Below are 72,089 nucleotides of genomic sequence, written 5' to 3'. Positions count from 1 at the left end.
ACATTTTACCAACTACTTAGATTACAATTCAGTGGTTCAGAAGACCTATGTAATATCACCATAGGTTTCTATATCCACAGTGGTTTTATATTTTTCTCAAATAGAATTTATTTATAGTGATGTAAACGCCACAAGTTAGGCAGTTTGACTTGGATAGTAAACTGAATTGATTTGCTTTGGAATTTGTTTGTTTTTTGTTTTGTTTTGTTTTTTAAGCGTAAGTAGCTAACCAAACTTTTCAGATCTCAAAACATTTGGATTCAATTTGGTGTAGGTTATAGTAAATGGTTCATATATCAGAACTGATTTGCATATATCCATTTGGCAAATTCATTATCATCGGTGAGCCCTCAATTTGAGGATAATCTCTAACACGGATTTACATACAGGTCCTGAGATGACTCAGGAGTCCAATCCTGGAACCACAGATCCATCCTCAGTGTGTACAGACATTTCCTGGCGGGTCAGCTATCTACTGGGAGAAAGTTTTCTTTCTTCCTTCCTTCCTTCTCTCTCTCTTTTTACCTTCGAAGGCAAGGCACTTCTCCTCAAAGTGCCTAATGGAAGATGTGGCCCATTGAAGTTGGTTGGTGCCTTGCACCTCCCAGCTTGTGATGTCCACATCAGTTTTCTTGAGACACGCTTTCAGTGTGTCTTTGTAGCATTTCCTCTGAGTTTTTGGATTCTAATATCTAAATTGTATTGTTAAATCTATTCACCTAAATTTGGGTTAATGATGATTATGTACTTTATGTATCATATGACTTTTAAAAACAACCTCTGTATTTGTGGATAACCTAAGTACTATACCCGGATGTACAGACACTCTTTTCTCAACCTCTGAATTATATAATTTTTTAACATTAGCTTTAATAATTTTTTTAAATCTTTCCTCTGCATCTTTACCGCTATGTCATCAGTATATATCAGCTTCTCACCTTTTCTCACTAGATGGGAGAGCTCTGAGTTATTACAGAAAATTCTTTCCAAGGTGTCTGGCTGATGGGTCTTGCCCACATGCTCAGGGTCTAACTGATCACCATATTTGGAGTTGGGAAGGAATTTTCACCCTGGACAAATTGGCAGAGACCCTGGGGAGGGAGGGTTGCCTTCCTCTGCTACATGGGGCATGGGTCACTTGCAGGTTTAAACTAGTCTACATGATGAATACTCTGTAAGTTGAAGTCCTTAAATCATGATATGAGGATTTCAGTAATCCATCCAGAGGTTAGAGGTCTATTGCAGGAGTAAATCCTGGACTGTGTACGAGATCAGACTATATGATCATAATGCTCCATTCTGGCCTTAAAGTCCATGAGTCTTTTCCCACTGAGATCTTTCTGTTGACTTAGAACACCAATACGGAGACTTAGGGCTGAGCCCTTGTGTAGTCTGACTTTCACTTAAAAGGGTTTTGTAATTCCAAAACATGTTTGGATCACTGTTTCAGGTGTTCTATATATGGCATTCCCCATAGTTATTAAAACCTCAGACATTTCATATTTCTATAGCACTGGTGTGAGCATCCTTCTGTCCACTTTATAGTATGCCTTTTCTAGGTCTATGCAAGCCCCAAAGGTATTTTGTTGGTACTCAGCTGCTTCGTTGGTACTCAGCTAATTCTCTATCCATTGCCAAACTAGAAACATGGCATGTCCTTTCTTAAAGCTGAACTGTTCTTGTCTGAAGAGAGGTTCTGCCATTTTCCTACTCCTAGTATCCAGGATATGTTCCAGTATCTTGAGCCCATGCAACAATAGCTTTATCCCTCAATAGTTTCCACATTCATGGATGCTTTTCTTCTTATGTATTGTGACCAGGATAAACTTTTGCCATGCTTTGGGAATTCTTCTGTCTCATTATATGGCTTTATCCACTTGGCTCATCCATTTTATGCCTCTCTTGCCCAAGTTTTTCACCAGGTCGGCTGTCACTTCATCAGGTCCCACTGCCTTACTATTGTGTATTTCCTAGACTGCATTTCTCACCTTCTCTTCAGGCACCATTTTAGGATCTCATGTTGACAACTGCTCCCTGAAAGGATTTGCCTCATTTAAAAGACTCTCAAAGTAAAGTTTTCACCTCTCCACTTGTTCAGGTGTTACTAGCAGTCTTCCCTGATCATCATTTACAAATGAGGTTAATACCATCCTTCTTTTCTTTGCATCTCATTTTTGCAAGACTATAATCTTTCTGCCAGTCAGCAGTAGGTTGTTTACAAGCTTGGCATACAAATCATTTTGGGCACTCTCTTTGGCCTTCTTCACTGCACAAATGGCAACTCACTTTGATCCATTGCATTCATTTTCACTTACAGTTGCTTGTTTTGAAGTGCTACTTTCACTTTGTCGGTCTGCAATCACTTTTTTTCTTTCCTTTGGTTTTCTCCATCTGTATTGTCCACAAACCTCTTCCACTGCTGCAGTGCGCATTCTTTTGAGATGGTTCTACTCCTCTTCAGCTGATGTCTCCTTACCTTCCTGTACTTTAGTCTTGTTTCTTTTGAGCCTTGTTCTCTCTTTGTCCAATACTCTACTGTAACCTTTGCCACAAACGGTTTGTATTGCAGCACTATTGTCTTGCTAGTATCAGTTTGCAGGCCATAACTCAACTCCACTGAGATTTCCTCACCATTTCAACCTGCCTTTGTTTCCACCACCAATGTACATAACCAAATGACTCACTCTCTTTTGGAACCATTTATTGGCTATCATCCATTGGCTGGCAATACACATGCCTCGTAGTGCTTTAACATCCTCATTCATAGTACCACTCACACACTGTACCTTCCTGAACACATTTCATACCTTTTTTTATGGATGCATTTAGATTGCACAGCACCAAGATCAGAGTTTTCCTTCTCCTCAGTAGGCTGTACTTCTGGGCTAAAGGGCCCAACCTGAGCTACCTGGAAATTTAAAGACACCAGATATCCACCTTTCACACCACGACTTTTAGCAGAAACACCCGCATCACATGAAGGGAAGCGATGGGAAGTTTGGCTGTCAGAGGTTATCAGAGATGCTGGCCTTTTATAAGCATTTTATAGGTTTTGGGAGCTCATCACCATGCCCACCCTGGTCATAACAGCCCTTTCCTCATATTGTTGATTAGCCTTTATTCCATAAGAGTGGGATTTTCAAAAGGGCTCACTATCGATACTATGAAAGACCTATTAATGTCACTTGAGCAGAGATAGATCACTGCTGAGCACTTTTGAAAATTCCATCCTAAATGCCTAAGTCATTTTGCAAATGAGACTTTGGATCTTTTGAAAAGATTATCCTATGCCTTATAGGCAGATACTTTCATCTTCAGCTTTGGACTGTAGCTAAAGAAATAAATATGGCCCTAGACCCTGCAGCACGTACCTGAGTAGTCCCACTGAAGTCTTAAATTTTAAAATGTATCAGTTAACTATGCTGAAACACAGAGTGAGCATTGTTTTTAGAACAGAATAGTAATTATACTCAGCATGCAACTGTAGCGCCTTTCATCCAAACATTTTATGGATGCTACTGACATATGTTAAAAATTCTCAACAAGCTTGAAATACTTCTTAACCACTATAATACTAGGCATTCACAGTTGTTCAGTTCCCCCATTTTTTAAAAAGATATGGTCAGAATTAGAAACATTTTAAAAAATCTTTATTCACCTCACTAATAACATATAACTTTAGATCAGTGGTTCCCAAACTTGTTTGCCGCTTGTGCAGGGAAAGCTCTGGTGGGCCGGGCTGGGTTGTTTACCTGCAGCGTCCACAGGTTCGGCTGATCGCGGCTCCCAGCGGCCGCGGTTTGCTGTGCCAGGCCAATGGGAGCTGCTGGAAGTGGCGCGGGCCGAAGGACATTTGAACTTGAACCAAGGTTGTCCCCTACAACCATTTCTTCTATGACGTCCTTACTACTAACCAAAACCAAAACTAAAATGGCATCCCCTCTTGTCGGTTCAGCAACTACTTGATGAAGGAATCCATCAGCTATATCGCATCTAGGAAAATCTGAGTCCTATTATTATTACTAGCACTTGTCCTCCAGTCTATATCTGGGAAGTTAAAGTCTCCCATGATCACGCAGTTTCCATTAGTATTTACTTCATTAAAAGCATTAAAGAGGGCTCTATCCATAGCCAAAATAGATCCCGGCGGTCTATAGCACACCCCAAGCACTATCACAGGGGAGGCTGTAGTAGTTTTCTTCCCCAATGTGATATTTGCTCAGACGGACTCTGTCTTATCCATTCCATCACTTCTTATTTCTTTACATTTCTATCTCATCATTGATATACAATGCTACTCCACCACCTTTACCTTTATTTCTGTCTTTCCTAAGCAACACATACCCTTCAATACCTGTAGTCCACTCATGACTACTATTCCACCATGTTTCTGTTATCCCTATAATATCTGGTTTCACTTCCTGCACCAGTAGCTCTAGTTCCTCCATTTTGTTACCTAGGCTCCTCGCATTGGTGTACAAACATCTTAATTTTTGCTGTTTGGCCTCGCTCACATTCTTTACCTGATTAGACACGGACATTCTACAGCCAGTATGATCTATTAGACTGGTATCCACACTGCCCTTCCTCCTTATGTCCATTCTCCTACCTACGGCTGTATCCTTTCTTACTTTGTTTTCTTCCCTCTCAATGCTAAAATCCGGCGTGGAGATTACCTGGACATCTCCCAACCATCTCCCCCAAATTTCGAGTTTAAAGCTCTCTTAATCAGTTGTGCCAGCCTCCATCCTAGAAGTCTATTTCCTTCCCTACTCAGATGAAGTCCATCCCGAGAGAACTGTCCTCTGTCCATGAATGCCTCCCAGTGGCCATACATCCCAAAGCCCTCCTTATAGCACCACTGCCTAAGCCATCTGTTGATAGTCATAATCTTGTCACACCTTTGTGGCCCTTCTATAGGAACAGGCAGAATCCCACTGAAGATCACCTGAGCCTCAATTTCCTTAAGCGTATTCCTCAGCCTGGCATAGTCTCCCTTGGTACGTGCCAGTGAGAATCTACTGGTATCATTTGCTCCCACATGAAGGATGATCAGTGGATTCTTTCCCACTCCCTTTAGGATCCTCTTCAACCTCAGGTCCACATCCCGTATCTTAGCACCTGGAAGACAGTACACCCTTCTATTCTCTGGATCAGCTCTGGTTACAGGCCTGTCCATTCTTCTCAGTAAGGAGTCCCCAATCGCGTAGACCTGCCCTTTCCTGGTGATGGTGCGATTCTCCGGTCTATCCCCTGTTCCCTCTGGCTGAAAGTTCTTTCCATTCCTATTTGCCCTTGTAATCCTCTTCAACCCATCCTGTATCCTCCAGGGGCTCAGGATGAGGCTTTCTTCCGGCAGCTTGCAGAAACTACTAGATCGCATGCCCTGGTTCTCATGGGTGACTTTAATTTTCCTGATATCTGCTGGGAGAGCAATACAGTGGTGCATAGACAATCCAGGAAGCTTTTGGAAAGCGTAGGGGACAATTTCCTGGTGCAAGTGCTAGAGGAGCCAACTAGGGTGGGAGCTTTTCTTGACCTGCTGCTCACAAACCGGGAAGAATTAGTGGGGGAAGCAAAAGTGGATGGGAATCTGGGAGGCAGTGACCATGAGTTGGTTGAGTTCAGGATCCTGACACAGGGAAAAAAGGTAAGCAGCAGGATACGGACCCTGGACTTCAGAAAAGCAGACTTCGACTCCCTCAGGGAACAGATGGGTAGGATCCCCTGGGGGACTAACATGAAGGGGAAAGGAGTCCAGGAGAGCTGGATGTATTTCAAGGAATCCCTCTTGAGGTTACAGGGACAAACCATCCCGATGTGTTGAAAGAATAGTAAATATGGCAGGCGACCAGCTTGGCTTAATGGTGAAATCCTAGCGGATCTTAAACATAAAAAAGAAGCTTACAAGAAGTGGAAGTTTGGACATATGACCAGGGAAGAGTATAAAAATATTGCTCGGGCATGTAGGAATGAAATCAGGAGGGCCAAATCGCACCTGGAGCTGCAGCTAGCGAGAGATGTCAAGAGTAACAAGAAGGGTTTCTTCAGGTATGTTGGCAACAAGAAGAAAGCCAAGGAAAGTGTGGGCCCCTTAATGAATGAGGGAGGCAACCTAGTGACAGAGGATGTGGAAAAAGCTAATGTACTCAATGCTTTTTTTGCCTCTGTCTTCACGAACAAGGTCAGCTCCCAGACTGCTGCGCTGGGCATCACAACATGGGGAATAGATGGCCAGCCCTCTGTGGAGAAAGAGGTGGTTAGGGACTATTTAGAAAAGCTGGAGGTGCACAAGTCCATGGGGCCGGACGAGTTGCATCCGAGAGTGCTAAAGGAATTGGCGGCTGTGATTGCAGAGCCATTGGCCATTATCTTTGAAAACTCGTAGCGAACAGGGGAAGTCCCAGATGACTGGAAAAAGGCTAATGTAGTGCCAATCTTTAAAAAAGGGAAGAAGGAGGATCCTGGGAACTACAGACCAGTCAGCTTCACCTCAGTCCCCGGAAAAATCATGGAGCAGGTCCTCAAAGAATCAATGCTGAAGCACTTACATGAGAGGAAAGTGATCAGAAACAGTCAGCATGGATTCATCAAGGGAAGGTCATGCCTGACTAATCTAATCGCCTTCTATGTTGAGATTACTGGTTCTGTGGATGAAGGGAAAGCAGTGGATGTATTGTTTCTTGACTTTAGCAAAGCTTTTGACATGGTCTCCCACAGTATTCTTGTCAGCAAGTTAAAGAAGTATGGGCTGGATGAATGCACTATAAGGTGGGTAGAAAGTTGGCTAGATTGTTGGGCTCAACGGGTAGTGATCAATGGCTCCATGTCTAGTTGGCAGCCGGTGTCAAGTGGAGTGCCCCAGGGGCCAGTTTTGTTCAATATCTTCATACGTGATCTGGAGGATGGCGTGGATTGCACTCTCAGCAAATTTGCGGATGATACTAAACTGGGAGGAGTGGTAGATACGCTGGAGGGAAGGGATAGGATACAGAGGGACCTAGACAAATTGGAGGATTGGACCAAAAGAAATCTGATGAGGTTCAATGAGGATAAGTGCAGGGTCCTGCACTTAGGACGGAAGAACCCAGTGCACAGCTACAGACTAGGGACCGAATGGCTAGGCAGCTGTTCTGCGGAAAAGGACCTAGGGGTGACAGTGGACGAGAAGCTGGATATGAGTCAGCAGTGTGCCCTTGTTGCCAAGAAGGCCAATGGCATTTTGGGATGTATAAGTAGGGGCATAGCGAGCATATCGAGGGACGTGATCGTCCCCCTCTATTCGACATTGGTGATGCCTCATCTGGAGTACTGTGTCCAGTTTTGGGCCCCACACTACATGAAGGATGTGGATAAATTGGAGAGAGTCCAGCGAAGGGCAACAAAAATTATTAGGGGTCTGGAACACATGAGTTATGAGGAGAGGCTGAGGGAACTGGGATTGTTTAGTCTGCAGAAGAGAAGAATGAGGGGGGATTTGATAGCTCCTTTCAACTACCTGAGAGGTGGTTCCAGAGAGGATGGTTCTAGACTATTCTCAGTGGTAGAAGAGGACAGGACAAGGAGTAATGGTCTCAAGTTGCAGTGGGGGAGGTTTAGATTGGATATTAGGAAAAACTTTTTCACTAGGATGGTGGTGAAACACTGGAATGCGTTACCTAGGGAGGTGGTAGAATCTCCTTCCTTAGAAGTTTTTAAGGTCAGGCTTGACAAAGCCCTGGCTGGGATGATTTAATTGGGGATTGGTCCTGCTTTGAGCGGGGGGTTGGACTAGATGACCTCCTGAGGTCCCTTCCAACCCTGATATTCTCTGATTCTATGATTCATATTAGGTGTAGTCTCCATTGACTCTTCCCCTTTTCCTATAGAACTAGCCGCTCTTCTCTTCTTCCTTGCCCTTCCATCTTCAGTGACCACCGGCTGAGCCCCTTCTTCATTTTCCAACTCTGCAAGCCTGTTCTTGATCTCTATTTCTGCTTCACTAGCCCGTATTTTCCTCTGCCTGGTTCTCTTAGTCACATGCTTCCACTGTCCATTTTCTTCACCCAGCAGTCTCCCCTCAGAACTCTTCAGTCCTGCTTCCATCTGCAAGTCTGAGCTTTTCTTTTTAGCCTCCTCCTGTCTTTGCTCCATAATCCACTTGAACCCCCTTCTAAACTCAACCAGACTTTCCACCTGCATCTCCAATCCTCGGATCTTGTCTTCCATCAGCTTTATCAGGTGGCACTTCATGCAGACGGAACTCTTTCCAGGTACCCCCTCCAGGATCACATAGTCTTCCCACCTACATCCTGTTAATCTAGGAAACACAAACCACTCCAAAACACCAGCACCCGCAGCAAAAACAAACCCCAAACAAGCACGGCAAGACAAACTCCCCTTTCAAACTCCCACCCAAACTCCCCTGTTTACAGCTCTGTTTGCTGGCTCCTGTGCCACTGCAGCTGTCTGTCTCGCTGCCTGACTGGCTGGCTGCCTTTATAGGACCCCTACTCCACCTAACAGACTCATGGGGGCAGCTCGGGGTTTCTGCCCTGTGGTGGGGTGGTGGGGCTCGGAGATTCTGCACAGCGGGGAGGGGGTCTTGGGGTTTCAACCCATGGGAGGTACCTGCCGGTGCTCGGGGCTACAGCCCCACTCTTGCTGAAGCCCCAAGCACTGGCAGGTGCCTCCCACACAGCTGAAGCCCCGAGCCCCACTACCCGGACACAGGGCAGAAGACCTGAGCCCTAGCAGGTGTGCCCGGCTCTGGAACTTCTGAAGATGAGGCTCAGAGGGTCAGTAAATTTGGCAATCCCTAGCCTATTTCATGAAAGATGTATATGCATGAGATTATCTCAGGCAGATGTTTGAAAACTTTAAGGTTTTTAGGGCAGAGCTCACATCTTCATCTGTACTGTGAGAGGCCTAGGATTTCAGAGAGCAGGCTCTATGAAATAGTAATCTGAAAGGGCTGATGATACAAAATTCTGGAATCCCTATGCTTTTCCTCCCTTAGCTTTCAGAAGGAAAACCAAACTGATCTGAACATGCACTGATTACCAAAATCTAAACAAAAAATCATTCCAGTTTTGTATACAGTCTTCAGAAGTGGATGATTCTTTCAATGTTAGATATGTAACAAATAAGGCAACCTGTGAGCCCTACATGCTAAAGTTAAATCAATATAATGCCTGGTAGAACAGCTGAAATCATATCTTCTGAGACTATGTAATTATCTATTCCAGCTTTAACCAGCCTTTTAATGTTGCCATATCTTACTGAAATTGGTTTTCAGATACGATGATGAAGATGACTATATAAATACCTAGATATATCTATGAAAATTTCAGAGGTCTAACTGAAATCTCAATTGATAAAGTTCCTTCTTATGTCAGTGGCCAGCACAGTCAGATCCCCATATTGCTAAGAGAACGGAACAATCTCCAGTTAAGTAGTAGTACATATTTCTGAATTAACTTAAGAACTCAGCTGATGCTAGCCAAGGAGTTGACTAATTTGTGCTAAGATCATTCCATGACAATATGGAACATCTTATATTAGTATTAACTAGATTCTACTGGGCTGGCATGGCTTCATGGTACATTATCTTCATGAGGCATATGCAATGAAAGGATTTTCTGAAGAATGCTGCACCACTGATTAATATAAAAAATCAAGGAGCTGGTTCTGCTCTCATTTAAACTGGTGCAACATCATGGAAACCAACGATTTACATGGCTACAACTAAGAACAAAATTAGATCTATGGTCTTTTTAGAACGAGCTAATAAAAATATCCAAAATATTTATTTGTAGCAGAATATACACAGGTTTTCCTAGAAGAAATCAGAAGCCAGGTTTTACAACACAAACATTTTGTTCATCCCAGATTACTTAGGAGAATACTTCCGACCAGGGTCAAGAGTCAGCTTTGTAAAAGGAAATGTTCCAGTTGGCTTATTGTGAACAAACCTAGAACCGCTCATTCTCAAGGTAACCCACAAGTTTTATAAAGTAATAGGGCTCTATTCAACCCAATGCATATGCTAAGCCATGCCTCAGAAATGTGAATGAACAACAGAAAAGAGATAGAACATGAGTATTAGATCACCATGTATATGGCAACATTAGAAATGTAGGATAGCTACATGGATCACTCCTAGACAATGCAGGCTTACTCTCTACAGTATTATACAAATTCTAATGCTTCATTCAGTCTAATTTTTAGGACTGTCAAGCGTTTACAAAAATGAATCATGATTAAAAAAATGATTGTGATTAACCACACTGTTAAACAATAATAGAATACCATTTATTTAAATATTTTGGGTGTTTTTTACATTTTCAAATATACTGATTTCAATTATAACACAGAATACAAAGTGTTCAGCGCTCACTTTATTTTTTTTATTACAAATATTTGCATTGTAAAAAATAAAATAAATAGTATTTTTCAATTCACCTGATGTAAGTACTGTAGCACAATCTCTTTATCATGAAAGTTGAATTTACAAATTTAGAATATGTACAAAAATAACTGCATTCCAAAATAAAACGATGTAAAACTTTAGAGCCTACAAGTCCACTCAGTCCTACTTCTTGTTCAGCCAATCGCTCAGACAACCAAGTTTGGTTACAATTTGCAGGAGATAATGCTGCCCTCTTTTTGTTTACAAAGTCACCTGAAAGTGAGAACAGGCATTCGCATGGCAGTGTTGTAGCCAGAATTGTGATATATTTACGTACCAGATGCGCTAAAGATTCATATGTCCCTTCATGCTTCAACCACTATTCCAGAGGACATGCATCCATGCTGAAGAAGGGTTCTGCTTGATAACTATCCAAAGCAGAGCAGACACATGTTCATTTTCATCACCTGAGTCAGATGCCACCAGCAGAAGGTTGATTTTATTTTTTGGTGGTTCGGATTCTGTAGTTTCCGCTTCGGAGTGTTGCTCTTTTAAGACTTCTGAAAGAATGCTCCACACCTCATCCCACTCAGATTTTGGATGGCACTTCAGATTCTTAAACCTTGGGTCGAGTGCTGTAGCTAATTTTAGAAATCTCACATTGGTACCTTCTTTGCGTTTTGTTAAATCTGCTGTGAAAGTGTTCTTAAAACGAACATTTGCTGGGTCATCATCTGAGACTGCTATAACATGAAATATATGGTGGAATATGGGTAAAAGAGAACAGGAGACATACAATTCTCCCCCAAAGAGTTCAGTCACAAATTTAATTTATGCATTATTTTTTAATGAGCATCATCAGCATGGAAGCATGTCCTCTGAAATGGTGGCCAAAGCATGAAGGGGCACCGTAGCCACTGGGAGCTGTGCGCAGCCATGCAAATGTAAACAAACTGTCTGGCGGCCCACCAGCAGATTACCTTGATGGGCCGCGTGCGGCCTATGGGCTGCAGGTTACCCACCACTGCTCTAAAGATTTACATATTTTTTGAGTGCAGTTATGCAACAAACAAAAACTACATTTGTAAGTTACACTTTCATGATAAAGAGATGGCACTACAGTATTTGTATGAGGTGAATTGAAAAATATTTCTTTTATCATTTTTACAGTGCAACTATATGTAAACAAAAATAATAATATAAAGTGAGCATTGTACATTTTGTATTCTGTGTTGAAATAGAAATCAATATATTTGAAAATGTAGAAAAACATCCAAGATATTTAATAAATGTCAATTGGTATTCTATTGTTTAACAGTGTGATTAATCACAATTAATTTTTTTGAGTTAATCACAGAAGTCAACTGCGATTAATTGACAGCCCTACTAATTTTATTCTAAAAGTCTAAAGTGAGTGGGATTCCACCACTTCTTTTGCGAGATTATGTTTTAGAGTACTACACCTCAGTGTCAAAAAATGTTTCCTCGGATTCACTCTGAATTTTCCCTTTTCTAACTGTATCCTATTACTTGTAGTTAAACCTCCACACATCATACTAATCTCCTTTAAAATCTTTCTTTTATTTGCAGATTTATCATGCCCTCCGCTGGGTCATTGCTTAATTCATATTTATAAGTGGAGCTCATAGCAATCCCAATAGTTAAGATTGCCTAATATTTTAATGAGAGCAGGGACATTGCCTCTCATGTGCTCTCCTTGCTTGCACCCTCTCCTTCCTCCCCTGTTGGTGCCAAGGGAAAGAGGAACCAGCTTGTCTGAAACCCAGAAGAGTGGGAAACAAACAAGCTGCCAGGGGAGAGGAAGCAAATGGGGTGGAGACAGACTGTGGAGCATGATAGGGGTAACAAAGTGATAGAGACAGGCTGCAGGGGTTCATGTTAGGATTCTTAGAACCATAGAGGGCAGGCAGGGTGGACCAGGAAAGAAAGGTCTGTAACCACTAGAGAGAACATTCCTCTCCAGAATCTACATAAGAACACAAGAACGGCCATACTGGGTCAAACCAAAAGTCCATCTAGCCCAGTATCCTGTCTTCCAATAGTGGTCAATGCCTGGTGCCCCAGAGGGAATGAAAAGAAAAGGTAATCATCAAATGATCCATTTTCTGTTGCTCATTCCCAGCTTCTGGCAAACAGAGGCTAGGGACACCATCCCTGCCCATCCTGGCTAATAGCCATTGATGGACCTATCCTCCACGAATTTATCTAGTTCTTTTTTTTAACCCAGTTATAGGCTTGGCCTTCACAACATCCTCTGGCAAAGAGTTCCATAAGTTGGCTGTGTGTTGTATGAAGAAATACTTCCTTTTATTTGTTTTAAACCTGCTGCCTATTCATTTAATTTGGTGGCCCCTAGTTCTTGTGTTATGAGAAGGAGTAAAAAAAAACACTTCTTTATTTACTTTCTCCACACTAGCCATGGGGAACAGAACCCATGATTTCTGAGTCTCAACATTCCCTTGCTGTCTAGCATATAGCTATGAAACCTACAGGGAAAATATGTACCTCATCAGACTCTAATATAGAGGATAACTGCCTAATACTGCTATCACTTGTTCCATTAGCTCAGGTGGTAGAGGTATGTTCTGTGCACCAAAGGTATCAACCCTGCAGATAAACCATGTGGGGAGGAAATATGGTTCCACATGATGGAATTTCTGGTTTTCAGGACTTTTTTTTTTTAATAACACAAAATATACATTAGAAATATTATGTTAAAAGACAGTCAAGGTTGCAAAATCAAGGACAAAAAAGTAAGGAAATACCAGAACTAAATTTTCCTGTGCATCTTTAATTTGCCTCCTTTGTTCACATGCATCATGAGACAATTTTTAATTACATGATCACATACAATTTTTCCTAACTCTGTTTCATTCAGTGCACAGAATTGGCCTATTCTGGGGATAAATCAGGGTTGTGTAGAGAATAAGGCTGTTGCCAGAGTTGGAAGATGTGTACTGAATGGGGCAGAGGAGAGCAGGAAAAGAAAAGATAGTTGATTACTGCCCTGGATAAATGGATTCTATCCCTGCCTCTCCCAGAGAGTTCCTGTGTGATGCTAAGTAAGTAACTTAAACCAAACTTTTCACAGGTCACTGTGCACACCTGGGGCCAGATTTGCATAAGTGCTGAGCACTGACATCTACAAGTGAAGTTGAGTTGTGTGTTGAACATATTAAGTGCTATAAAAATGCTATGTACTCTGAAAAATCATACCCTAGGCATTTCAAGTTATGCACCCAAAATTAGTGAGCACTTTTGACAATGTTCACATTAATCACTCTGTGTCTCAGTTCCACATTTGTAAGATGGGAAGGACAATGTCACCCTACCTCACAGGGGTGTTGTGAAGATAAGTTCATTAATGTTTATAAAGTGCTCACATGATGAAGATGAGCACCACAGAAAAGTCTATGAAGAAATGAGCAATTCTGTATTCAGTGAACGGTTTAATAGGGTGCAGAAAGTGAGTCATAGGGCCCTACATTGAATGATGAAGATAAAATTAAATGCTGAATAGCTACCAATTTAGTGTGTATTGTCTATCCTTTGCACTGACTGAGGCAGGGTTTCTGTGGAAAAATGTCACATGATCATGTAACTAAAGACTGTATAATAATGTATACACACAAGAGAGGGGGGATTAAGTTTCCAAATACAGCCTTGATATTTTGATTTTTTATAACTTTGGAATATTTTACTTTGCAACCTTTATATTCTTTACATGTCATTTCTCTCTGTGTAATTATTACACAAATAGCTCTTCTAATTTTTTTCTCATAAATCAATCCCTCCACTCTCTGATAGTTTTTGTTGCTCTCCTCCGAACTGTCTCCAAATTTGTCAATATATTTCTGGTAGGATGCTGCTCAGAAATTAATAAAACAGTCCAAGTGCAGTACTTTTATGAAAGGTCCTGTTTTCTCCCTGATTCATGGGAAGATGCTTTTGTAGAAGCACTGCATATGGATATAATAAGTACACATCACATTACAACCTGTTGTCTAATTTACTGTCACACTTTCAACTGGATTTCTCCCTACTTTTTGGACAGTTTTTCCCCAGCAGTATTATCTTACATTTATTTGCTAAGCTAAATCACATTTGTTACTTTCTGCCCATGTTTCTAACCCCTGAAATAGAGTCAGCATGTGAATTTCTTCATACAGATGTGGTTTTACAGTGTAATAAACATGTTATCAGCTACAGCATCTTAAAAGTCTGCAACAAACTACATTAGTAAAGTAATGACTTCATTCAGATTGGCTCATTAGCAAAAGCCATCAGTTTGAAACATGCACAGTAGGCTTAGGATGTCTGTCTTATTTCAGCCCAAACAAAATCCTACTGAGTGAAATGAACACAAAGCACAGCTTCAGGTTCTCACTTGCTTAAGAAAAAATAGTAATGAGTTCAGTAGATCTGCTGAGTTCCCAACTCTTTGCAGGAAAATACACTGCTACCTGCTGATTGCAGGGAGGGCAGATACAATAGTCCTGAAATATGCCTACATATGTTTTTCTTTCACTCGGAAGAAGAAGAAAAAGTCAGTTGCCATTTATTTAGCAGCATAGCATACAAAAGAACCAGTTTAGCTAATTATAAGAAGCCCATCTCACAGAATTTTGTGCAGTAACTAACATGCTTTTTCTTCATGTATATATGAGATTTTTTAGAAAAATGCAATCTTGGACCCACATCTTGCAAACACTGACTACATGCTTAATTTTAAGCATGTGAGTAATTTCACTGAAGTCAATGGGAGTACTCACATGTTTGAAGTTAATCATAAACAAAAGTGTCTGCATGATCTAGGTCTTATATAATTATACAGAATACCTGCCCTGCACTCAAAGCAAATACTGCAATTTACTTTTGGGGCTCTGACAACATCAGAAACCATGAAAACACAGTGTGATAGGATCCCTGGGGTACAATCTGGAATTGGGGTACCATTGTGCCCCCTTAAAGCTCCAGCCTGGGCCGACTCTCACAACGCTTTGCTAGTGACAAGCAGCAAACCCTTCTAGGCGCTGTTATCACTCAGCACAACAGCAAGTGGAGCCAAACATTTAGCTAGATTGCATGAGTGCTCCCAGAGCCCCTCAGAAATCACACAGAGAAAGGCACCAGCCAATTCCCCCCAGCTCTCCAGTCTTACAACCCAGAAATGTACCAACCCAGAAGCCTGACCAGCATAAGTTTATTACCCGGTCCACTCCTCCTTCAATCTGGAGAGGTCATGCACCAGACTTTGTAACCTGAGCTGAGGCTTCCTGAGCACTTCAAGCAAAATACACAATTTTAGGCAAAGCACAAAACAGATTTATTAACTACAGAAAGAAAAAAATTAAGTGACTATTAGTGGTAAGCATAAAAGGTCAGAGATAGTTACCAAAGAAAATAAAGTATAAGTGCACAATCTACATCTTAAACCTTATTCAACTAGGCAGTGTTTAGATCAAGCATTTTTTGCACTCCACAGGATGTCACAGTTCATAATGCACAGGTTTCCCTCTTAAAGCAGGACCAATCTCCTCAGATGAAGCCTTCAGGCTTGTCTACACTACCTGCCGGATCCACAGGCAGCAATTGATCCAGTAAGGGTCAATTTATCGCATCTAGTATAGACGCGTGATAAATCGACTGCTGAGCGCTCTCCTGTCAACTCCGATACTCCACCAGAATGACGAGCATAAGCAGAGTCAACAGGAGAGCATCAGCTGTCGACTTACCACAGTGAAGACACCACGGTAAGTAAATCTAAGTACGTCGACTTCAGCTAAACTATTCACATAGCTGAAGCTACATATCTTAGATCAACCCCATGCGGTGTGATAGACAAGCCCTTCGTCTTCTCAGCATGCTTGTTGCTTCCTGTGTTGGTGGAGGAAGAGAAAGACAAAGGCAAGATGCCACTATCTCTTATTTGTATATCTTCAGCCCATGTGTCTAGAGGACACTTGCTCAGACATGTCCTGCTGGGCTTTGCTAAGTCACCAGGTTGTGCAATCCCCATTGTATGGTGCTTGGACAGCTGTCATTGAATTGTAAATTCCTTGATTACAACTCCCCTGCCGATTAATTTGAAAACCCACAGGGGTGGGGGTCCTTTGTATGTCCCTAGCAAACTTACAGCATATTTCAGCAAATTTTGTACAGCAAAATCTCATAATTTCATACACACTAATGATATATGTATTTGGACAGACCAACAACTTTCAGCAGATCATGACCTTTCATATATCTTACATGGCATGCTTTGTATGACATATTACAAGCATATATGAATGATGAACATGGAGGTTACAAGGTGCCATTTTGAGGTATAGTGTGTCACACACAACTTATGAAGTTTACAAATGTCAAAAGAGAGTTGAAAGCAAACGTCACCCTGCATTCACTATGTTTATGAAGCCTACATATATTCCATTAGTGAAAAGAGTCAATATAATATTTTTTGTATATTTATTTCAATGTCCATCCTTTTTGGTGTACATCTTTCTCATGTCACAATGAGAGTGAGGAGTTATTACATTTGGTAGAAGCAATGAAACCAGTGAGCATCATTACTTTCACGGATATCAGATGAAAAATAATATTGTCTTTGTCATAAATATAAAGGGAAGGGTAACCACCTTTCTGTATACAGAACTATAAAATCCCTCCTGGCCAGAGGCAAAACCCTGTCACCTGAAAAGGGTTAAGAAGCTAAGCTAGCCGCACTGGCACCTGACCAAAATGACCAATGAGGAGACAAGTTACTTTCAAAGCTGGAGGTGGGGGGAAAAAAGGGTCTGTCTGTCTGTGTGATGCTTTTGCAGGGACCAGGCCAGGAATGCTCTTCAGAACTTCTGTTAAATTAGTAAGTAATCTAGCTAGAAATGCGTTAGATTTCCTTTTGTTAAATGGCTGGTAAAATAGGTTGTGCTGAATGGAATGTATATTCCTGTTTTTGTGTCTTTTTGTAACTTAAGGTTTTGCCTAGAGGGATTCTCCATATTTTGAATCTGATTACCCTGTAAGATATTTACCATCCTGATTTTACAGAGGTGATTCTTTTACTTTTTCTTTAATTAAAATTCTTCTTTTAAGATCCTGATTGCTTTTTTCCCTTGTTCTTAAGATCCAAGGGTTTGGGTCTGTGTTCACCTATGCAAATTGGTGAGGATTTTTTTTATCAAGCCTTCGCCAGGAAAGGGGGTGTAGGGCTTGGGGGAATATTTTGTGGGGAAGACGTCTCCAAGTGGGCTCTTTCCCTGTTCTTTGTTTAACACGCTTGGTGGTGGCAGCATAGGGTTCAAGGACAAGGCAAAGTTTGTACCTTGAGGAAGTTTTTAACCTAAGCTGGTAAGAATAAGCTTAGGGGGTCTTTTATGCAGGTCCCCACATCTGTACCCTAGAGTTCAGAGTGGGGAAGGAACCTTGACAGTCTTGCACTGGAGGTATCAGAGAAATTAAAAATATGTATGTGACTAAATGACAGTGTTAATGCCACCAGCAACCACTGCAGGTCAAGGTACAAAACCTACTTCCTTTTAAACCCCTTGTTTTCATCTGCTCATAATTTTTGGAGGCATCTGCATTTTGAGTGAAATGTAACAAACCTCAGCTCTGAACCAAACTTTTTTTAAAAAAGTTGTAAATCAGATTATTTTGTCTGTTTTAGAAGGTAAAAAGGCCATACAGGTTTCTCATTTCGAGAATAACTGTGACAACATCCAATTCCGCCCCCCTTACCCCCTCCACACTATTGCAGGAGTGTCTACAAATTGAAGTTTGAAATTTCAAATTTTGTATATCAGTAGCTCTCATTGGGAAGTGTGTGCGTGAGAAGAGTTTATCAAATAAAATTAGGAATATTTGTAAAGCACAGAAACCAAATAGCTCTGGAGCAAGCAGCTAACAAAATCAGCTGGTGGAACTAAAAGAACATTTTAGCTCCAGAAGCTGAAGAACAATGCATTTCCTCCCCTTCTCATTTCTGGGAATGTTGTTCTAGAAAGAAAGAAAGAAAATGCAAAACAGTTGCTGAAGCAATGTTAAGCTTACAGAGTTCAGGCCTGACTTTCCACTTCACTTTGTATAGTCGTGTATGTCTGTTCAAAATGGGTTTAAAATGTTACCAAATCAGATTGTTGACATTTTGCAACCATTTTGCTAAGTGTAAATGACTGTCCAAGATGCAAGGCAGGGGAGAATCAGCCCCTTAAAGTAGCAAACAAACAAATAATCAGGAAATGCAAGAGTTAAGAAGTCAACTCCATTGAAGAGTGTGTGAGGACAAGATTTGGTCAAGGTTCTATAGAAAAATGTGTAATAGATGTGCTGCTCAATGTGGACTTTCTGCTGGCAGAGGCCTGCATCTTCAGTACAACTAACAAGACCCAGGAAATGATTCTGGCCCTTAATTTTTAATTCCCAATTGAAGTGTGTTGTTCTTTCCTTCCAATCAGTCATTTAAATTTGAGTATTTTTCATTCAACCTTCAGGCAATAATGTGCCTTTGCACATCAGCAAACAATCTCAGAAAAAAAAAAAGGTACAGGTTTTACGTGACAGTGGGGTGCAGACTATATGGTACAACAGTTACAGTGGTTTGCCAGAACTGTAAGTGAAGCCATATATTATTATTCCCAAGCAATACTGGGGACTGCAATCCTATGTGACCTATGGCTATTGGTGAAATTATCTATTTTCTTTTAATAAAAAGAAATCAATTGTACCAATTATGCCTATTCTCTATTATTCACCCGACATGAATTGAACTGATGACATTTACAAGCTGTTTACTTAATCAAAGATGTGACATTTTATATCAGTATATTTATCACTGAATATAGCTAACAGCCTGTAAAAAGTATTGGCTGGCATTATTGCCCTGTACCATCTTTGTCATGTTGTAACAGGGTTACTTCCCTTGTAAAACACAAAGCAGTTAATTTACAGATCTTTATCTCTGAAGGACGTGTCTCATTTTTTTATATACTTAGAGGGCAGGTTGAAAAGATAGTGCTGTAGACTTGGGCAGTTAAACCGTAGTATACTAAAAAAGAAAACTTATTTTCCACAAGGGAAATTTGTTTCTTTACAAGATGGCATTTATTTAGAATAATCCCTTTTCTAATTGATGCATTAGGAAACATCTTTGTAACATGGCAATGTTCTACCCATCAGAAGACAAAAACTTTTATTTTATTAAATGTATTGAATTTTATTTTATAAAGTATTAGGATTAGTCTGGGTATAAGAGTCCTCAAGAAAAGATTCGGTTTTTTAATCAGGGTGTGGGAGAGGTAGAGGAGCAGGGTCTAACAGGATACATTTCTACCTCTCAGTTACTGGACTACAAGCTAAACACCACTCAAGGCTATTTCCTATCCTAAGTGAAATGAACAGGTGGTTTATTTTCCTGTGGACAGGTGTACAAATCACATCAATTGTGTTTTTTTCCCCATAAGGATGTGAAAGTAGCAGCTTTGGTGGTAGTATGTCATCCAGAGAGTTGACATCATGTAGACAATTGACATTCTATTATCATGTGTGATGGAACATGGCACAGGGAGGACCTTAGAGACAAGAGTGTAAATGTGATGTAATAAAGTCAATGTACTAAGCATGGCAATTGTTAGAGAGCTTATTCCTTCACTCTCCCACTTCCCTGGTCCTTCTCACATGAACAGAGAGCAACAATACCCGAAGTCCGAAGGTGCAAACAATTCGATGTTTATTGGGGTGAACTTCCAGCAAGCTTAAATACAAGTTCCTTTTCCTTATTTCTGAATCCCAACTTACTTCCTGTTTGCCCCTAATTTATATAGTAATATTCTTAGCTATACCTTAACCAATCATTCTACTAAAATTTAACTAACCAATCCTAACATATTGTAACATGATTATGTAACCAATTATATCCCACCACCTTAATTAGTTTACACCCAGCAAAATTAATTATACAGCAGACAGGAACAATCACAGAACCAGACAGAGATTATACAGACAAACAATAGCAAAGTGGGATCTATAATGGCAAGACAATACAGAAGTGAGGATTTCACATCCCAGTATTGATAAGTGAGTTCTTGCCAGACAGGATGCTATCAAACTAAGTTTTCTTTTACATTTTCTAGGCACTTCCTTTTCTCTGGAGCTGATAGGCACTATCAGGACAGGATTGTATTCCTAACAGCCCAATAGCACCTTCTTTCCATGTGACTACTTTGGAATGTGAGGATGTGACCGGTCGCTTCCCATCTTATGGCTGCCTCTGTCGCTTAGCCAAAGGCCTTAGCCTAAGAACAGGGCCCCAGACTGTCACAGTAAGAGAAGGACCTTACATTGGCAGACAGTGATTTTGATTCTTTCTTTTATACCTCTAACTAGCCAAGTGATAAGAATACACCTAAATTCTTAAAGTACAGGCCTTTACAGGCAGGCCTGAATATCTATATCCTAACAGCAATAACAACCAGATGTGTGTGAGAGACAGAGTTTTACACACACATACCCAGAATATTTATGTAAGAGATCAACACCAGAGAGGAGGAGGAACTGATAGGGCTAGTACGTTTTCCCAGAGGTAGCTGGAGGGAACAGGGTCTACATCTTTCCTTCTCTCCCCACCCTCTCCCCAGAGGCTAGCAGGAATCACATAGGGATAAGAGATCTTCCCTGCGGGAGAAAGGACACAGTTAGGGAATTTCCCATTGGACAATTTCTATTCTCCATCCGGTGTTAGGGCTACTCCCACCTACTCATAGAAAGGCTTGTAAGCCCTACAAACCGACAGTAGCTTCTTCTGCTGCCCCTTTATATTCTCCTGCCTGATGCCCCATTTTTCACCAGCAAGCAGAGAGGAAGCTCAAATGGAAGTCAACATGAAATTATCCTCTACTTTCAACTGAGGAGGGAGAGCTGCATTCCCATGTGCACCCCCCTTATTTTAACCCCTGTTCAGCATCTCTAGGTGTCTAGGCTGATGTCAAGTCAAATGCTTCTATGAGCTCACAAACTGAAAAACCTCTAGCTTGTTTGGTTGTTACCAAGGCACAGGAGTCTATGATGTCTCTGGCTCAGCTCCTTTAGCTTGCTGGGCTGACTGGAAAGCACAGCTTTCTGTGAGGCTATTGGCTCAGCCCCAGTGGTTAATAATTTGAGCTATACTAAAAATAGAAAAGGGAGCCCAACAACTCAGGTTGTTTTATGTCATTGTGCCTATTGATGTCATATGGTAAAGTGACATAACAACTTGTGTGATGGGACATGGCATGGGGAAGAGAATTGGGCCAAAGGAATAAAAGTATCTGAAAGAAATATGAGGCCCAAAGCAGGCCCATAGCCAGCCAAACAATGGGCACAGGGAGTGTGAATGCATGTGTGTGTGTATTGTGTAAGGAAACAAACTTGCTCTCCAAACTACCTTCTAGCATCGCTTCATCCTGTACGACTCACCCCCAACTATGGAGAGGTAGGAGGTCAGAGGAAAATTTCTGGACCGTTTCCTTTGGATTTTAGCTAGCTAAGAGGAAGACAGATGCAGATAGGGGACTCCCAGCTTCCTGTCCACCAGGTGCCAATGATGCTGTACTTATTAGTGGGAAGGCTTGGAACCTATTAACCCCCCAACCAGGAACCAGCCCCTCCTGTTATTTCCATTCCAGATTCTGACGCCTGATACCTCCTCACCTCACCAGTCATGAGGAAGCAGGAGTTGAGAGAGCTGAGCTCCTTGAAGACCTAGAGAAGAAAAGGAAGTGGAACTCTCTGTTTTTAGTGGAGCAGAGGGGGAGCTGTGTTCCCCTGCATTTACCTGTGCTCCAATGTTAATTCAACTTATTTTTCTTTTCAATGTATTTGAATTTAACATTTCTACTGAACAGCACGCTAAGCATTTTTCCAAGGAAGTGTGATATAAACAAAGTTATTATTATTATGCTACAATGGAGAAGACGAAGAATATGAAAAGAAAAAACAAAACAAAACAGGGAAAAGAAATGGGGCACAGCCGACAGACCAAACACTTGAAGGCCCTGATATTTCTTCATTCCAAAAAAGGACATTTACCATCCTTGGTTCTTCAGTCAACACAGGAAGAACATTGGGTAAAAAAAAGAAAAACAAAACAGGATTTCAATGAAAACAAGATGTCAAATCTGAGCTTAGTGCCTATAGTCTGAACTGTATCTCGCCATCTCACCTGTCCTTACTTAAAGATAATAACCAGGATATTTAAAAAAATAGATTGCTGTATCCTTATAAACATATCTAAGTAAGTAGCCTGACTTTAAAAAATGCTGTGTATGCAGCAGAATGCCCAAATGAGGCCATTTAGTTAGCTGCTTAAATAAGGATATTGATGTCTTATTTTAGGCACCAATTTCTGAAAATCTTAGTCAATTTAACCCACACTGAGCATGATTAATCCTCTGACACCACAGTAATAGGTGCAATAGAGGAACCTGAATAGAAAAGAATCCTATTAATAGAATTTCTATTTAAAAGAAAAAATGTACACACACACACACACACAATTTTGAATTCGGGCTATTCATTGTATAATTGTTGGCAGAAAAAGACCCTTTGATTTTTATTGGAGGTGTTTTTAAACACTTCAATTAACAACCCAGATATGGGAGCAAAAAAAAAAAAGTGCATTTTTTGTCATATTTCTATACTATCAATCTTGATCCCAAACAGGGATAGCATTCTTAGGATAACAGGTATTTGATTTTCCATTTAGAGATGAATTGTGTTAAATGATGTGATATCAGTAGAGATCTCAGTAGCGATTTTGCTGAGATGACCAGACTCACTCTCTTACAGTAGGAATGCAAGATGAATTCATGTTGGATGGTGCAAACATTTCTTTTCTCTGTTAAACTAAACCTTTATCTACTTTGACTTCTATGAGATCATGTTGAATAGGAGTTACGTGTCAGAATGGGAAATATAAACACACACTTATTCAATAAACAGTAGAGAGAAATGTATGTCATTCATTAAAGAGTCATAAAATGGCAATTTTAGAGCAGCTATAAGTGGTTTATGATAAACAAATGTTGCACTCTTCTTTTTCCTTGTTATAAGGTTTATTATAAGGTTCCCAAGCCCACTAAAGCAGATTGTAAACTTTCCTTAATGTCATGCTTCCTGCTATAACATGCAGTTTCAGGGCTCTGAAGGAGAATGTTAGCAAGGGAAAGCACTAAATTAGTAGTGAAGTTAATTAGTTTAGAAGTTTCCCCCTTGAAAAATAAATGTAATTCAATACAGACTTTGCTGTGTCAGACACCATACGAAGAAGTCATAGTCATAGAGTGTAAGGCCAGAAGAGATCACTCCATCATATAGTCCCATTTCTGAATATCACAGGCCACCAATACTACCCAGCACCCACACACCAAACCCTACAATAGAAATTAGACCAAAGTATTACAGCCCACAGGAGACTCGACAATTATATGCCACAAGCAGAGAATAGAGGGGACTGAGATGCAACAGTGCTCAAGACCCCAGAAATGGCAGGGAAATGATTAAATGAGATCCACCCAGCTAATTCTAACGAGTGACCCGCACCCACTATGCTTCAGAGGAAGGTGAACAAAACCCCAAGGTCACAGCCAGTTTTGCCTGTGGTAAAACCCTTTCCTGACCCCACATATGGATACCAGTTAGACCCTGACATGTGAGCAAGAACAATCCAACCAAGCCCCTGAGAAAGAGAATACCCAGCGCCATCTCTAGGCTGGGCCCTGGGTCACTGTACCCAGTGTCCCATCTCCAGCCACAGCTCTCCTTGATATTTCAGAGGAAGCAGATAGAAAAAACCTTCCCGAATACTTTGGAGGGTGGGGGAGAGAATCCCTTCCTTACCACTGCTGATAGCCAGCTGAAACCACCTGATACATGAACTTTAGGAACATGACTGTCATAGTTCCCTCCCCACTCTGAACTCTAGGGTACAGATGTGGGGACCCGCATGAGAGATCCCCTAAGCATATTTCTACCAGCTTAGGTTAAAAACTCCCCAAGGCACAAATTCTCCCTTGTATCTTGGATTAGGTAATGCTGCCACCACCAAATGATTTAGACAAACACAGGGAAAGGACCACTTAGAATTCCTACTCTCCCCTAATATTCCCCCAAACCCTCACATCCCCTTTCCTGAAGAGGCTTGAGAATAAACAACATGAGCACAGACCAACCTTGGGTTTTTTTAGGACACTAAAAAAAAAAAAAACAATCAGATTTTAAAGAAACAGAACTTTATTATAAAGAAAAAAAGGTAAAAGGAGCACCTCTGTAAAATTAGGATGGAAGATAATCTTACAGGGCAATCAGATTAAAAACACAGAGGATTTCCCTCTGGGCCAAACTTTAAAGTTACAAAAAGAAAACCAGGCATACACCTTCCTCTCAGCACAGAGAAAATCACAAGCCAAAACAAAAATAAGCTAATGCATTCCCTTGCTAGTACTTACTAATTCTAATGGAGTTGGATTGCTTGCTTCCTTGATCTGTGTCCAACAAGCACAAGGAAGAGACAGACCAAACACCCCCCCCCCCAAGATTTGAAAGTATCTTGTCCCCTTATTGGTCCTTTTGGTCAGGTGCCAGCCAGGTTACCTGAGCTTTTCAACCCTTTACAGGTAAAAGGATTTCGTGCCTCTGGCCAGGAGGGATTTTATAGTACTGTATACAGGAAGGTTGTTATCCTTCCCTTTATATTTATGACAATGACATAAACTGGAAGTGAGCCTGAGGGCTCTTAAGCCCTGCCTCCAGCATCATAAGCAACCCCATCGAACACAGGAACTAACCAGATCAGCCACACCATCACCGATTCATTCACCTGCACGTCCACCAATGTAATATATGCCATCATGTGCCAGCAATGCCCCTCTGCTATGTACATCGGCCAAACTGGACAGTCCCTACGTAAAAGGATAAATGGACACAAATCAGATACCTGCAGGAGAACACTTCAATCTCGCTGGACACACAACAGCAGATTCAAAGGTAGCCATCCTGCAGCAAAAAAACTTCAGGACCAGACTTCAAAGAGAAACTGCTGAGCTTCAGTTCATTTGCAAATTTGATACCATCAGCTCGGGATTAAACAAAGCCTGAACGGCTAGCCAACTACAAAAGCAGTTTCTCCTCCCTTGGTGTTCACACCTCAACTGCTAGAAGAGGGCCTCATCCTCCCTGATTGAACTATACTTGTTATCCCTAGCCTGATTCTGGCTTGCATATTTATACCTGCCTCTGGAAATCTCCACTACATGCATCCAACAAAGTGGGTATTCACCCATAAAAGCTCATGCTCCAATACGTCAGTTAGTCTATAAGGTGCCCCAGGATTCTTTACCACTTTTACAGATCCAGACTATCATGGCTACCCCTCTGAAGCTATATTCCATATTATCATTGTTATTGAAAATTGAAGCAAAGTAGTCATTTAGTTTTGAGGACATACCTAGCTTCCCTTTAATTTCCTTCCCATCCACATTGCATAGTTGCCCAACCTCATCCTTCCTTATTCATATAACTAAAAGCCTCTTATTATTTACTGTAATCTCCTTGACAAGAGTTAATTCACCTTGACTTTTAGCAATTCTCACTTTATTCCTACATTTTTGAACATCCACAATGTAGCTTTCTTTGCTGATCAACCAATTTCATCATTCCGTAAAGGTTCTCTGCTTACTCCTAATAACCTTTTTGAGGTGATTATTCATTGAGGTGGGTCTGGAACCTTTTCCTATAAGTTTTTTCCCCCCTTTCTTGGGATGAAAATTTCAGACAGTTTTTGGATAGTTGATCTGAGGAAATTCCATACCTCCTCCACAGTTAAGTCTCTGAGCTTCTCAGTCCAGCTGACTTTTTTAATCAATTCTCTAAATTTCTGAAAGTCTGCTCTTTTGACATGAAAAATCATAACTGACAACCTAGTTTTGATTATCCTTCCATTTAATTGAAGATGAATCAACTCATGATCACCCAAGGTTATTTCTTATAACCAGCTTTTGTATGATGTCCTCACTATATAAGAAAACCAAGCCTAAAATTGCATTCCTCTTGTTGATGCAGTAACGATTTGATGAAGAAAATATCCAATGATCACATTAAGGGATAACTGGGTCCTACTAGTATTAGTTGCATTTATTCTCCAATCCATATTCCGAAAGTTAAAGCATCACATTATGACATAATTCCCTAAAGTATGTATCTCTTCTAATAACATAAAGGAGGTCAGTATCCATATCTGAGTCTGACCTTGGTGGTCTATAACAGACCACTAACACTACCCCAACAGAATCTGTTTTACAATCATTCCCCAAAGTGATTTTGACACAGACAGATTCTTGTTTTGTCCATACCATCCATTTGTATTTCTTTACAGTTTATTCTTCATTGATGTACAATGCTACCCTACAATCTTTACCTTTATTCTTATCTTTCCTAAACAGTATCTGCCCTATATTCCACTTATGAGTGTTATTCCAGCATGTTTCTGTAATTCCTATAATATCCAGTTTGACTCCCTGCACCAGTAGTTCCAGTTCCTCCATTGTATTGCCCAAACTCCTTGAATTTGTGTACAAACATTTCAGTTGTTTCCCCTAGGATCTTGCCCAGTTTTCTACACTGCGGTGTTCCATTATCCTTTACTATAGCTGCATAATCTCCAATCTCTCCCAATCTTCTCCCCTATCTCATAGTTTAAAGCCCTTCTTATCAATCATGCCAGCCTTGATTCCAGAAGATTAATACCCTAGGTACTCAAGTGGCATCGATCAGTTGAGAAGACCCTTTTCTGTAAATGCCTCCCAATGGTTAATCATTTTACACCTTTCTCATCACACCAGTCCTTGAGCCATCTCTAGCTCTTCATTATCTTGTCACTCCTTTGCTCTCCTTCTCTAGCAACGAGAAGTAATCAGCTGAAAATCTAATGAGTTTCCATTTCTTTAAGCATCTTACTCAGCCAAGCATAGTCATCCTTGATCCATTCTAGTGGGAATCTAGTAGAATTATTCCTGATATGGAGTCGAATCTGTGGATTTTTCTTCACTCCATCAGGATCCTCTTCAGCCTCAGATCCTTATCTCAGATCATTGGTCCTGACAGACAACAAACTCTTCCATACTCTGGATCTGGTCTGTTGACAGGCCTGTCAATTCTTCTTATGGAGTCCCTGATCACATAGATTTGTTTCTTGCAGTGTTATTATGCATCTGTTTTATTTTCTCTCTCACAGTCCCCTATACATCATCCTCATTTTCCTTAGGCTCTGTAGTGACTCACTTCCCTTCTTTTTCTTTCTTGCTACCCCATCTTCTGCCTATTTCTCCTCCTCATTTCCCAGTATAGCAAACCTGTTACTCAATTTAATTTCACCGCCAGTAGCTGGTCCCTCCTTCTGCATTGACCTCATGGTCATGCTGACCTATGGATCTCCTTCCTCTTCCGGCAGTCCTCCCTGCAGGTCCTTTCATTCGGCAAATGTCCGCAAATCTTGAGTTATCTGTACCATCTCTTCTCTCCTGCATTATACCTTGAAACATCTATCTGAACTCCATCATTGTCTTCAGCTATGTGTCTAATCCTTGACTGTTCTCTGCCATGAGGTCTATCAGGAAACATCTCATGCCTCAATAGCTTCCATCAGATACCTCCCTGAGGATGATGTAAATCCTGCAGCTTCTGTATCCAACCATCTTCTTTCTCTCCTCTTCTCCTATGGCTACTTCTAGTGCTGCCTCAATGGCCATCATTGTCTACTCTTCCTAGACCCTATTACTAGAGAAAGTCATATTTTGTAAAGTGTATTGGCTCCTGCATAGCCAAAAATGAAGGGCTCCATCTTACAAACATTTAGGAATGCATTTAACTTCATTCATAGGAGTTATTTGTCTCTGTAAAATAAGCAGATGGCTCTATAAAAAGAGTATGTGAATCATACCAAATTATATTTGTTTTCTGATGTGCCCTAATGAGGATTTGTATCAGATAATATAACTTACTTCCACTTGTCACCTCTACCTGAATTTGAACAATAAGTGAAAAGGTTATTCTTTAACAACCCAGGTTGCCCCACATGAAATTTGTTCACACCCTCAAGATTATAATTCAATCATCAATATACACCATGGATTAGATTATACCGATTAAGAGGCAGAGTCATGCAGGAGAGGGAAGAAGGTGAAACACCTGAGCAGTATGCCTGGAGGCACTGTGTTTTAGGTGTAATGCCTTTCTTGCATGCTATGGGAAATTCATCAACATATTGCCCATCTGAGATATTCAGTGTGGCTGGCAGCACTAGCCACTCTGTGTTGTTTTCCTTAATAAGGTATAGAGACCTTGTGTTTAACACTTACCTTATTTTATTTAAACATTACATAACTCTACAACAGCAAACAGAATCTGGCAATGACTACAGTCCGTGTAACCCACATCCACTCGGAGTGACACTGTTTCCTGTCTAGGGGCCACAGATAGATGTTGATGATCTAGCCTTGGGTAAGAGAATTGGGTCTTTTAGCTCAGGCAGTAGAGATTCAGCTTTCAGACCCAGAGATCCCAGGTTCAAGACCACTTCTGTGACACACGCCTGGGCTACATGTAACAAGTGGTGGCCCTATCACACATCAGCTCTTGGTCTGGTGCTGTGTTATGTCTGCAGCTCCCTGTAATCCAAAGGTCTCCCTGGAAAAATGGCAGGCAAATTTGGGCTCTGCATTCTCACCCAAATCCTTGTACAACAACAGCTGTTCCACACACACCTCATTCCCCTCACACTGCACCATGTAGAGGGCCAAGTTATGGGTCTCTTCTGTGAGAGTTGGGGGTCAGGGGCTCAAGTATCTGTGCTGGACCAGTCATAATTTAGTCCCATGGAAATTTCACATACCTTATAAAATGCCAGTATATCACTGCATATATCCTATCTTGATCGCACAATAAACAGAAACCCAAATCCTCACAAACAACAATACATCAAGGCCATACTCAGAAACCAGACTTCCATCTGGCTCAGAGCAGCAAAAGTCACCAAAGGCAGCACGAGCATTGGCTTCAATGGTATCTCTATTCATCAAATGTTTTTGCCCTCCCACATTCATACATAGTCAACTGTCAGTGTACTGCAGTTCCCTGGACTATGACAAATTATTCATAACTCCACAGAGGAAATTACTTTCTGAAAGAAATGACAATGCTCAGCATGAGCCTGATGCAACCATTTGTCCATTTTGGAACTTGAAAAATACTCAGTCATAAAGATTCTTAGTAATACTCACAAAATGACAAAAAAGAAAAACCTCTAAAAGCAGCTGTGTTAACTAAGCACACAAGAACAACCAGCAAAATGCTCCACCAGCAGATGCATGAGGCTACAGTACCCCAGCAGGCCTTGTTCACCCAGCAGTAACCCACAGCAGCAGATGATAAAAACAGCCAAAAAAGAGAGCCACCAAAGACTCCTAAACCATTCATTAAGTGTCACATGCATGCACACTCACAATTCCCTGCCTGTGAAAATTGCTTCCCATCCAAATGCAGTGGCAAGCTCCCAAACAAACAAAAGAAAAACACAAACAGAATAAGTAGAGACTGCTGTGGCACCTGGCTTTCCTATTGGCACTCAGCCAACATATATCCCATATGATGAATATGTAAATATACCAATTAGATAATAAGCTAATACACAACAATCTTGGTGCCCCCATACTGTGGCGTCTGGAGAAAATTCACCATGAATCTGTCCGTAATTAGCACAATTCTGTCTGGAAAATTCATCCAGTAAACTGTTTATTTTTATTCATTCCATTGTGGTGTTGGGGACACTGGGGCATGGCCACTAGGTAACTCGAGGGGATGAAAGACCACGAGTGTCAATGAAGCCCCCTCGCACTAGGCCCAGGTGTCCTTGGCCCCCCCTCCCGCCTGGAGGCACTCGCAGCAGCTCTGCGTACTAGGCCCAAGTGTCCTTGGCCCCCCAGCCTGGAAGCACACACAGCAGTTATGCTGAGGATCTGCAACAATATGCTGCAGAGTCAGACTGCCTGAAACTAAGCAAGGCCAAACAGGGCAGATATGGAAGAACAATGCTGAATAAAGCAGCTTTATGTATAGTTTAACAAATGATACAGAGAACCAGGTAACTAGCTGGGAACTGGATTGGCTGGCTATATGGATACTTGGGGCAGCTTGCTATTGGATAAGTATGCTGGGAAAAAGGATGTACAAAAGCCTGTGTAACTTCCTGCTCTGTATACAGGATTTGAAATTCAAATCTCCCTGTACCTATTTGAAGCTTCAAATAAACTTTTCTGCTTCTCCACCCCATTGTGATTATTGGGTGTAGCACACCGGGTAAAGAACCACTCAAGCTGTTGTTCAGCCTCTCGGCACTGGGTGCCGGCAACAGTGGTAATATATTTCTAACAGAGAGATCCTTATTCCTAAGAAATAGTATATATTCCAGTAGTTGAAGAGTATTTTGAATGCTATGTTGTTGGATATCTTAATTTCATTTATATATATATATATATATGAAAAATATAGCAAATTCTCCCTAAAATTACAGCATTTCTTCTTTGAATATTGAATAAATGTTCTGAGAATTTACAAGTAAATCTATTAATTAGTTTAGGTGTTCAAATTAATTTAAAAATGGATCTTTTACAAATTTAGTGTCCTTTGCCAGATTTTTTTTTGTCCCAAATAATCCAAATAAAAGAATAATGCAGACACTTCAGATTCTCCATATAGCTTAAGCTCACTGATATGTTGTGTGGAGGTTACATCTGAAGATTTCTTTACCTTTTTAAAAGACTAAATGATAATAATTTTCCTGTTCTTCATAACTAGAACTGTCTTCTTCCCCAGAGGATGACAATCAATGTTTCTTTGAAAGAGAATGCCAAATGACTGCCATCTTTCAAAATGGCTGCCACCTCCCCTCACGGTTATCAATGGGACTGTGTCTGCATCCTAGAAGCAACAAGAACCACCATCTTCTCTCTCACGGGGAACAACTGGGTGGATATTTTGAAGGATATCATCCTATGAAGTTAATCTCTTTGAGAACAATCAGAGATGGCAGCCATTTTGAAAAAAAGGCAATTCTTTGCAAGTTTCGTGAAGGAGCTGATTGATGCACCAGTCTCTGCAGACAGAAACTAAGTTATGAAAAGTAACAGCAAAAATAACTATCAATCCTATAAATTTATTTTCAGAAGCTGCCAATTTCACCAGATTTGCTCAGAGCGGACAATAAGGTATGCAAGTATTGTCATCCAAGAAATAAAAAAAAATGGCTTAGATCTCCAAAAAGATCATGAAATTGACCCCAAAGTCATTTAGGCTTTTAAAACAAACATGTTATTTGAGCTGTCTTCTGATTTTCAACCTCCACCACCACAGCCAGAGTGTGTGTGACAATTGTTGCAAATTTGTAGTGTAAAATATGATTTTTGGTCACTTCATCCCTCAATTCATTTTGTGTCCCAGACCTCACATCATCTCTGAACCCGCTGCCACTGCCCCCATCTTTAAATCCATTAATGCTGTGTCCCCCAGGCCCTGACATTTGCTTCACCCACCCAAGCACACAGCAATTCTGCATTCCTCTTTCCTCACATCTGCCTCTTATCCCCAAGCACATCCTTGATTCTTCACCCTTTCCCCAGGCCTGGGGGAAAGGCGACTCCCAGAGGGTTCTCCTTTCCCTGCTTCCAAGATTAGTATTGCAGCATTGGATAGGAGGACTCCTCCTAAGGGTGTTGCCAACCCTTTTGATTTATAGCAACACAATGTCGGGCCCTACTGGAACTGGTCCCAGGATGACATGAGAAGTTCCAGCCCTCACATGACTTTTAGATGTCCCACAGGAAAACACCTTTGATGGGCTGTCTTCCCCAATTCCCCACCCCTGTGGAAGAACAGCCAATCACAATTGCAGCAGGAGCCAGATGAAGCTCTCTTCCCCTCCCCTCAGGAACCCAGAGAAGTTTTGAAGTGAGGGCAGGGGCAAAAGAGGCAACACCATTTTCATAAGAGGACAGGAGGAAGCAGAGAAAAGCCAACCGCCTTTGCTTCCTCACCTCCTGTGAAAAATTGTTTACCTCTTCTCTCCTCCCCTCTCCTCCTAAGAACCCTTCTCAACTGGCCAGTATGTTTTGAGGTACTCCAGAGTGTCATGAAGCAGCCAAAGCATATTGGTAAGTCTGACCATAAAAGTTAAATGTCTAAAAAAAAAGATTTAAGGTTGATATTTCTTATCTTCAAATATTATTGGTACCATTCTCTGAGTTTCTTGTTTAGTGCTCATGTATGACTTTTTAAATTAAAAACAGTTTAAAATTCTCAAACAAAAAACTATGCTAAAATGGGAATGGAGCTGAAAGTATATATCAGTTATTATTGGCAAAATACATCATAGGGATGTTGTAAAAATCCCAAAATGAAGCATTATAGATGCAGTAAATTCAAAAGTTAAAATTAAACTTAAAATAAATTCACACATATTCATACACAGTTCAGACCACCCAAACAACCTTAAACTCTGTCATATAGTGACATAATGGGAGGCATGGGAGGAGAAAAAATCTAATGTGTCTTTAAAAATCTATTTAATCTAATGTGGGAACACGAACACTAAAACTACAGAATCATATGTTTATTGCATGGTGGATGTCTAGTTACTAGGTTGGTATCTTAAGAGGAGTTAATGTGGTAAAGTAGGTTATGGAAAGCTGGGATGCCCTAAATTGCAGTGCATGTTCCATGGATTATGGCAGGGGTAATCAATTATTTTTGTCAAGGTCCAAATTTCTTGGTCAAGATATAGTCAAGATCGAGACTTCAGAGACAATAATAAAAAAATAACTATAATGATAATAGTAAGTAAATAAAAAAGATTTTGGGTCCACTCAAAAGTGTCTGATGGTTTGGATTTGGCCTGCAGTCCACCTATTGACTACCCAGGGCTTATGGTAACTTTGGTAGTCCTAAAATGCATGCCTATGGATAGAAGAGTAAAAGGTATGTAATGTTATATGGCTTATGTCATAAATATAAAGGGAAGGGTAAACCCCTTTGAAATCCCTCCTGGCCAGGGGAAAGCTCCTCTCACCTGTAAAGGGTTAAGAAGCTAAAGGTAACCTCGCTGGCACCTGACCAAAATGACCAATGAGGAGACAAGATACTTTCAAAAGCTGGGAGGAGGGAGAGAAACAAAGGGTCTGTCTGTAGTCGTCTTGGCCGGGGACAGAACAGGAATGGAGTCTTAGAACTTTTAGTAAGTAATCTAGCTAGGTATGTGTTAGATTATGATTTCTTTAAATGGCTGAGAAAAGAATTGTGCTGAATAGAATAACTATTTCTGTCTGTGTATCTTTTTTGTAACTTAAGGTTTTGCCTAGAGGGGTTCTCTATGTTTTTGAATCTAATTACCCTGTAAGATATATACCATCCTGATTTTACAGGGGGGATTTCTTTATTTCTATTTACTTCTATTTTTTATTAAAAGTCTTCTTGTAAAACACTGAATGCTTTTTCATTGTTCTCAGATCCAAGGGTTTGGGTCTGTGGTCACCTATGCAAATTGGTGAGGCTTTTTATCCAACATTTCCCAGGAAAGGGGGGGTGCAAGTGTTGGGAGGATTGTTCATTGTTCTTAAGATCCAAGGGTCTGGGTCTGTAGTCACCTAGGCAAATTGGTGAGGCTTTTTACCAAACCTTGTCCAGGAAGTGGGGTGCAAGGTTTTGGGAAGTATTTTGGGGGGAAGGACGCGTCCAAACAGCTCTTCCCCAGTAACCAGTATTAGTTTGGTGGTGGTAGCGGCCATTCCAAGGATAACAGGGGTAATATTTTGTACCTTGGGGAAGTTTTGACCTAAGCTGGTAAAGATAAGCTTAGGAGGTTTTTCATGCAGGTCCCCACATCTGTACCCTAGAGTTCAGAGTGGGGGAGGAACCTTGACAGCTTAACTTGTTGTTTCCTTGCTTTTGTCATTTTGCATCAGGTATACTATATTAACTCTTTCTAAATGAAGTTTTTTGTGTTTTAATTTCCAAGTAGTGGTGGGTTGTTGTTTTTTGTTTGTTTGTTTTTCAAAAGGGCTTCAGTAGAAATTGTGTCATTACAGAAGTGTGCCATGGTGAAACTTTATCTAATAGATATTATGTGCATTACCTGTTGGTACCTACACTTACAGTTATGACAAATAATGACTAAAAATGACCCTAAATCCTACTGTTTTTTTTAAAGATCTGTGGCACCAAATATACTTTAAAAAAATATCTTTCTGCCATTTTTTGTATAACTAGTCAATGTTTTTCAGAAGATATCAGTTGATAAAAAGTTGAAGAAAATTACACAACTGCACACATACCACAGAGCACAGGGCCAGATTTTCAAAGTTATTTAAGCACCTAAAGATGTAGATAGATGCTTAGTGGGATTTTCCAAAGCACCCATCTTCATTTATAGCTGCCCAAACACCTTTATAAATTTGGCCTATAGTACTTAATACCATGAGTTAAATCCCACTGGCTTCAGTGGGATTACTCACAGCAGTAGACATTACACTCATCATGTGCATTTGCAGGATCAGGCCACATACTAGTCAGTTCTCCTTTGCATTCCTTTCAACCATTTCCCATTTGAGGGAAGATTATTAGAATCTTAAATTAACAATATACCATCTCCCACAGGCTGGAGGGTACAATTTGTCTCAGAGCAGATTTATTATTTGTGTAACTACAGCACCTACAGGCTCCTACCCCACCAAGACTTGAGCCCCATCTTTAGGGTCAGGTAGGGTGACTAGATGTCCCAATTTTATAGAGACAGTCCTGACATTCGGAACTTTGTCATATATAGGCACCCATTACCCCCCACCCCCACCCCCGTCCTGATTTTTTACACTTGCTGTCTGGTCACCCTCAGGCTCAGTACAAACATACAGTAAGAGTCATGAGACATGAGACATTTTCAAGTTAAACAGACAAGACAGACAAAGGATGGAGAAAGGCAGCATTATCTCCATTTTACAGGTGAGGAACTGAGATAGAGAGATTAAGTGACCTTCCCAAGATTACACAGTAAATCTATGGCAAAGCTATGAATTGAAACTGGATCCCCTTGAATTCCAATCAATACCTTAACCATTAAAGCAATCTTCCTCTCTACAGGAATATGTTTTACTGTTGTTTATGCAACAGAAATTAGTACCTAAGGCTACTGTTTTAATATATACATTAATAAAACATGAACCATACCTTATCTGAAACAGTATAAATGTTTTCACTATTGATTTCTTTTATCACCCCCACTCCATTACACAATGATTAGCATTCATTAATTTTAATAAAAGGAAATATAATCACACCAAATGCATAATATTAACTCAAATTGGAAGAAAAGATATAGAAACAAACTGTATGTAACTAGTAAGTTATTCATAGATTCTCTTGGGCACAGAATAGTTGTTTTAATTAAGAACTATGAAATACATTATATTGTTCTGTAATTTCAGTACATACTGGCTGGTGATAAGTATAAATATTAATTTGTCAAACATTACTCCATTACATTACATTACAACTCAATAGAAGTCTTTAATTAGGTAAAAGTTGTTATAAAAACGGACAGTGATCAATTCATCTCTATATACTCCAAAGGTATAACAAGAAGTAAATCATCTTATTTTTCAGCAAGATAAATTTACGTTAGAAATTAGGAAACACTTTCTAATTATATGAAAAAGGGTCTGGAGTAGGAGACCTCTTGGTGTTCCTTCAACCCTACATTTCTATGATTCCATGATTTGACAGTGGCTTTGGCTGCTAGAATTTGGGTTTTATTGGACTCCTTTTAACTGTGCACATTGGAACCTGCAAAGGGTTAGGGCTCATGAGACCTGCTAGATGGTAGGGCCCATAGAACCTTAGCCACTGAAGCACCTACAGCACTTGCCTTGGACTGGGTCAGATAGTATGATACTGGGAACTGATGTGCAACAAAAAAGCACTCTAGAGACGCCATGAGGAGGCATACAATTTGTGGTCTTGTTCATCCTCTGTCCACTGGAGAGACACCATGAGAGGTGATGATGACAAATGACCTGTATAGGAAGTCCTTGCACTGAACTTTGCAGAGAAGTGGAGAGTAATGTTTGTGGACATGTTCAGGCAGGAGGCCCGGGGTTGAGAAGACTCTGCCCCAGCTCCAATCCAGATGCAACTTCAAGACAGACAGCACTGACCTCAGTAGTCTTAGGAGGTTATCGTAGAGAAATAAAAGCTCCCATCCTCACACCTATTATTTTATTGTTATATTACCATAGTACCTAGGAGCCTTAGTCATAGACCGGCACCACATTATGCTAGGCACTGTATGTACACATACACATACACACACACATAGACCCCCCAAAAGCCAGTCCCTGCCCTAAAGAGCTTACCACATATTACCCAATATGACATATGTGTTCTGTCCTCACAGCCCCTTTTTCATTTTTCAAATAATTGTTTTGCAATACATTTCCATTATCATATTTGGAGCCTGAACATCAACTTGTGGGCAATCCCAATATTTGCTTACATTACAAGGCTGACCAGATGGGTGGCAGGGACAGGAAAAGTTAAGTGGCCCTGTTCCCACATAGGGTCACTTGCTTCAGGAGTTCTACATGCTTTTGATCTACTTCAGTATTTGTTTGGAACAGCAACTCTTCCATTCCTGATGTGCCACTATTTAATTCACTCTACTCCCAACATTCATTTCCTTCTGAACTGCCTCTGGAGAAATAAATCAAGTATTTTGGTGTCCTGATAGAACCAAGGTTCCTTCCTGGTTTGGTGCTACTATACTTTGGTGATTTCATTGGGATTCATGGATTTAAGTATAGCAACTCTATTCAGATGATGCACAGATTACTCTTTTCTGGTTTGTATCTTGCTTGCCTGGGAACGAGGGGAGGGAATCTCTCATATTAAATATGGATAAAACAAGGATTCTGTTGCCTTCCCCTTGATTATTACTTCTTAGAAATGCTCTTAGCAATTTTAAATTAGCGGCTGGTTCATATTTTGCAATCTAGGAGTGTGGGGGTGCTTTTCCTGAGTTCTATCCTTTGAGCCTTCTATTAAATCAGAGCTTAAATCCCGTCAGATTCAGTGCTTAACATTTCTTAAACATGGGATTTTCTGATTAACTCTGCTGCTAAGAATGTCATTCATTTGATGATAAATTCTCATTTATGCAATTGTTATACAGTTCTTGCCAGGTATTGGCAAAGCAGCCCATTCCACAGGGCTGGATCTGACAGACTGCAAATCTTGTCATGGCAGGGGGTCCAACAGAGAGGCCCAGTTATGCTCATGTTTGCTCATGTTGAAACCTGCAGACCTTGTAAGGAATGAGTGCATGAGATGAGCTTGATGCTGCCTTGCAGAAAATAAATACATCTTAACACTTGATTATCCCAGCCCAGGCAGTCAACCAAGACTTTTTTTTTTTACTACTTAGTGGCTTGTATCTAACCACCCCCCATTAACTTCCCTTCCAGACCAGTGGAGCAGGGATCCTTAGCTGGTGTAACTTGTGGCATTCTGGAAAGTTACATCAGCTGTATAGCTGTCCCTTGAAGTCTTGGAGGAGGAGAACAAGGAGTCTTGTGGCACCTTAAAGACTAACAGATTTATTTGGGCATAAGCTTTCGTGGTAAAAAACCACTGCTTCATATGCATGGAGTGAAAATTACAGATACAGACACAAATATACTGACACATGAAGAGAAGGGAGTTACCTCACAAGTGGAGAACTAGTGTTGACAGGGCCAATTCAATCAAGATGGATGTCGTCTATTCCCAATAATTGATGAGGAGGTGTCAATTCCTGGAGAGGCAAAGCTGCTTTTGTAGTGAGCCAGCCACTTCCAGTCCCTATTCAAGCCCAAATTAATGGTGTCAAATTTGCAAATGAATGTTAGTTCTGCAGTTTCTCTTTGAAATCTGTTTCTGACGTTTTTTTGTTCAAGTATGGCTACTTTTAAATCTGTTATAGAATGTCCAGGAAGATTGAAGTGTTCTCCTACTGGCTTTTGTATGTTATCATGCCTGAGGTCTGATTAGTGTCCATTTTTATGGCTGACTTAGAACAATGCTTCCTCAGCTCTCGTCCCCTAGTACCCCTCCTTTACTTGCACTACATTGATGACAACTTCATCATATGGACACCCGGGAAGGAGGCCCTTAAAGAATTCCACCTAGATTTCAACAATTTCCACCCCACTATCAACTCAGCCAGGACCAATCCACACAAGAGATCCACTTCCTAGATGCTACAGTGCAAATAAGTGATGGTCAAATAAACACCACCCTATACCGGAAACCTACTGACCGCTATACTTACCTACATGCCTCCAGCTTCCATCCAGGATACATCACATGATCCATTGTCTACAGCCAAGCCCTAAGATACAACCAAATTTGCTTCAATACCTCAAACAGAGACAAACACCTACAAGATCTTTATCAAGCATTCTTAAAACTACAGTACCCACCTGGGGAAGTGAGGAAACAGATGGACAGAGTGAGATGGGTATCCAGAAGCCACCTACTACAGGACAGGCCCAACAAAGAAAATAACAGAACACCACTGGCCATCACATACAGCCCCCTGCTAAAAGCGTTCCAGCACATCATCAATGATCTACAACCCATCCTGGAAAACAATCCCTCACTCTCACAGACCTTGGGAGGCAGGCCAGTCCTTGCTTACAGACAGCCCCTCAACCTGAAGCAAATACTCACCAGCAACTATACACCACACCACAGAAACACTAACCCAGGAACCCAACCCTGTAGCAAACCTCGTTACCTACTTTGTCCCCATATCTACTCTAGCAACACCATCAGAGGACCCAACCACATCAGCCACACCATCAGAGGCTCGTTCACCTGCAAGTCTACTAATGTGATATATGCCATCATGTGCCAGTAATGAACCTCTGCTGTGTACATTGGCTAAACCAGACAGTCTCTATGTAAAAGAATAAATGGACACATATCAGACATCAGGAATGGTAACATACAAAAGCCAGTAGGAGAATACTTCAATCTTCCTGGACATTCTATAACAGATTTAAAAGTAGCCATACCTGAACAAAAAAACTTCAGAAACAGACTTCAAAGAGAAACTGCAGAACTAACATTCATTTGCAAATTTAACACCATTAATTTGGGCTTGAATAGGGACTGGGAGTGGCTGGCTCACTACAAAAACAGCTTTGCCTCTCCAGGAATTGACACCTCCAGAATTAACTCCTTGTTGTTTTTGTGGATACAGACTAACACAGCTACCCCCTGATACTTGGAGGAGGATGTTTAGGTTTCCTTCATCTCTTCTCCTCCTTTCTGATCCCATGTCTATAAGCTCCCCCAGGGCCTAACAACAGATGAAGCAGGATGCTACCCACTCACTGCAGCTGAACTTTATTCCAGGGCTCCTTGAACATTGCAATCTGGTCTCAGAATGCTCTCCTTTCTCCTAGAGTGGGAACCACTGTGAAGCCATTCTTCAGCCACTCCCCAGCTGCTGACCACTTGGATGCTGGTAAGTTTTTCTGTCTCCAGGCCCTTCCTTCCTCCATCCCCAATATCCTGTCTTTGCAACCCTCCCTTACTCCACTATAGATGGTGATTTTTTTAATTCTTTCAGTGTCCTCAATTAATAAGTCTCCAGCAGTTCAGGAAGTATGAATCAGCCCCACCATTCACAATTGAATTGTCCAAGTTACTTACTACAGATCTCATTAAAGTCACATTATCCCTTTGTCTGTGTGTTCTGAAAAATCATTTGTAAAAAAAAAAAAAAAAGCTTTGTATCTTCCTCCTAAATTATTTCCATATCAAACATGCTAAGTTTACAAGTAGAAAAATATTTCTCCCCCTACCCATACTGCTAGCTCTGCAAATTCAACCTAAGATCTGAGAGCCAAGTTGGGTCATACAACACTGCTGGCAAAAAAAAAAAAAAATTAGCTAGGTCTTGATCTCACAAAGTGACATCCAGAGGTGGACATGTGAGCTTACATCGATCTTAGAGATTTGCACAGGTGTAGGAGGCTTACTATGTACCATCTTGCGGGACTGGGGTCTTATTTAAGTGTCTAAACAGGGAGTTTGAAGACCAACTTTAGTCACCTAGTTTTGAAAATTTTGACATAATGGCCTCACTCACTGGTTCTAAACTGATGTAACTGCATTAAGTTCAGTGGAGTTATTCCTGACATATCTGACTGACAGGAGAGGCAGTATGGTCTAGTGGCTAAAATACTCTCCTGAGGCTCAGTTGGCATCAGTTCTATTCCTGGTTCTACAACTAGCCTGTTGGAGGACCTTGGGCAAGTACCTTCACCTTTTGGTTCCTCAGTTTCATCTTCTGTAAAATGGGGTTATTTGTATTTGTAAATTGCTTTGAGATCCACTGATGAAGAGTGCCATATAAAACATATAAAAGTTATTTAATATTATTATGAACCTGTACAAGAACTTCCAATATATTAGCTGAACTATCTGTATTAGAGGGATGAGGCACACTGCATACTCATCTCTATTTCTATCTCTGATGAGATCAAGAACTCAACTATACTATTTTCCCTAATAACTTTATTTAAACTATCTACTGTAATAACTTTGTTCAAACATTTATATTGTACTTCAGTATCCACTTATTCTTATTTTTTATAATATTGAATTTACAGTTTTTTATAGTTCTTGCATATTTTCAATTTACTTTTATTCAAACTTTTTTTGTATTTTTTTTTTGGTAAAGCACATTGCAATTTATAAAACGTCCTACATACAGTAAATTAAGAAACAATAAATAAATATTTTCCTCAATGGGATATTAAAAGCATAAATCATTTTCAAAATGCAATAGTGGAAGAGACACTTTACAAAAAATAGTTAACATTATTTTTTTCTTAATAATTTACACTTAAAGAAATATTTCAAATGAAACAAAGATTTACCATATATGCATCTGAAGTACATCTAGATTTGCTCATGTATTTTCCAAACAGAGATCAATAAGCTCTGTTCCATAACATGCTAGGGATCAGTGTAATTCATTTGTAGAGTTTTAAAACTTGAGGTTACCATAAGCCCATAAGAATTGGCCTGCTCCCAAAAGGATGTGGATAGACAGGTGAACCAAGAATGGTTCTTGATATGGACCAAATGACTTGCCTACTCAGGAAACAGCAAAATGTTGGAGTTGGAACATGGAGAAAAAAGGGATAGTGCTCCTAACTGTTGGCATTTTTCAGTGATTCGAGGATATAGGAGTGCTGTTCAAACACAAATTGAATGTATAGTATGCTATAGGGGCCTATGTCTTAACCCACTGTTGTCAAAAAAAAGATTCCCATTGCCTTCAGTGGGCTTTATCATCAGGCCATAGATTTCCTGAGGGTTGTTGCCAATTCTTTCAAACCTACCAGTGGATGTGGGAACAGTCTGAAGGAACATTGACTTTAATCTTGAATCTTCTAGGAGCTAACAGATTGTTAGTAGTGAGTTGCTGGATAAAGAAAACTCCCACCCTCTACAACAGATTGGTTTTGATTAAGATCTCGGAAGTAGAGGATAAGTTATTTTTCTGTAAACACTGTGTACATAACAAAACAAACAAAAGCGGTATCTAGACATATGGTTACTATCTACTGAGTAGTCATACACAGTACACTCAACTGCAGCAAACCCCACGCTTGAAAATTCTGGTTGAATATGGGCTTACACAGAAAGATAAAGCAATGATATGAAATAGAAGATTCACTAAACTATGTGGACCTGACTTATAGAAGTAGGGGCTTTCCCTGAAGAAGAAACAAAACAGAACTTTAGAACTCTGAAATGAGTAAAACATAGAGAGACTAATTAACATTTACAGTTAAAACTTAAAGTCCTGTTCTCAGGAAAACCTAAATATTATATAACTCTGGTTAAGTCTGATTGAAGTAATTATATAGAAAGCAATTATAATATTGACCTGCTGCTCCTGTAGACTACCTTCCCCATCTATTCAGTATCCTCACTATAGTTACTAGATCTGGGTGTAAAACAGGGTGCATGAACATTCATTTCAATTCCAAATGGCTTTTCAGTGGTCCATGTTTCTGTCTTTGTGAGGGATGTGTTAAAATAGTACATATACATGCATATATATCCTTCAGGTGTAATAATAAAACTTTGCACTTGTACACAGCCTTTCTTCTGAGGATGACAAAATCCTTTACAAAAATAAATTAAGTATCATTATCCTCACAAGAGGCACATAATTATTATATACACTCTGTAGTAGAATACATAGAGATACAGTAAGATTGCATGATTTGCCCAAGTTCAAACAATAAATCATTTGTGGACCAAGCACTAGAATCCTACAATGTTTACTCCTTGGAAGAAATTCTGGCCTCAGTGAAGTTAATGGTAAAATGTTTTATATCAATTGGGTCAGGATTTCACGTGCAAGCAGGGGAATAGTCCCGCTATTGTGGGGAACTTTCCTGGCTTCTGCACTACCCCGGTGAAGTGGGCTAGCAAAAGGATCTGAGTCCTCACTCCCACTTCCTTTACCCAGTGGCCTCCCTGCCCTTGAGGACTCCCCTTCCACTCTCCTGTCTGGCAGAGTCCTCGTAACCCCAACAAGGCTGGGCCTAGGATTCCTGGAGGACTCGACCCCCAACCCTGCTGTGGTTCCCTGGACAGGGGCTAGGGTGTCCCCACTCCGGGGTACTCTCTCTGCACTGGGCACTTCTCTGACCCACGGACCATTACATACAATTTAAAGCAAATGCAAGTTATTTAATCAACAATTAATTTTAAAAAGAGTAAGGAAAAATGGGAAAGGTTAAAGGAAACACATCAACCCACTCTGTGGCGGGGAACATCACGAACAGTGTCTCTGGAATGTCAGAGCAGTTCACAGTCTGTTCCTTGTAAGTCCCAGGCCTCCTTCTCAGGCCCTGGCTGTGCTGCAGGGATGCTGTGGCTTGGACACTTGCTCTGGTGGTGGCCACAGACTCTAGGTGGCAGGGCACTTCTTCCCAGCATTGCCCCCGCCATGTCGGGGTTACCAATCCCCCTTCGAGTCTGGCCTGCAGAGCCTCCTGGCTGAGGCATCTCCCTGTGCTGGGCCCACTGCCCAGGGTCCCCCTCGGTCTCCCCAGCTGCTCACGACACCCAGCTCCGGACTGCTCCAGACCCAGCTCCACCACTCTGCTCTGCCTTCAGCTCCCTGGGCTGCTTCTCTGGCCCCTCTGGCTCTGGTTGCTGCAGCTCTGCTCCCAGGACAGGTCTGCTCTGCAGGCCGCTTCTGTGACTCTGCTCCCAGCACTGACCTGCTTCCTGGGCTACTTTTCTGGCCTCTCTGGCTCTGGTTGCTGCAGCTCTGCTCCCAGGGCAAGTCTGCTCTCTCTGGGCTGTGCCTCTGGCATTGGGGCAGCAGCTCTGCTCCCAGGACAGGGTCTGCTCTCTCTGGGCTGCTTTTCTGGTCCCTCTGGATCTGGCACAGCTCTGCTCCCCAGCTCAGCTCGGGCCCCTGCTTTCTCCTTAGCTCAGCCCCACTCTGTCTGACCCAGGCATATCCAGCTCACATGGAGGACGGGACCTCCCTGGCCTCCTGACTCCCTGATTAGCCTGCCCGCCTTGTCATTCAGGCTGACCTGGAGCATTGGCCTCTCCCCATTGTACCTTGGGGCTGTCAGTCTCAGGGTTTTCATTCCCCATCGACCCTTCCCCCTTTTTAGTACTGGGACCTAGCCAACCAAAACACCCCCACTGAATGTTAGTAAAGGGGCAACAGTCCCCTTACACACAGACAGTTATTTGCTCTTACCACTAGGTTGTATTCCTTCCAAGAGCTTTATCTATAGTTGGATCTAAATCTGAGAAGAAAAAAGGGGAAAGGTCAATTTTTAAAGTATGGTCATACAGCAATCCTTCACAAGGAAATGAATGTTACAAAAACTAGGCTTACGAAGCAAGAAGACTTTACTGAAACCTGCTGGATTCTACAACTGGTCAAAATTTCAGACATTTTGATTTTTCACTTGGAATGAGGATTAAAAGCAGACAACCTGAATTTAAATCCTATGCCTGTCTAAAATGATCCCTGAATAGAAACAGCTAATGTTTCCAGGACTGAAGAATCATGCACATCCCAGACTAAATAAAAACAATTAATTGACTAAAGAGTGTGAGCCTGAGCTCTCTTATTCTGCACAATATCTGCTACATTGATGCTGTGATATTCTAAATTGGAAATCTGAATGATGATGTTAAGTTTTGAACTCATAGTGTAGATCATATGATATGTTTGGTCTTGCATGATTGAACCAATATAACTCTTAGAATCAGGTTTATGAATAGTGCTGGTCACGAATGTTTCCACAAAACCAATTTTCATCAAGAAATGTCGATTCATTGAAACTGAAACTTTTTTGTGAATGCCTGATTGAGACCAGGATTTAAACCTGGGTCTTTCACATCCCAGATGAGTGCTCTATAGACTAACCCAGGGGTCGGCAACCTTTGGAACCCAGTCCGTCAGGGTAAAGCCACTGGCAGGCCGGGATGGTTTGTTTATCTGGAGCATCCACAGGCACAGAGCCCTGCAGGTCCCCTTGGCCGTGGCGCAGGCCAAGGGACGTGCTAGCCACTGCTTCCCACAGCTCCCATTTGCCAGGAATGGCGAACAGTGGCCAGTGGGAGCTGCGGAGCTCCATGCCTGCAGATGCTCCAGATAAATAAATCAGCCCGGCCTGCCAGCAGCTTTACCCTGACGGCCAGGTGCCAAAGTTTGCCGACACCTGGATTAAGCTATTGGCTGTTCTGCGTTGGCTCTCACTCCGTTTCTTCTGTTGGAGCTGTTCTTCTTTGTATAAATAATTAAATATTCATTGGGAGAGAGTGAGATAGTGACTCAAAATCAAATAGTTAAGTCCTTCACCTGGGATTTGGGAGGTCCAGGTACAAGTTTCTACTCTAACAAATATTAAATTCAGTGAGACCCATGCCAGAAGAGCCAACAGCCTGTTTTTTAAAGGGACTCTCTTTAGCAGAGCTGCACAAAATTCTGAAGTTTCAATTTGCAGTTTCTTGGGAAACTTTTCTGTGGTTTCACTTCATATGTGTCACACCTCATGAGTTTTGCATTATATGTGGGGTTATAGTTTATCAAACACATTGAAAGCAAAATTTGTTCTTGGAGAATTCATTCCTCTGAAGTTACAAGGATGAATTTGACCCTGAAAGTATAAAACACTTTATGAATGGTAAGGAGTTTGCAAGGTAACAAAAGTGATTATGACAGGTTTCAGAGTAACAGCCGTGTTAGTCTGTATTCGCAAAAAGAAAAGGAGTACTTGTGGCACCTTAGAGACTAACCAATTTATAAATTTATTTATAAATTGGTTAGTCTCTAAGGTGCCACAAGTACTCCTTTTCTTTTTAAAAGTGATTATGTGTGTGTAGGTTGATCAACTGTACTGTATTTTTTTAATAAATATTCCAAATTTGACTTCAATAGGACTACTCACATGCTTAAATGCTCTGCTTGGTCAGTACCAGAATCCTCAGCACTTTGTAGGATTGAGCCTTTGGTGCATAACAGTAAGCAGTGGAAGAAAAATAAATAGAACTAAACACTCCAGAGAGAGGCAGAAAACACATGACTACTCACCGTAGTTGAACAAGGAGAAACTTTACTGCAAGTAAAAAGGTGAAGAAAAAATCAAACAAAGATATGATGTCAGCAATGTGTCAATTGACATGATTCCAGAAGATGTCCAGCATTCAGGAAAAAACTGAAGAAATTGTAGTAGGCCTAGCCACTTGGCAAAAACATGAAGACAAAGCAGGAAAATGCATGATTTAAAGTCAGATCATGAGGATTCCTCTAGCAAAGGAGCTGCAACTTCAAAATGACTGACCAATAAATATTAGGGCTGTCAAACAAAAAAAATAATCACAATTAGTTGCAGTTGTAATCGCACTATTAAACAGTTTGGACATAGCTGAAGAAAACAAACTTCCTCCTTCTCACATCACTGCCACAATATCTATATGTAACCACATTGTTTACCTGGCCCTTATTGTCATAATATTAGAGCACCCCACAAACAAATGATTTTTTCTTTATAACAGCCCTCTGAGTAGTGGATAATTGTTATCTGTTATTATATATATGTGTGTGTGCACACACATATAACTGAAATTCAGAGAGGTTATGTGACATACCTAGTCTGTGGCAGAGCTAGGAGTTGAACTTATCTCTCCTGATTTCCAGTCCAGTTCTTTAGCTATAAAATCAACCTTTCTGGTTCCCCCCACAAAGCAAAGCCACATTTTACAACCCTACCTTGTAGGACATGAAAGGGAGACATAATAACATAAGTCGAGTGCTATTTCATCTCCTTACAATGTTGCATTTTACACTTTGTACTGATATGACACCATTGACACAATATGATGTCAACATTGCAACACACAAGTTTTTATAACAATGATGTACAGGTACATGTATGGTTTGCTGGACAAACGTAAAAATAGGGTGCCTATTTGTGAATGTTAATATTATAATTAAGGATGGTCAAAAAATTACCACTGAAACTATTTTTGACAGAAAATCGGGTTTTGATTAAACATTTATATTTGTGAAAAATGGCTGCTTTCTGTGGAAATATTTTTTCATTGCTGCTCCCCCCTACACGAAATATTTTGATTTGGATATGCGACCACTGTGCCTCATAAGAACTGGAATTCAGTTTCCCCCTGGGGCCATCCTCTCCAATGATGCACCATTTTTTTCTCATGAAGAGAAGAGACTGTAGTGTATTGTGGGATATGTATTCGAAATAGGGAGTCTACTGTATAGAAGAGAAAGGGAGCATAAGTCAGCAAACCTACAACTCTCATGAGGCTCCACAGTTATTTTCATTTTTTCAAATCTAAATATTTTGGGATAAGGCCAAATTAGGTCAGGTGTTTGTTTTTTCCCCCCACTGGGAAGTTAAGTTATAACTAGACCTCTTTGGAACCCCTCCCTCCTCCCACTGCAAAAAATTAACTTCCACGTCAGAAAATCTGACCCAGACCCAAAATATTTAGATTATTCAAAGTTATTAAATAAATGGTGTTAAAAGCATTATTCAATGATTGCATAGTCCCTATTTTTTTAATTTTTACTTCAGTTTTACACGCACACTATTTTCCCCTTCATCTGCACAACAACAGTTCCTTCCTGCCCGAAGCTCACTTTAGTTATCTCTGAAATGTAGCTATGTGGTGTGGGGTTCAGTGAAGCAGATGTGCACAGCACCCCCACACAGCAGTAAAGATGCAGTGATCCTTCCTAACACCAGCATTTGGGAAACAACCCTAGGGAAGTAGGAAAAATCAATGCACAGCTGAAAGTGCCCATTCTGGACCATAACCCTACCGTCACTACACTGATGTACTAATGACTAGCTGCCAAGACATCTGATGTGTGCTAATAAAGGTGTTCATTTAATTTAATTTTTGCAATACATAATTGCCACAATTTCCTCCAATACTGGTAAGTACAGTAAAATAAGGGACAATATTGTCATTCTGTCTAGAATGGCTCACAATTGTGAGTGCCAGCCTCAAGGCAAAGTGGTTGTGTGTTCTATACTTAGATTTCACCAACCAAGTATCAAGTGTGAACTCCTCAAATACTGCAACAACCTTAACATGGACTCACAGACCATACCCTTGGGTACTCTATCTTGCCACTGAGGTAAGCTTGCCTTTGTGATTGATGGCCTCTTTCACCAAAAATAACCACAATATTCAGGTTACTCCCAGTCCCAAAGGACCAATCACTTAACTCAGGTCAATTGCACCTCAGATCTCAAACCAAAGACAAAGCTTGTCACCAATCCAATAATAAAATAATGAAAGATTTATTAGGAAAAAGAAATGAGAGTTATTTACAAGGTTAAAGCAGATAAACACACTCACAAATGAGTTACAGTCTTAGGTTCCAAAAGGTAACAGAAACTGCTGCAAGCTTTCTATGTCCTCTAGAGCTAACCTAAGCCAAACAGCTTGGGGATCCCTTGCTTATGCTTAGAAATATTGGCCTCTCTAAATCCCAAGCAGCACAGTGATACAGATCCTTCTGGTCAGGGATTTTTATTCTCTTCCTCCACAATTCAAACTGACAAAACAAGCGTGGCACCTGCCTTCTCTTCAGAGATGTGTGTTGTGGGTTAAGAAGACAATCAACAAAGTCTTTGTCCTTTGATGTTTCACAATGGCTCATTTGGTTTCAATGGGCCTTTTTGTGTGCAGGACCAGCACTTTACATTAATTAATGCTTCTTTCTTGTTTGGTGAGTTACACAATTACAGAGGTTTACAATGCAAACACTCAATATAGCTACACCATGGGCTACAGTTGTTACAAGTGAGAGCACTATGTGCAGCATCATACAAGCATTTTCACATGTCTAAACAGTAAACATATTATTATCAATTTAACATCTATTTTAACCATGCCAGCACACAGATTGGCTTCCCACTGTGCGTTTGTCAGTGTTCACATAATCTATTTTCTTTAGCACCTGGTCTGTCATCGTCACAATCATATCTCAGCAATGGAGTCTTTGGTACATTTCACTGTGTGGAAATATAAATATTTTACTACTGATGAGATCCACTTACTCTTCCATTAGAATCTGTCCTGTATAATACTCAGCAGGGTTTTGGAGCAGAGCCTGGAGCTGGGGTGCGGAGCAGCTCCAGAGCAGTGGAGCTGCAAGTTTTTGCCTGGAGCTGGAGCGGAGCTGGAGCACAGCTCCAAAGCCCTGGTACACAGGAAAGCAAACGTTTTAGAGATTACCCAAATCAATATCTGATCCATCATTTCATATTATATAAATCAAGGGTGTTCATTCTGAAGTTAATCCATTTCAAATTCCCCATTCTTCTCAATATTTCAGATGGAATAATCTATTTTCTTTAGTCAATAAAGCTACAGCCATGTGAAATCCCATTAGGTTTATATGATTCAACAGCGATATAAAGCCATTGGAAAACACAGTGAGACAAAATGGGCTGAAGTGCCAACAGCATATGGATAACACCCAATTTGAAGATCTTTATATTCAAAGTAAACAGTACTATCTCACAAATTTCTCAGCAACCTATGGAAGTCAGCCTGGATGAAGAGCAGCTGAAACTCAAACTAGACCTACGCAGGACTCAATGATGCTAGCAGGAAGAAAGTAATATTTTGAAAGACGTGGTTCTTCTATAACATCTGCTCTCAGCCTTGAGGTTCTTTTGGACTCCATAGTGCTACTGGATGCCCAAAATAGCAATGGTGGCAACACACATCCGTTTCTATCTACAGAAGGCCAGATTATCCCACCCCATCAGATGGGGTGTTATCCCACCCCATCAGACACAGCTCTGGCCACAATGATCCATTTATTCAAGACCTTTCTCCTTAATCATTGCAACATTTTTAGAACTGGTTGGAAAATGGAACTTCTGGCCCATAGGAAATCTGACACTTCAAATTTTTGGAACAAAAAATGTAAAATTTATCATTTTTAATGGAACAGGTATTTTTAAAAAAAATGCACCCAGATACTGTTGAATCATTTAATCTGGACAACAAAATAGTTTCATTTGATATTTTTGAAAAGTTTTGTTTTGATTATGTCTAAATATTTTGTTTTTATAAGGTACAAATGTTACATTTTGATAATGTCAAAACCTTAACATAGGATAGATGTATAATATTAAATTATAATGTAATATGAAAAAGGAAACAAAATGAAATGAAACCAAACTTAAACATTTTGACATTATCAAAATGAAATAAAGTCTAAATGGTTGGTTTTGACACTCCCTTTGAAAATGTTATCAAAACTGACACATTACCGCAAAACATTTTGATTTTGACAAAACTGCATTTTCTGATAGAAAACTTTTGTCAAAATATTTTCAAACAGATCTATTCTTTATACCTAGGAACTCTGAAGAATCTCCAGCTAGTAGGAAACACAATACTCTATCTACTTAGCACCTCACACCAGTGCTCTACTCTCTTCATTGGTTCCCCATTTAATATAAGTAAGGCCAAAATCTCTGTCCTGATATCCAAATACCTCTGTAGAACTGACCCTAGGTACAGGGGAGTGTGTTTCTCCCTCTATGACCATTGTGATGTCCTGCCCCCTTTAAATCTTTAATCACTCCCTCCTCCCCAGTGCAAAGCCTCATTTTTGGGTTGGTTTCAGTTTTGTTGCAAGAACAATAAAAGATTTCCCGACAGCTAGCTGTTCTTAAATAAGCTCCTCTGTGTCTATATCCTTCTCTGCTGGGTCCAAATAAAACAACTTTGACATCCCATGTCCACTGTTTTCTGTTGGAACAATAAAACTGGCAACAAGTAGGAGGAGGCTCATGAGTGCAGAAGGCAGCACATTTTAGGAGGTGGTTCTAGACCATGGAACTCACTCCCACAGGAGACAAGGATGAACATGAAACTAACCACTGTCAGAACTAAATGAAAAACTCAGGTCTCTGACTTAGTTTGTCCTCAACATGTTCTTCCCACTCACAGAAACAAGCACTATAATTCTAATTATTTCTCATGCAGGCTGAGGAGACAGATAACTATTGTTAATGTTGGTTCTTGTTTGAAACACCTGGGAGGTGCTTAGATGCTACAATGACGAGGACCATAGAGGTCCAAAGTTAGATCACATTAGAAAGACCAACCATAATTTAACTCAAATGGTGTGTGGTTTTGATTAGTTTGTGAGTTTTGGGCCAAACTATGAGCAAATGTTTTTTTTTTGAGCAATTGTAGCACAGCCATGATAAAGTTAGAAATGACTCCAATCAAAAATCTATATGCAAACATCTCTGAAATTTTGGGGGCAATTTGGGTCCAGCTTCAAAGTTTGCAACTCAGTCCCAGTTCCAAGCAATATATGTATCTATTATAACACATTAAATATGACAGATTTGGGCAAATGATAGACATGCATTTGATGTCATTTTTTTTTATCTTGTGGCAGCACAAGTCACTCTGAAAAGCTTGAAGTTCCAGTGACTATTCTGTACCAGACCAGAAAGTGCACTGAAGCTGTAGGAAACAAAACATACTCTAGATACTTAGTAGCTTAAGACCCACTGGACTTTCAATGAGACTTAGGATCATAACTGCTAAGTCACCTTTGAAAATGGGACTTAGGCTCCAAAGTCATTGATGCCCTTTTGAAAACTGAATGCAATAGCTGTGAGATACAAATGAACAGATTCCATTCATCTCAGTGGCTGATTAACTGAAACCTGATGATGTCAATGTTAATGTCAACATTTTGAAAATAGCAGGGAGGTTTTTTTTTTGTTTGGTTGGGTTTTTTGACCAGCCATAGAGATGATCCATTTTTTTCTGAATTTTAATGAAACTTCAAATGTTGATGAACAATTTCAAAACAGCTAGTTATATCCCCCCTTGTTTTTTTTTAAACAGGTATAACTGTGAGTTATTATTTTAGCAGACAATCAAGCTATTCTAAGTTTGCAGGTGGCATTTGAGATTGGGGGAAAACCCTGAAACAACAATACTCCCCCACTTCCTCTGACACTTACAATTATGTTCATGTCACAAAGAGTGGGTGGGACAGTTTCCATTGAGATGGCATCCTCAACTATTCATTTGGAGTATGTCTACCCAGCAAAAGCTGTGTGTGGGTTAGCTCACCCAAGCTAGCCTGAATATAGCTAGTTCAGGTAACAACATCAATGAAGACCATGCAGCCTGGGCTTCAGCCCCGGTAGCATAAGCCTGGCACAGAACCAGGCAATGTTCCTTGCTCACTAGCCCGTGTTGCATTGTCTTCACTGCTATTGTTACCCATACTGCTAGATTGAAGCTAGCTCTGGTAGACTAGCCTGTGCACAGCCTTTACAGTGTAGCCATAAACTAAGAGAGGCTAGAATTACAATTGACACCATGGCAAAAAACCCAGTCTGGAAAGGAATGACTATCTCTGAGGAAGCCATGCTTGAGAACTCAGACTGAAAAGGAACAGTTGTTTCAATGCCTCTTTCCCACCACAGCAATATTCTGCTTCTCTGTGTAACGGGACAACAATGCCACTATACTTTGATCATTTGTTCTATAACTGTGCATCTTTGTGTTTTGAAAGCAAGAGACAAACTCCAGACGGAAAATAAAAGGGAGGTTGACACACAAGCAAGAGAAATGTAGATTTAAAAAGACAGCATGTAATTGCATGCTACAGTTATGTTTTCCTCTTGTATGAGAAAGAGAAAAAAGATAAAAAGAAAAAAATGTCACTGAGTTTATGAGGTAGTTTCTGAAAAGAAAAGAAAAGAAAAGAAAAGAAAAGAAAAGAAAAGAAAAGAAAAGAAAAGAAAAGAAAAAGGCCTGTGGTTTTTGATGGAAAATCACTTCAAGTGATCCAGAAGTACATGAAATACATTTAAGGCAATGCAGCAGATGGAGAGTAGAGAAACATCTTGAGTTAATTTATTTTTGAAGTGCACAATGGTTTTTTATGATATAATTGAATTAAAGAGTCAGAGGGAAAGAAAAAAAAAACTTTTTTCCTGTTATGTTTATCATTCTCACAGAAAGAACCATTGGAAGTTGTGTGGGATTTTTTAAAACAACTAGAGTAAATGTTTAAGCTTGCTGTGATAAAGCAGAGAAACAGCCCACCAGCACAGAAGTGATTAAAAAAAGCCTTTTGGCCAAATAGTCCCTCCCCGATATACCTGCAGCCAGTGCCAGACCTGGAAAGAGGAAAAAAGGAGAGAACCTGGCTCAGTTCAAGGCTGACTGATGAAGGGCTAGGAGCTAGGCACCTCCCTACCTGAGGTGAAGGATCACTAGCCTGCCAGCCAAGGCAGCCACCAGGAAATAAACACCATCTCCCTGGATAAAGAAGACTGTGGAAGAGACTTAGGAGCACCCTACCTCAGGAATAACTGGCTAACCAAAGCACAGAGACCTTGTGGAGTTCTAGCCCAGCCAAACTTACAGCTGCTCTGCCTGGAGGAAACTGGGACAGCAGAACACCGCCTAATGTCCATGAGGGATCACTACTAGAGACAAGCTACCACAGCAACTTGAATTATAGGGGCCATACCCCAAATTGTAGGACAGTGGTAGGAAGTAGCCCAGGGCAGTGGATGTAGACTCTCTGCTGGGAGGTCCCCTATTCTGGGGTTAACTTGCACAGGGCCCTGGTGGAGAGGGAAGGCCCAGGTTCCCCTACCCCACTGCCATAAAGAATGAGGCACCTCAACCACGGAAGCAAAAGCCCAGAAATCAAGCTTTACAACCACTACGCCACCTGGCCCTATTTTTCAGATGAATAGTTTATTCACCAAAAATGCAGTTTCAGTTGACTCAAAATTATCTTCAAATGTGACAAAAATAGTTTTGGTCATTCACAAAACCGCTAAAGAAAGAGAGGAAGAGGTGGTGGTGCTGCTCCCCCTCCCCCAGGTCCCACTCATATCCCGTTATAGCCTCTAGCCCAGTAGTTTGGGCACTTCCTTAGGATGTGGATGACCCAGGTTTAAATCCTTTCTTTTGAACAGACCCCAAACAGACTTTCAATTCACCAAACGTTTAAAAAAAAAGAGAGAGAGAGACCCAAATATTTTTTTATCAATTTTTCAGAATTGCCACAGATCCAAAAAATCAGTTATTTACCCAAATCTAATCACAATTGTTTCTTCTGATCTGGCATATATCTATTCCAGCCAAGTTCTCCTTTATAATAGAGAAAAAGTTGTAGAATTGTTTAAAATGGAAAAAACACAATTAAGTGTGAGCACTGCAGACTCGTTTCCTGTCTCCCACAGTGGTCAATATCAGATGCTTCAGAGAAACATGCCAGAATCCCCACAGATTATGCACTGAAGCATGAGGGTTTATGTACCCTTTTAGAGTATATAACAATGTTCTCCTTAACCACACAAATGTCTAGTTATATTCTGAATTTGGCTAAGCTCTTGGACCCAATGAAATCTTGTATCAAGGAGTTCAAAATAATTAACTGTTGTGTAAAAATGTACTCACTTTTATCTGTATAAACCCATTGCCTTTCAGTTTAATTGGATAACCAATTGCTCTTCTACTGTGAGAAAGGGTAATCAAGAGCACCTGGCTGACTTTCTTCATTACTTTATATATTTCTGTCATGTCATCTCTTATTTGTTTTTTCTCTAAAGTAGGACCAGATTTCCCTGTTGTGGCTGAGATCTGCTCTGTGTAGAAGAGAGTGGGCATCTCTTTAGGAGCTGGTTGCATCTCCCTGGTTTGCTGCCTGGCTAGGTCTTGGATAGCAAAGGGGCTGTAATAGGGGAAGAAATCTAATCTTTTTCAGTCTCTCTTCAAACAATCTCTCTTCTCCTGGCCTAGAGTAATTGTTGTCACTATCTTTGAATCCTTTCTATTTCTGCTGTCTCCCTCTCAGGGTGAGGTAGAGGGGGACCATTATTAATTATGGCTATTACAGTAGTGCCTAGGAATCCACCAAAATTGGGGCTTCACCGTACTAGTCACCATTCCACCAGAGGAGCTGGCAGTCCCGTCCCCAACGAGCTTACAGTCTAAATACACAAGTCAGGCCAACGATAAGTCAGACTAATGGTAGGGGAAAGGGATATAACACACAAGTAGAGCAAATGTGATGGTGGTGGCAAACATTCCTGTTAACGTCAGTATTTTGTGGGGAGGTAGGTTTGGTTGGGGTGGACGGAAGAGAGCAAGAGGGGAGTTAGAGCAAATAGCCAATTATCTCAGAGGGCAGAGAAAGCCTAGCCAAAACTGTGGAAAATATGATCAGTGTCTATAAGTCCCTGCTTAAACTGTTTGTGCAGCTCCTCTGTCAGCTTCAGTGTATCATTGGCTCCTCCCTGCAGTTTCTTTTCTGAAGGCCACTTATGGCTTCGGAGAGAGAAGGCACCACATGAGTGCTTGTGGTCCAAGAACAGAGGTTTCACCTACACACTTCTGAATTAGAGGAGGAGTCAGGGGAAAGCATGACCCCAAAATGAACCAGAACTGAACACAAAATAGTTTAGGTGGCATTGGGCAGAGAACAAGAAATCTGTTTTGTGAAGAAAAAAAATGAGGTTTTGAGATTTGGTTTCGTTCCACGTTGAAATGAAACTGAGATCTCTAAATTCTTTCCTTGAAAAAGAGAACCACACAGACCCCAGAATAGCCAATAGCCCAGTGGTTAGAGCACTCCCTTGGGATGTGGGAGGCCCAAGTTAAAGACACTTTTTTTGTTAAGTTGCTCTAGAGTTCCTCAATATTTTCTCTATACTTCTTTAACTCAATTAAGTTTGTGCCATCTGAAAATGACCACAAGGGCTAACCATGTCTGCAAAGTACACAGATATACATGTTCAGAAACTGCATATCCTTAGAAGTGCTAGCATGGAAGTCTTCCATCTGTGGAGCAGGTGTGGTGTAGAGACAAGGTAAAAGCAAGAACAGAGGAAAAAGGTAAAGGTGACAGTAGAACATGCTTGTGGGAGGAACCATATATAGGGATGCCACACATGGCACTTCAAAGTGGGTTATAAGCCAAACTGACTTATAGTCACATTTCTCCCTAGGCCAAAAATATCAAATAGAGAACACAAGGCTACTAACATTGATAGACTCATAGAATCATAGAAGATTAGGGTTGAAAAAGACCTCAGGATGTCATCTAGTCCAGTGGTTCCCAAAGCCGGTCCACCGCTTGTTCAGGGAAAGCCCCTGGTGGGCCAGGCCAGTTTGTTTACCTCCTGTGTCCACAGGTTCGGCTGATCGCGGCTCCCACTGGTCGCGGTTCGCTGCACCAGGCCAATGCAGGCTGCGGGAAATGGCGCGGGCCATAGAATGTGCTGACCGCCCTTCCTGCAGAGAAGAGAGGTTTCCCTTACACACTTCTGAATTAGAGGAACAGTCAGGGGAAAGCATGACCCCAAATGAACCAGAACTGAACTCAAAATAGTCTAGGTAGCATTGGCCAGAGAACGAGAAATCTGTTTTGTGAAGAAAAAAATGAGGTTTTGAGATTTGGTTTCATTCCACAATGAAACGAAACTGTGATATCTAAGTTCTTTGAACAGCGTCAGCCCATGTCTGCAGAACTCAAGGATGTGGATGATAGTTATGGGTTCTATGGGTCCTGAATTAGCCCTGATTGTGCGTGAGTGAATCCTTACTTGAACTCTTCATATCACCTGAATAATGATCCCTGTAATACCGCTGTAAGCAACTCGGAGTCAGACTAATATACTGTGGGCTGTACATGATTTTTATCAAGGATGCTCTGTAATGTATTTCTCCATGGTAGAAAAAAATGTGCACTTTGCCAGGTTTTTAAATTGCTTCTTAAATTCATCCATCAATTACAATAAATGAATTATACATTCCAGGCTAGATCATCCAAGAGAAAATAAATTCTGTGTACATTTTGGCATCTTAAAAAACAAAACAAAAAAACAGAGAGTGTGTGAAAGAAAGCATATCTTACTTCTCTGCTAATTAGTTTTTTGATATCCTCTCTGAAAGGGTCCAGATGAGAAGCCACTGAAGACTTCATTGTTTTCTAAGCTGCTGTTACATTGCAATAAGCTATGACTTGGCATCTTCAAAGACACAAGGTTACTGAAGCTAAAGCAGTCCCTTTTTTCAGGAGATATTGCGAGACATCATGTATGCAGGAGCATCTATCATAACCTATTCAGCATATCTTCCCCTGACAGGTAACTTGTCACTACATGCTTCACTTTCCTTTCTCTGTTACAGACTGGCAGCTTCTGCACACTTTTCATTGTGCAGGTGCTTCCTTTTGGCAGACTTGTTCAGATAATAGAGCAATCCAATCAAAACACCACTGAGAACCCCTGACAGAACATTTGCTGCTTTAGAAACATTTGCACTCACCATATGGCAAGGGCAGCTTAGGCTATGAAACTGTGATAATTTTTGTTTTCACTCAGTGAAGGCATCTGAGATTTATGAGGGCCAAAATTCATTATGTGTTGACAAACCCATCCAAATTTTTAAAACAATTTGTAGGATGATTCCAGAGCTCAGTAAAGGAGAGGTGTTTCTGTTTTCATTGCCACACATGCAATGACAGATAGCTGCATTTCAGCAGGCATTCTGCATGGTGCAGCCAACAAGCTGCTTATTACAAAAAGACTACAGTATTCTGTAGTAATGGGATAACATACTCCAGTTGGACATAATACTAACTATATTGTTTGTAGCCATATATGAAAAGCATTTATTTAGTAGCAAAATAAACAGGAAATGTCTTTTGATAGACATGACCATCATCTCATTAAATATAATTTCTTTCTAAATTTGGTTGAAAGATATTTCTTAAATATCTCACACTCGTTGACTTACCACAAACTAACAAGGAGCAGCATTGTGTTGATTCTTTTTTAATCTGAAATATGCTAGTTTCCATATGTTCCCTGGGAACTTAAAAGTAAACTGCAGTGCTTTTAAAATAATTAAGTACCATTATAATAAGATCTCGCCATATCTCATTAACAGAACACATTGATATAAATTAAACATTTTTTCAAGTTAAAATTATTTCCTCTTAATTTATCTCTGGACCGGATTTCATGGCAGTAGCACCTCAGCATTTTAGGTGGGATACAGTAACATGCATTATCTCCCATCTGCTCTTCAATTAAGGGCACTTTCAAGTGATCCTTAGTGTTGTCCAATGGATTCCAGGCTACTCAATGAAGGACAGCTACAGCTGATGCCTTGGAGACCCACACTGGAATATGCACATGTAAATTCTATGGTCTTGTACACTAGAACAGCTGGACCCAAGAGAAGAGCTTCAGTTACTAGAACCAGATTCTGTTCTCATTTATACCAGTTTTAAAACAGAGTAACTCCACTGAGTTTACAAAGGTTATATCCTTAACCCTATTCTACTCATGGGGAAACTGAGGCATAAAGAAGTGAAGTGACTTCCCCCAGGTAACACAGTAGATCAGTGGCATATTTCCTGACTCCCTGTACAGTGCCCAATCCATTGGATCATGCTGCCTCCACTGACCTGAGACCACCAAACCTGAGGACTTTTAGCCGGTGGTCCAAGCAATGAAAATCTAATATTTTATGCACTAATCAGTCATCCCTCTCTGTAGTGCATTAAGCTTTACATGATTCCTCACTCTGGATTGTTAATTAAATGCCTCCTGATGGTGGATGCTTTTTATATAATTAATTTGGTGCCTAGAGAATAATTATCATAAGCAAGAAGCACCATAGTTTCCACGAGTTAAAAGAAATAGCTTGAAATGAAGAGGACCTCATTTATCTTAACAAGTTAAGCAGTAAATACAAGAGGCTATATTGTGTCTCCTAACCTCCCTCCTTCCCATGGTGGGGGAGGGGGGTAAAGAGTTCTAAAGTTCAACTAATTGAGAGCCTTCCCCAAGGCAATTTGAAATCACAAGGGACTTTCCAATTAATTCAATAGGCTTTGGATCTGGCCCTGAGTTTCTAGTTAGTGATCCCTACAGGAGGAAGCAATTTATGGCCTAAAAAGGGTGCATATAGCCCAGTCTCTGAAGCCTGTGCAATCCATAGAGAAAGACAGCTTTGACCTAGCAAATCCTGGGGCACCTAAATGGAGCAGTTACCTATCTGTGCTTCTCTGTGAGTGTCACTCTTCTCTGACAGCATAGCACCCGTCGGCTGCTGTGTAGCCATTGTGTACCTGTGTCCTCCCATGGGGAGTGGACAGTATGGAGTAGACACAAATTTTGCTGGTATTTAAGGATTATCTATAATTTCTTCCCTAAAGGCATAACAGGATATTAAAATTTGGGATTTTGCAAGGTCCCTCCCTCCCTTCCCACCACAGCCACTAATCTTTGGGAAAGTTCTGTGGAGCCACAAGTAGAATTTTTCCTGTCTCCCTATCCTTAAATTATACAGACATTCTATAATGGTGGTACAAAGCAGTACATCAGCTTCTAATAGCATTACTACAGTGTTTTGTGTCCTCATGTTCTGAAAGTGTTTAGAATGATGGGTGCCCAAAGCACGTATGCATGGAGTAGATATAGCACAGGTTAATCTGGGTAGTGTCTCTGGGTGGAAGGGAAACACCATAGGTGTACAGTGAGTAATAAGCAGTATTTTTATTAAGAGGAGAACTACTCCATACACTCCCTCCCTTTCTGCTTCCTCTGTCTATGGAAAGCAATGCCATTTTCTGAACTGCATGATTTACATGTAAAATGGGGAATGTTTTAGCAGCTAGGCAATTAGGTCTAGGGGGAAAAAAACAGTAGACCATAATATTAAAAAAGCACCATTATGCTTATATATCCACCACTGAACATTTCATGTTTGCAATCTGCACATCAATCTATTTAAAGCACTCTGTATGTTAAAAATATATTTTGTAGGAGTCTTTTATCTGGAGATTGGACAGTCCACACAACTCATGATCAGTGTGCTGTTTCAAAGTCAGTGGCAATATGCTGATTTACACCAGCTGAAGCTCTGGGCTGTAATAAAATCTATATGTTTGTTACACTACAGAACCTTTTATCATTTGTTTTCACTGAGTTTTCAAATTTGTGTGTGTGCACAACGAAAGGTATAATCGCAACAGAAATACTCATTGAAATGTTATTCATAAAAAGTTACCCATAAAAGCCCCTTCCAATCTTGAACACTTAATCCTGTGTGGATCAAACTCTACACTCAGGGGCTAATTAAATACAACATTATTAGAATGTTGTAGTTATCAAAAACAAACATTTGAAAGGAAGAATATTTGAAATTCTGGAGGAATACTGAAATTCTATTGTTTGAAAGTGAGGGAATGGTTTGTCAGGATGCTGACACCAACTTCAAGTTTGCTTCTTGTTTTGTACTGAATATATGAATTATACCACTAAGGTATTTTATTGTACAGTTATATAATCTACAGACTCTTTAAAAAGCACTCCACTGTTTAAAGAATTTTAAGGCGGAAAAGTCAAGCACTCAAAAGAAAGGAAAAGCCCATGCACCTTAATTCAGCCCTCCAGTATGTCTGCATTATGAAACAATCTTTAATTACATGATCCCATTCTCCTTTTTCCACATGACAGCTGCCTCATTCAGTACGCAGTACCATAATACATATGGGCACCTTCAATTTAGGCATTTCCATACTTTTGAGTGGTTCACTTTGCAAACTTAATGTTCTTTTAACATATACTTATGTAATTTCTTTAAAATAAAAATTGAGAAAACAAAAAATTGATCATATGAAACCCACACAACTGGAACTGCAAGAGGGTTTGGACCTTTAGATTCATAGCACAGTCCTCTACCATTTATGTTAACAGAGTAACTAGTAGCTATAGAGGACTGTTATTTTCTACTGGACCTGACACTAGAGGTGGATGGAGACACATTTTGCAAGTCGTTTTCATAGTTATTTGCTATACCACAAAGAAAAGTGGAAGATTTGGGGAAAATGGGTTGAATTCCATATTCTGTAGGGGACTGTGCTATAGTGGTTACGTATCCTTCTGCCCTATTTACCCCTGCCCAGTTTCTCCCTGTCTCCTTCTGCTACTATCTCTCCTTCCCCAGCTCCTGCCCCTGTCCCTGCCCCTGCTGCTTTCCCCTGTGTCTCCTACAAACCCTTACGGCCCTTGACTTCACCACTGCCCTCCACTGCTCTTATTTTCCTCCGAAAAAACTCCTGTACCAGTACCACCCCTCCTACTCCCTCACCCCCTGCCAGTACTACTTAGAGGAAGAGGAGAACCTTGGCTTCTGGGTGTTTTTTTCACCATAAGGACAAACTTCTTGTTCCTAAGGACTATAGAACTGGACCTAACATAGGACCAGAATCGCAGTAGATGTAAACTGGTGTAGCTGCATTGAAGTCAATGGAAGATCTGGCCCATAAATTTTACTTTGCAGTTTTAATGATTGTATTAGCTATTACTTTCTATACACATTTCTTAATGCTAAATATTTTTAATAATTTTGTGGCCCTCTAAAGTTACGTTCAAAGATTAAATGTCTTTGATTGTTTAAGGTTGGATGTTTGCTGTAGGAACTGTTTGAAGTTCTAAAGAAGAGAGCTTTTAAAATCACAGGCCCATAGAAATGTAAGGCTACAAAGGACTGCATCAAGTCTAGAAAACAAGAGACACTCTTTTCAGTTGTCCAGTGAATTTTTAGTTTTCTCTCATTTTGAAAGATGCTTTTATGTGCTCTAAAGTTTTTTCTACTGCCTCAGATTTCTGCCTGCATACCTGTCACTAGGTTAATCTTAGTGCTCCAACTCTGCACACTGTCCTGTAATTTTAGAGGCCTGTTAGGAATTAGCTATGTTTAGATAAAATACTTTCCCTTGGTTTACTATCAGACTGGCTCAAATAGAACCCACTTAACATAGATGTGAATTTTAGAGGCATTAATGTCAACCTCCACTATATTCTTTTAGGCTAGGATTTTCAAAGAAGCCTAAAGGCATTAAGAGTCCAACTGATGTTTAAATCAAATGGGGGTGGGGTGCCTAACTCCCTTAGGTTCTGTTACAAACCCCACTCCTTAATATTTATGGGCCTGGTTCACCACTTCATTACTCCAGCTTTAGACCAAGAAATTGAACTGAAATCAATGGACTTATACCAGCATAAAACTGGGTAACAGAATTGAATCAGGCCCTAGAAATCTGCAGTTTCTAAGACTGATGTTGTTATCTTCTGCAGCTGATTCTGTGTGTGGGAGTGCACTTGTGAGGAAGGGCTAGGAACTCACAACTGCTCTCCTTCTCATGGTGCATTACTGAAAACAGATGCATCTGCAGAGATGTGAAGGAAAGGGTGGGGAGTACTTGTTAGGCCCTCACAATCTTACTCAAAGTTGCCATGACCACTTTGAAAAGCTGTAATTCTATGAACTGCTACTGAAAGAAATTCAAAGGTTCCATTTTAACCATCATCAGAGGTATCATCAAGGGGCACACAGAACAGACAGTAGTGTAAATGCTAGAAGTAGGCAGGATTATTCTCAAAGACAATGCAAGCAAGTAAGCAATACATTTCTTATGAACATCATCCCTCAAGAATCTTTCAGCAGGATTGCCATTTTTCACATCTTTTGGTAGAGAAACACAGGCTTGGGATCACACAGACTTGAGGGAGCTGGTGGCATTTTAAAAGAACTGCATGTTTTGAACCTCCACATTTTGCAATAATAGAAGAAGCTTTAAGCTGCTGCTTTGAAATGTCTCTGCTAGTCTCCCTGTCCATGTCCTGGTGTCAGTTTTAAATGCCAGAGCTGTGAGACACAAAACTATGACATTTGCAAATATACGCTCAGTTTCACACTGGAGAACGTCAAGAGAATACATGACTTAGAAACTCTTGACCAGCAGAAAAATGATGGAAGTTAAATAAATGAATATATTCATATATTCATATTGCACCAAATGAGATTATCTTCTAATAGCATGATGATGATAATATTATTTTACTTGTATAAAGTCCCTTTCATCCCAAAGGATCCCAAAGTACTTCAGAAACTTTATTAACTATCCAGAGAAAGGGGGAGTGGGTCAGCATGGCAACGCTGACTCATCCCCTAGGATCCCTCTCCACAAGGAGTGAGGAGTTGAAAAGGGGCAAGCCCTGGCATGAGAAGCTCCTTTTCCCAGAGCAGGCAAAGTAGCCCCATGCTCCCTCCCCTTGGAGCAAGCAAAATACCAGGTTTGGGCAGGACCTGCTGTGGTCATCACGCTAGCTGTTCTTTATAGGGGGGCTGAGAAAGATTTTTTCCCTCACACCAGATTGGCCAAGGTGGAGTGGGGTTTTCCGCCTTCCCCACAGTGGGTTCCTGGAGGGCTTTGTTGACGTGAGGCATGAAGGGAGTTAGGCTAATATGTCACAACTCATTATGTAAGTGTGGGGTGGATGTCCAGTGCAGGTGCTCCATAGGGAAGGGATACAGCGACCGGATAAACAGCTTGGTAAAGGACTTTAAAAGGAGCTGTTGGTTAAAGGAACAGAATGGGGAGGGGGTTCAGAGCTCCTATGACTGACCCAGCAAGGAACCAACCCCCATTCTTGTAGCCCACCTTAATCCTTGTTCGAGGGGGTGTGTGGTAAGGTCCTCACAATGGGTTGCTGGAGGATCTGAATGGAAAAAGAGTGGGGCTGGAGGAAGCCCCCGGGTAGCTATTGAATGAACATGGGGTTAGCTGCACTGTACACTTTTATCTGCCAGGTAGTCCCAGGCATCCAATAATAAAGTTGTGGACTGATTAAAACCATCTCAAATGTCTCCTGTCCTTCTTTCAGTATGGCCGGACAATATTGATTTACTCGTATAAAGGGCCAAATTCTGGTTTTATTTTCAGCCATGCACCCTTACTGAAGGTATACTTCAAAACACTATTTTAACTTAAGAGTTTTGATCAAAAATGATAAAACTTTGCAAGTGCAACAACACATTTCGGGTTATGTGCTATTGTGTCATATTATATCTCCGGAATCCATATGTGAGTGGGTGAATGGATTTTTGAGGAAATTAGCTTTAGCCTTATGCTTCCCAATATACATCTGACATTTTTACGATGCTGAGTGGAATGTTCATGGGGTAATTTGTCTAAGAAGTTAATGTAAATACTGAAACTTATATTTGAAAAATATTTTGAATTGTAAATATATCAAAATGTCTTTTCAATATTTTAAAATTATGAAATACACTTTAAAGAACAAAACAACAAGAGAAAAATGTTACTCTATTTTCTGTTTAAAATAATCCCTAAATGTACACAAAGCTTTCTTAGAAACATATTATAAATGAATATACTAAGTGTCAGGTATATTGCATGAAACTGCTCTATGATTTAAAAAATCAAAATAAATCGATACATCCATGAATGTTCTTTACAGTTAAATGGTGTCATTTTGCTAATATCAAACTCCTTTAGGTACTCAGTTCTTCAGTTTTGCAGTACAATCGGTTCAGTCTTGTTACCCCGAACAAAAACGTGGTATCACTGAAGAAGGCATCTTGAACTACTATATGGTCATATCAAGATAAGGAAAGAGATTCAGAGGAAAGTGGGCACACTAAACTTTTTTTTTTAAGCAGGAAGTGTCAATATTTGAAATGTAGATGTTAGTGCCATCATGTTTATTTTTAATTATAGCTGAAAATATTGCTGTCAACTGTTTACGGGGCATCTGTACACCTAATCAACTGTATTAATGCCAGAGCAATGTTGTCACAGCTGCCTTGGCAGAGATTATTTGTGTTGCCATGGGATCTTTACAGTGTATATTGAATCTTGCGCATACTTTCTGTGCACCTTTGTCTCTCAGCTGAGCTCTCTCATCTATTAAAAGTTAGAGAAGAAAGTTTTGCTTTCATATGTCACCTTTAAAATGGGTATATTTGGCTGAGGGAACAAACAAAAAGTATAATGCAGCCTTGCAAATTTTTACTTGCCCAATCATGTATGGCAAATAATTTCTTTGTTTGGGCTATTGAAATACTAGGCTTTGTTATTATCATTATCAAACTAAAGGATAGGTTAGTACATTTTGAGAGGAAGAAAGGCCTTAGGGTGAAGGTACTGGACAGGAACTCAGGAGAAGATCAAGATTCAATTCTCAGCTTTGTCATATTTTATCTGACTTGCCCAAGGACCTACATCCTCTCTGTGCCTTGGTTCCCCATCTATGAAATGAAGATAATATTTTTTCTCTCTCCCACACTATGTCTGCCTTATGTATTTAGATGGCAAGTTCTTCGGGTTAGGGATTGTCTTTTATTATACATACATACAGGACCTAGCACAAAAGGGTTGTGGTCCTGGTTGGAGTTTATAGACACAACCATAATACAAGTACATTTTTGGCATGTGCTGGTAAATGCTCATATTTGCAAGCACCTTTGGAATATATTTTCAATTAATGCATGTAAGGTGTTTTTGTGTTTATTATTTTTCAGAACAAATTGTAGGTCTGTACTCCCACAGTCTTAACAAACCAGCCCAGAAAATCTTTGTTACCAAGGAATAAGAATGATGTTTAAGCCCTTATCTAGTCTTGTTTAGTCAGTCATAATTTTAAATTCTTATTGTAGTTTCCCCAGCCATACTAAGTAGAATACCCAGGAGCCAAGTGACGCAAACAAGGAGACCGAAAATAAATACTTCAGACTTTATTCATGTTCCTTGAAAGAACCCTAAAGCAATGCTGTTTAGTATGCCTCAGAATCCTGGAAGACTAACTGACACAGAAACCTTCACATGGTTTCTTCTGTTACACTTTGCACATTGCTTACTCTAAAAAGTACAGAATCATTTAGAAAACTCACATTTTCTATCCTGAATCCTTATATTTTATATATCCTTATAAACAAGAGGTCTAAACTTGTGAAACTAGCATGACAAATATTGATGGCTTGAAAGATTCATATATTTAAAGTAAAGCAGACACAATTCATCAACAAGAGTTGTCACTGCGAGAGCCTGTTGGGCTAAAACAGGCTCAGAATTTCTGTTGGGTATGGATAAGCTTCCAAAACTTTGGATGATTATCTGAAGCTAATCCAAACATCTTTGGGTCTAGAAATTGGACTAGGAAGGCTGCAAAAATAGACTCTCTCAAGATTTTCTGTTTGCCTGGTCCCAGGCAGATCAGAAATGCATGAATTCTTATTTTAGCTTACTTGTCTCATGTGTCACTCTGGCACAGTAGATGTTGCTGTCTTCTGTGTTTCATTTTGAAAATAATAAGTAAATAGAAATCTGCTTTAATGCAAACAGAAATAGAACACGTGAAACTACATTAAATGAAAACAATAACATCCACAGCAAATTGTAAAGACACTCTGTGGGTCTACAATTTGAGATTCTATTTACTGAGATAATACATATTTGCATTGTTGAAATCCTCTTAGTTAGTTACCATTCTTAGATGTCGCTAGGACAGGTGCTAACACTATGCAGAATTGCCAACTCTCACCATTTTATTTCAAATATCAGAATATTTGTGACTTTTCTGAAAGTCCCAGTTCCTGGATTCATGTGATTAGGTATCTCAACTGTTAATTAAAAGAGCCCTTGAAAACATGAACCCTAAGGGTTCCCAGCACCAGAAAAAAATGCTATTTTTAAAATCTCTGAACTTTTGGATCTGACAAGATTTTCAAATCCACAGGTTTAACGATGCTGTAAACATCTAAGATAAACAGACAGTCCAGATGGTCCCACTGAAGCCACATACTTCCTCAAAAATAACACAACTGCATTTTTATGCATCATAGGCCCATCTATGTCTGTCTTTCCCTACTCCCTTTGAAATGATGTGTGCCACTGAGAGTGTACAGAGTAGGTGGTTCCTGGATTCCCCAAACTACAGGAACTGTGGTTGTCACAGACCTTTGTGTAGGGTGCACAAGGAGCATGTGTGGTGGAGACATGAAATCCCCATGTATGCTCCCTCTGCCCCCCACACACTGGGGCAAAGATCACTGTCATAAATATAAAGGGAAGGGTAAACCCCTTTGAAATCCCTCCTGGCCAGGGGAAAGCTCCTCTCACCTGTAAAGGGTTAAGAAGCTAAAGGTAACCTCGCTGGCACCTGACCAAAATGACCAATGAGGAGACAAGATACTTTCAAAAGCTGGGAGGAGGGAGAGAAACAAAGGGTCTGTGTCTGTATGCGGGTTTCTGCCAGGGATAGACCAGGAATGGAGTCTTAGAACTTTTAGTAAGTAATCTAGCTAGGTATGTGTTAGATTATGATTTCTTTAAATGGCTGAGAAAAGAATTGTGCTGAATAGAATAACTATTTCTGTCTGTGTATCTTTTTTGTAACTTAAGGTTTTGCCTAGAGGGGTTCTCTATGTTTTTTTAATCTAATTACCCTGTAAGATATCTACCATCCTGATTTTACAGGGGGGATTTCTTTATTTCTATTTACTTCTATTTTTTATTAAAAGTCTTCTTGTAAAACACTGAATGCTTTTTCATTGTTCTCAGATCCAAGGGTTTGGGTCTGTGGTCACCTATGCAAATTGGTGAGGCTTTTTATCCAACATTTCCCAGGAAAGGGGGGGGTGCAAGTGTTGGGAGGATTGTTCATTGTTCTTAAGATCCAAGGGTCTGGGTCTGTAGTCACCTAGGCAAATTGGTGAGGCTTTTTACCAAACCTTGTCCAGGAAGTGGGGTGCAAGGTTTTGGGAAGTATTTTGGGGGGAAGGACGCGTCCAAACAGCTCTTCCCCAGTAACCAGTATTAGTTTGGTGGTGGTAGTGGCCAGTCCAAGGACAACGGGTGGAATATTTCATACCTTGGGGAAGTTTTGACCTAAGCTGGTAAAGATAAGCTTACGAGGTTTTTTATGCAGGTCCCCATATCTGTACCCTAGAGTTCAGAGTGGGGGAGGAACCTTGACAATCACTTTCAAATCTGGCCTGGAATTACTTCTTTCTTGTCCTAGAGTTACTAAACAATGAATAAAGCAGATAGTTTTGAATGTGTTCCTTGAATTTCTTACCTCTTTTTACATTTGCATCCCACGGATGAAAATGTAAGCAAGTGAGTAGTAAAGATGCTTGCAACAGCCAGTTTTTCCTTTGTGAATATTTGTTTTAACAGCAAAACATTTTCATCCATGCTCATAAATATGATCCAAAATGTAATCTCTTTTCCTCCAGCCATTTGTGGTAAAAGTAGCAAAATGCCTTTGTATGTCCCATCTTGGGCAAAGCACAGTTTTTTTTTTAATTTTCACCAGGTAGAAATAGGACATTTTCCACAGAGAACTATTTGTTATTTTTTAATATTTTAAAATTTGCTTTAATGGAAAAAGCTGAGATGGCAATTAGCTTTTTTTTTCCAAAATGGTGAAAATTTTCTTTTAGTGGATGGAGGTCAGCAGTACTTCCAAAAGGTACAAACATGAAGTAATCTTCCCTGGTGTCACTTCTAATGAAAAGAGGGAGTTTGAGCTTTCCTGTTTGCAGACTGATTAGACCAAATGTATCTCTTCTAACACTAAAGGCCCCAAAAGGGATATTGCTTTCCTATTTATTGTTCTGGCTAGCAATCTCCTACTTAGAAAACATTCAGAGTTCCCTACTGCATCTATGTAGCTGCACCTGCTTATTCAATGTATCACTTTTTCCCTTGGTTCTCTATTCCAGAAGAAATTTTGTAGGTATCTACTTTTACTTTGGAGCCCATGATACTCAAGTCTGTCTGTCAAGCTGGCTCTTTTACTTGATAATCTTCCCTATCTTTATTGAGCTTATGCATGGCACAGTGGGAGAGGAGTGAAGGGGAGAGGTAAAGGTGGTTCTAAGACACTTTCATGACTCCCCTGACTTTTGGTCAACCAGGGACTGAATCAGCCTTCAGCACAAATGAGAGCAGCTACAGAGCTGCTCTAATTTTCACAGGCTAGTATGGTCCCCTAGGGGCCATTCTACCAGCCAGTGATCAGCAGAGCATATCACACTCCAGCTCCATTGGGCCGCCTTACACTTGATGGAGTTGGCAAGTAGCATAAAGCCAGGTATGTGCCATCCAAGAAATCCCTTGATGTCCAAAAATCCTCAACTGCCCCTTTAGGGCAGTTTGACAGGCCCTTTGCCCCGTTCTGGTGACACAAATGACATTAAAGAGGTATGAGGATCTAGCCCCCATTTTTCTCAGTTTTGAAATATTAGACCAAAGTAACATGTCTTCAAATATTGTTCTCCTGTTGGGTGTAGACCCTACTCACATTAATGTCCATTTAAAAGTACGACTTCACTTTTTTTTGAATTGCAGCTATTTTGTGGCCATTGGCATCTAGGCTGCTCCAAGATTACTTCAGTTAGCAGATTCCAAAACCTTATTTCCCAGATTCACTCTGGCAGACCCTTTCTCGCATGTTACAAACCAGTCCTACGAACTTTAGCTCTGGCTAGAAGAGTTTTAAAAAAATTCAGTTATATTGCAGAGTTGGTTTAGTCAGGTAAACTCAAATTACCTGGTACCAGTTCTTAAGTGCTGAAAGGTTTCCCGAAGCAGCTATCATATAAGATATTAAATGTCATCATTTTCATGCTTCATTAACTGTATAATTCAGTGGGGAATGCTTTTTTAGCTGTTCCTGGTTTCAAACAGTGTTTGTGTTGTGCCTTGAATGAAATCTTGTTGACCTCAGTAATTTAACTTAGGCAGCATCCTTACTGTAGTAAGGACCATTCAGTGTAATGAAAACATAGTATTTGCCTTTTATAGTTGGAAGCTCAAAATTTGAGGTTGGTCCAGTTACACTGCCTTAATTAGTAAATTAAAACATTTTAGATGGACAAAATATTTTAGTACAGTTAAAGGGCTGAAAATAATTAATATTGGAATGGTTTAAAAATTAAGTTAAGTGATAGATTACTGGCAGTGAAAAAAATCTCTTTAGAATGAATTGAAATCATACCTTTGTTTGGCGGTTTGTATATCTGGTGTTATAGCTGGACAATGAGTTGATTATAAACTACATTTTCTATTTTCTTCACTTAAATAAGCAGAGGACATATGTGACTATGAATTTGTCTTTTTGACCTCTCCATGGTCCTAATCCAATGCCCGATATAGTCAAGTCAATGAAGCTGAAATGTTCAAGGGAGACAGGCAACCAAATACCAGAGAATTTCAATGGAATGTGGACACCTAACTCTCTCCTGGAGGCTTCTTCAAAAATCCATGCGTGAATCTTTCCCCTGACTGTACTGACCACTGCATCAGACATCTCTAGAACTTAATGGAAGAAGTGGCTAAAACCAAAACATCCTGGATATTACAGTGCATTTTCCAAGCACATAGAGATCATTTTTATCCCATACAACATCAGCTTGAATCAAGGCAGTGACGGGATCATATGGAGAGAACACATGGTGGTCAGTACTAATACAAGTGACTGTGTGTTGTCTTCTCTTCTAATATATGCTCAGAGCATATCTTCATGGACACTATATCATTGTCGCCAAGGAGTGTATTGGTGACATTAGGTAATGCTTTAATGACAACAATTGGGTGAGGGTGCTGGTTGAAGGAAAAGGTAATTGTAATAATACAGCTGTTATTTTATTAATTATGTGTATTGTTATACCATCTGAAGACCACAATCATGGCTGGGGTCCAACTATATTAACAGTGTGTGTTACATTCTCATCATGCGCAAAAAAAAATAAGGAAACTTGAATAAAACTACGGGTTGGGGGAAAGCTGACAGGTGTGGAAGAGCACATGGTTCAGACAGAGATGTCCCTTAAGGGAGGATTTATTGAAGGGATAGTCTATATCCTAGTAAAGAGGAGAGGATAGAAGTTGATCAAGGAGAAGTAGGAACTGAAGAGAAACAGTCAAATGAAAATATGCCCCATTCAATTATATCATATGAAAGTAGATAAATAAATATTGACAAAATTTATAAGTGCTTGTATACAAATGCCAGAAGTCTAAACACTAAGATGGGTGGACTTTACCTGCTATTAAATGAGGATAGTGATATAATAGGCATCAGAGGAACTTTGTGGAACAATGATAATCAATTTGACACAGTAACACCAAGGTACAAAATATACAGGAATGACAGAATAGGTCAATAGGGGCTAGTGGGGGAGTGACAATATATGTAAAAACATAGAGTCAAATATAGTAGACATCTTAAATTAATCAAACTGTACCACAGAAGTGCTGTATATATTATTCACATGCTTGAATAAGAAAAATATAGCAATAGGAATAGCTACTGATCACTTCACCAGGATGGTGATGATGACTGTGAAATTATCAGGGATATTAGAGAGGCTACAAAAACAGAAAAGCAAATGATAATGGAGCATATCAACTCTCCCCATATTGACTGGGTACATATCACCTCAGGATGTAATGCAGAGGTAAGATTTCTAGGCACCACAAATGACTGCTTTTGGAGCAGCTAGTCCTGGAACCCATAATAGGAGAAGTAATTCTAGAATTAGTCCAAGGAGGACCACAGGATCTGGTCCAAGAGGAGAATATAGCTGAATTGCTTGGTAAAAGCAAACATAATGTAATTAAATGTAACACCCACGGAGGGAGGAAAAATCAAAGAAACCCACCACAGTAGTATTTAACTTAAAAAAAAAAAGGAAAAAATGAGTAAGCCAGTTAAACAGAAATTAAAAGGAACAGTCACAAGAGTGCAATGCTTGGAAGCTGAATGGAAACTATTAAAAAACACCATAATAGAGGCTCAAACTAAATGTATATCAAAACAACAAGAAAAGTACAGTAAAAGGACCAAAAAATGACACCATGGCTAAAAGTTAGAGGCAATAAGACATCATTTAAACCTTGGAAGTTAAATCCTACTGAGGAAAAGAGAAAAGAGCATAAACTCTGGCAAGTCAAGTGTAAAAGTATAAGTCAGCAGGCCAAAAAAGAATTTGAAGAGCAAATAGCGAAAGACACAAATACTAACAGCAATTTAAAAAAAAACAAACATCAGAAACA

Source organism: Lepidochelys olivacea (assembly GCF_965140295.1).
Source record: "Lepidochelys olivacea isolate rLepOli2 genome assembly, chromosome: 2".
Lineage (NCBI taxonomy): Eukaryota > Metazoa > Chordata > Testudines > Cheloniidae > Lepidochelys > Lepidochelys olivacea.
The sequence above is the reverse complement of the archived record's forward strand: the minus strand, read 5'-3'. Positions refer to the sequence as shown.